At 43.6% G+C, this 72,089-nt stretch overlaps 2 protein-coding genes and 2 long non-coding RNA genes across 4 annotated transcripts; 1 reads left to right on the forward strand and 3 right to left on the reverse strand.

The window, feature by feature from the left end:
• Positions 1-407: 407 nt before the first annotated feature.
• Positions 408-1,506, reverse strand: LOC146708694 (uncharacterized). The gene is made up of 2 exons (XM_085458008.1): positions 1,350-1,506; positions 408-1,029 (listed from the first exon to the last, which is right to left on the reverse strand). Exons 1-2 carry the CDS (start codon positions 1,501-1,503, stop codon positions 782-784), a joined length of 402 nt encoding a protein of 133 aa, XP_085314134.1. The 5' UTR covers positions 1,504-1,506; the 3' UTR covers positions 408-781.
• Positions 1,507-9,162: 7,656 nt separating this feature from the next.
• Positions 9,163-26,318, reverse strand: LOC146708695 (protein NLRC3-like). Its single transcript, XM_085457918.1, has 8 exons — positions 26,273-26,318; positions 17,490-19,290; positions 16,394-16,567; positions 15,078-15,251; positions 14,629-14,802; positions 14,179-14,352; positions 11,614-11,660; positions 9,163-11,465 (listed from the first exon to the last, which is right to left on the reverse strand). The coding sequence occupies exons 1-8, from the start codon at positions 26,316-26,318 to the stop codon at positions 10,999-11,001; spliced, it is 3,057 nt and encodes a 1,018-aa protein (XP_085314044.1). The 3' UTR covers positions 9,163-10,998.
• A 3,252-nt stretch (positions 26,319-29,570) lies between these two features.
• Positions 29,571-30,045, forward strand: LOC146708696 (uncharacterized). Its single transcript, XR_014920334.1, has 2 exons — positions 29,571-29,762; positions 29,879-30,045. It is a non-coding gene; the product is annotated as an uncharacterized LOC146708696 (long non-coding RNA).
• Positions 30,046-32,445: 2,400 nt separating this feature from the next.
• LOC146708697 (uncharacterized) lies at positions 32,446-54,943 on the reverse strand. Its single transcript, XR_014920622.1, has 3 exons — positions 53,653-54,943; positions 32,879-33,008; positions 32,446-32,623 (listed from the first exon to the last, which is right to left on the reverse strand). It is a non-coding gene; the product is annotated as an uncharacterized LOC146708697 (long non-coding RNA).
• Between the last annotated feature and the right edge of the window lie 17,146 nt (positions 54,944-72,089).

Below are 72,089 nucleotides of genomic sequence, written 5' to 3' on the forward strand. Positions count from 1 at the left end.
TCTCTCGTGGAAATGTGCACATTATCTTTTCCTTTCTATTGGTAGGTGGCACAGTGCACTGTGGCAAGTAAGCAAGCTAGAAGACTGCAAAGTTATGGAAGAAACACATTAACAAGAGAATTCTGAGTAAAACCAAAGTTACTTTCCCTAGTAACTAGTTACTTTGAAAGTAACGAGTAACTTGAAGTAACTGAGTTACTTTTGAGAGAAGTAACTAGTAATGTAACTAAGTTACTATTTTAAAGTAACTTACCCAACACTGAACTCATCTTTTATTTTCACGTTGATCAGAGTTACAGAAAGAAACACACAAAACAGTCCGATCCTCTGCTCTCTGACACGTTTTACTTCAACAACATGAAAGCAACCAAAATTTCCATTAATCTGTTGGTTTCTGTTGGACTTTTTCACAGAGCTCACTGTTCAGGTTTGACTCAAGACCTAATTTCTGGAGCACTTCAGTCCTGAAACCTGCTGAAACTCTGCCATGTTCTGCTGTTTGGAACATCTTTGTTTGTATAAAGCAATAAAATAAAATCGAAAATCGTCTCTGTGAAAACCTTTGATGTGAAAACGCAAAACCAAATAGATGAGCCAGCGCTCATGTTTCCACTCTGTAAGTGGATTGGACAATTGAATATTGAAAGGTGTAAGCTTCTTCTGGGTGAGTCATAATTTGCTTTCCTGTGAGTGCTGACCTGTGAGTCTGATGGAGAACATCTGGCAGTGCATCACATAAGCTGCAGCTCCTGTGAAAGATCCAACTCGCAGAGAGCGGCGATCAGAGCCTAGCCTGGGATCCTTTTCTCCGCACTACGTCGATCACCCGTCGGGCGTTATTCACCCTTCCATCCGCTCCGCCTAAATCCATTTCATCATCAATGATGACGCGGCGCTCCAGGAGTTCATCCAGCAGCCTCCTCAGGACAGGTTCGGACACTATGTTGATAAACTGAGAGCGAAAGGCCATCAGCATCTCCTCTGCCGTGCAGTCAGCAGCGGGCTTTAACGGATCAGGACCCGGAAGACCTGAGAGAGAGAGGGGAGGACAGATTAATGCTGAGCTCAGATGTGAGCTCCAACCACAAGAGCCTCAGGCAGTGTGTGGATGTGTTTACTGTAAGCAGGACTGAGGTCACTCAGTCAGTAAATGTCTGTGTTATTGCATAGATACTTGTGTATTACACACAATGGAGAGATGCTAACTGTGTTTCATTGTTCTTGTGACAGTGACAATAAAGATAAAGAGATATTCTATTCTATTCTATTCCATGTCACACTGGACCTGAGTTTGAAGCTCTGTGTTTCACGTATAACAGTCATAGATCACGCATCCCCCTGAGTCTCACCTGAGTGTCTCCAGCTGAACTGCTGATTCAGCACATCCACCTGCACTCCCTTGCTCTGACAGCCCACCTCCTTCCTGTCCTCCTCAGGACTCTCCCACTGACAGCCCACCTCCTTCATCCTCTTCTCCTCCCTCCTGTGACCATTAACGATCATCTGGAAAACCTGCAGGGAGAACCACAGAGGACAAACTTAATGATCACATCATACAGGGCAGCTCACAGCTGCAAGACGACTGCACCACCCAGTGTTTGTGGGTGAAGAGTAGGGATGGGTACCGGTAATGGCACCGGTTCTGACATAAACGGTAGTAACCAGACCGAAAAGCAGCACACTGCTTTATTTTCGGTGCTTTTTTTCCCTGTGATGTGATACACTTCAGATTCAAATGTCAGATGTTAGAAGTTTTCAGAAAACACAGCAGCCTTGGAGAGCATGCAGAGAAGGCCAGCCCACATCAGCAGCAGTTCAGATATGCTCTGGTGAATGGCTTTCACCCGCCATTGCTGATTTCATTAGGAAACAAAATGTTTAGACTATTCTTTAGATTGACCTGATCAACAACAGCCTGTGCTCCAGACCATAGATTTCACTGAGGTGGATAATTGTTAAAAGTAATCTGCATTAAGTTTAGGGTTGCTCAAATTCAGTGCAATGACATATGAGATGAAGAATACAATGAAAATATTTAAAATAATGAAGTGCATAGGGGTACTTGACCTGTTTGAAAACCTGTCATCCTATTATGAGCCATTGTTGACATATAGAGCACACCTATAAAAACAACTAATATGCTGAACCCTGTATGAAACAGTTGAAAATTACATGATGGAGAAGCTGAATTGAATATGAAAATCTTGACCATTGTGCAAGTCTTTTCCACTGTGTGCGGCAAAGCACGGAACCACTGTGTGAGGTTGCGTTGCGGTTTCTTCTGAACTGATGAGCAAGCTACACATTATCAGAGCAGGAGCTGGCTGAGAATGCATCAGAGGGAGGGAAACAGAGCTATGATAACTCGAGCATACAGCTATCTGAGAGTTCAGTTTCTTCCTCACACCTCAGATGCGCAGCAGTTTTCCTGCATCTTGACTCATGTGTGTAGAGTGTTCATAGTATCAGCATCATGTTTTTGCTTGTTTGTTGTGTTGGGTTGAAAAATAACTAAATAAACTTGTGATCATACTTATGGATCACCATGGCACATACCATTGGCGCTGTGTAAAAGTAATTGTCTCCAACTGTGAAAGTGGTGATTCTGCAGCTCACAAGCTATCGCAGTGGACAAATAAAGAAGAGAGAGAGAGAGAGACACAAAATTTAAATTGTAGATGAAAAATAATAATAAGGAAACGGTTTTGTGTTTCTCACCCAAGAACAACTACAGTCTCACTTTCTGTTTTTAAGAAAGGAGAGTTCACAAAACAGAGAGAGAGATGTGTGTTGTTTTAAGCAGTTGTGGGATTATAATATTATTTTATGCCATGTTATGCCCCTAATTAAAGATTGTGAATTATTATGTAGTTTTAGTTTGCATTATTCTCCTGAATTAGAAGAAGCTGATAACTATTGCATTAGTTAAACTGGTTTGCATTACATTAGACTGCTGATTTATGGTGAATGAATGATATTGTTTTATGATGCATTATACTGCTGAGTTATAAGAAATACTGTTCGTAGAAAGTCATCGCCTTATTTGTCTGATTAGAAGAGAACAGAATATGCTGGAGTTTTCTGCCCCATCTCAGCAGGAGCAGATAAACAGGGAGCCAAGGTCGTAGCTTAGGCGCTGTGTGAGAGAAAGCATGTGAATGTTTAGGCTTTTATGATAAGGTGGAGGCACCAGAGGCTATAAGAGTTTGATCAATGCTCCACCATTTTGAGATCTGTGTTAGGTGCCGGCTGTGTGCGGACAGGGATAGGACCCAAGATGCAGACTCCAAAGACAAACTTAAACCAAAACAGCTTTAATGCTGAACGCAAACATGACATAACTGGAAAAAACTCAAAATAAACTAACACCGGTGGATGGGCAAAACACACAGCAAAATAAACGGTAGATCGCGACACGGACACAGAGAAATACAGGGCTTAAATACACAGAGGGAGCAATCAAGGAATGAGTAACAGGAGGGAAACACAGCTGGGACAAATCAGAACTGACGAGACCAAAGAAGTGTAAACTGAACACACTGAGAAAAGACAGACACCTTCAAAGTAAAACAGGAAACACATAACACAGACTGAACAAAGACACAGACTCACATTCAGGCACTACAAAGGGAACAGAGACGTGGGACCAGGGCAGACACAGACACTGACTGGACGTGGAAATACAGCAGACAAGGAAGACAGCAACAAAGGAACACAGACAGAAAACCAAAACACTAACACTCTAACCAAACCCCACCCAGAGGACCTTAACTAAGAAAAACCCGTAAAGCAAAGCTAGAATATAATGAAATAACAAAATCAAATAACCAAAAACACAAGACACTGGGTCACCGACCCAGGAACCCTAACAATCTGATGCCGTCTGCGTACGGTGTCCATCTCCCACGCGTGTGATCATTAAAATCATCGTTTGACTCAACCCGGCCGGACCAGTGTTGTTATTGTGGTTTTTCCTCTTGTCTCCATCCCCAATATTTGAATCCGTAACAATTGTGACAGAGGTCTCACTCTGGAGGAAACTCTCAGCACTTTCCAGCAGCTCCTCCATTATGGAGGACGTTCCCTCACTGTAACAGGTGGAGGAGAGAGGAGAGGAAGCACAGGTGGATCCTCTGAGGAAGAGGAGCGTTCCTACAAACCACGTGATCACATGAGCAGAGGGGCGTGGCCTTCAGTGGTAGTAATAAAGGAACAGTCCACATGTTCCACTTTGAAGGCTCCAACAAAGCAGACCTGTGATCACTTTGACTCAGTATGATGGATTCTTTGGATTTGTCTTTGTTTCTCTGGCTTTTCTTGTGTGTCTGTAGCTGTGTCCCAAAACGTCGGCCGCATCCTTCGGAGGACCCGGCCTTCCTAGCCTACGTGGGCCGGGTCCTGCAAAGACCGAGAAGGCCAGAAGTGCGAGGCTGTGAAATGGGACGGTCCAGCCTTCAGATCTGTGTCACCGCTGTGTGGGTGGAGTTTAATAAACTCGCCGTCTGCTCCTTGCTATCTAAAATATTACAGGACACTGGAGTAAACTCTCGACCGTCTCACACTTCTGTTTAATCAGTTTTCTGTTTGATGTTTATTCAGCTGTGTGAAAATCCCGCAGGAACCCACCGATGGATTAATAAAGTTGCATTTAATCTAATAATCTAATAACTTTGATCTCAGCCAAACCGATTTACTCCGGAACAAATAAAACACAGAAAAAAGGCAAACAATTACATTTTTAAGTTATCCGAGTGACTTATGGTAAATGGCCTGTACAGCGCTTCACTTGGTCCTAAGGACCCCAAAGTGCTTCACACATCCAGTCATCCACCCATCCACACACACATCCACACACTGGTGATGGCAGCTACAGTGTAGCCACAGCCGCCCTGGGGCGCACTGACAGAGGCTGCCGGACACTGGCGCCACCCTCTGACTTATATATCATGTTTAACCAGAGTAGCCAAAGAGCGGGGTCTGAAAACGATGAAGCCGGGAGTCCGCTGCTCTCGCCGGCTGGAGTGACCATTGAACCCCCCGGCTTGCTATCGAGCGGGTGGGTAACAGACGTCTCCGAGAACGTCGGCGCACTTTTGCAAATATGCGATGTCTTGATAAACCCAGCAGATATTTGAAGTTTACACAGCTACTTTCTCCCCTTAATATATGTTAAAAGTTTATTTTGTGGCCCAGAAAGATTAAAAAGACTAATTTTGAAACTTAGTAGTGCCGCCATTGTTGGCAGCTGAAATTTGGCTGGGCCGTGCTATGAATTCTGGGATATGGTGGGCCACGAAGGACACACCCGACCCATCCTTCAAACTCAGGGAAATGAAGGACGCATTTGAAGGAGTCGAGGAATCGGGACAGCCTTCGTCGCCTGGCTGTGACGTCATCGGCCTTCAAATGCGGCCTCCGGAGGATGCAGCCGACGTTTTGGGACACAGCTTGTGTGTCTTTGTTGGTCATGTGACCTCCCAGGGACTACACATGGAAACGAGCAGTTTAGCTCAAATCTGGCAGGTTTCCATCGTCTGTTTTTGTCCTGATGTCCATGAACATGAACACTGTCCCTGTCAAACACGTCCAGATAATCTGATCCAGTGTTGTTCTTCTTCTGTGGTGTTTGTGATGGAGCAGCAGCTGCTGATCCTGATGTCCTCCACCAAGGGGGCAGCAAATTCAGCTGACTGTCATCATTTATTAAAAAGATGTAACAATGTGACATAATGCAATATAATAGTGTCAGTTACACATTGTGGGTTGCACTGTGGCCAGAATGAACATTACCTCCTGCCTAATGGAAGCTGTCAGCCATCCTGCAACCATGAATTAGATAAGCAGAAGTGAAGGGATTGTTAACAACAATTTAATAATAAAATGTAATGTGATAGTTGCACTTTATTAGCTCCCCACAATCGTATGAATAATAACCATGAATGCACTGCATGCTCATAGCAAGTTCTTTAGGTTTAAAGTGAGATCCTGCTTTAAAGGGCGCTTCATCTGCTGGGAATGACATGTTTCTTCTAGTATGTAAGGCTCAGCCCATCTTACTGGGACTTACTTTTGTAGATCCACATGCTCTAAACCTGGTGCTCCATGATTGGTGCAGAAGCTTTAAGCTACTATTAACAAATAATGACCATGGACTTAGTTGTTACTACAATAACTTATCATTGAGCAACTTGTATATTTAATTTTACTTGTAAAACTATGCAAGTAGAATTGAATGGGGCACAGTGAGCTGAGCACAGGCCCACTCTGTGACACTCAGAGGTTTGTGGATATCATACTGAGAGTATTGGACACAGTGCAGCCAGCTTGCAGCCACTTTCCCACCACTTTAGCACAATGTTTACATGAGACTCAGCCACACTAATGTTCCTGGGCAGACATGTGGTGCAGCATGGCTGATGGCACTGTACCTGCAGCTGTCATGGACAAGAACCACTCAATACCTCACCCAAGCCAAGCCTGTGCTGATGTTGTGATCTGAGACCGAGACACTAACCCAGGATCATGATATGATGTTGTGAGAGTTTCACTAAGAATTAGCTCTGATTACAAGATTTCAATCTATCGTAACTCTAATTTGTATTTACTTCAGTTTGTTCATCTTGGAGCTGTGTGCAGCTGAGGACAGTCTTATTATTACCAGGTGAGGATATGTAACAGCCACAGTCTGTAGAGATGATGTCACCATGGAGTGGTGATGTCACTGGAGCTGCCAATATGTGCTCCAGCCAAAGCTACACCAGAGGGTTGTGCTGTGTAACAGGTTGGTGCAGGTGGTGTTATCTACATTTGAACATTAGGCAACAGTCTCATGAAGACACTTTATATTGTTCACTAAAGACCAACAATAACAGAGACAAAGGGAGAGCAGCAGAACTAGTGCTAACAATTAGCACTGCTAGCCTGCCCACCAACACCAGCTAATGTTCTAAAAACGATGATCAATGATTTTGCTGTAACGGCTCCAGCTGTCTGAGTCAGGGACACGTTGGAGATGAAGTGAGTGATCCAGTGACAAAGGTTTGGAAACCTGCAGTCAGCTGAGACTAAAGGAGTCACCTGACCGAGAGACCAAATGTTTCACTGAGAACGTCCAGATGAACAGAATCAACCTTTGGGATAATCTGTTCCACACATCCATGTTTCACTTACTGCATTATATTTCCTCATTGCTGTGCACACAGGCCTGTGGCTTATAACCAACTCCAAGTTCAGACTCAGAGGCTGCTGAAGCTGTTTTCTGGAACAGAGACGTGTTGGATATAAAAGCAACTCTTCTTTATGTGTCAGCACTGAGGAAAGGAGCAGCTTCGTTTCTAAGTGTATGAAGGACTGTAGCAGTGTGTGTGTGAGCTTTATTTCACAGACAGAACCATGTCAAAAACACAACTTCAGGTAAAAACAATACAAAATCAAAGAGTCTGATCAGAAGGATTAAACAGAGGAGTGTGGGACTGTTTTTAACAGACAGCAGGTTAAGCCAGGCTGGAGGAGTAAACTGAGCCTCGGTGTGAGCAGCAGTGTGTTTGACAGGAAGCTGAGATAAACAGTCTGGAGCCCATTTAGTGCTTCATATGAAAGTGTGAGGATTTGAAAGCAAATCTAAAATCAAGCAGGAGTCAGTGTGAGAATGATTTGTGCTTTTCCTCAGTCAGATGCTGGGAGTTTCAGTTCATCCATGTTCAGCGTGCTGTGGTTTGTGTAACAGGAGAATATGACAGTATAAATCAAGTCTTCATGTCACTGAAAGCCTCCACAGTCTGCTATGGAGGTGCATCAGTTTGGATTTACAAGAAGAACATTTCTTAAACCTGCCACAAGATGGCGCTCCAACAGAAGGGATGTCCACAGTGTAACACAGACACACACATACTGTGTGAATGTGTGAGTGAATGGGCTTTCAACACAAGGCTTCTGCTGCTACCTTTAATGACATAATTAGCTAACAAGAACAAACTGTTAATTACCACCAAAGAACGGCTCCAGATTTTAGCTGCTGACCATTTTGTGAAACGTTGATTACATCAGCTTATTGTTGATTTTTCAACCTTAATATCAGCTGCTTTAAAGGAGCCTGGTTCTCTGGCAGTAACACTTTTCTTCACTAGATGCAGTGCAGGCACAGTCTGTGTTTCTAAACTACACACTAATGTTCATTGTTGTGCAGCTAAATCCTCCCTCTGGATGGGAAGAATCCCTGTCAGGCTTCAAACACCTGGCTTGGTGTTCTGGAGCTAATGTGTCACCTGTGAGGACTCTGAGATGAACACACAGCAGACACTTCAGTTCTCCGTCTGTGTGTCCTCAGTTTCCCAGCATGCCTTGGCTGTGGTGGTGGAGGTGAATGAGGGGGAACATGCTGCTCTGTCAGCACTCAGGTTTCATACCTGGTGATCTCAGAGGACAAAGCGGCGTTACAGCAGCGCACGTTGATGAGACCTGATGCTCTGAACAGTTCAGACTTCAGCCTCACTCTGAGAAAACAAACGACTGACTGTCAGCAGCAACTACACCTGCTCCATCAGTGACGGAGAGAAGAACTGAGACTGAGAGACATACAGCTGCAGGTCAAAGGTCAGAAACGCCCGCTCTTTGTACGGGTCAGGAGTTAGTACTGCAGAGGTCAGAGGTCGGCTTGCTGACAAACCATTTGAAACAGTTTGGAGCTAAAAGCACAACAGCAGAGGAAAGAAGAGACACTGCAGAGATGATGCAAAATATTGTGTTTTGTTCTCAGCTGTCAAAAAGTGTAACACACGTGTTCCAGCACAGCCTTTGTGTACTTTCACTTCTCCATACTGTCCATTGGAAATCCTGTTTGTTACTTTTTGATTTCAGTCCATGTGTCCAAAGCAAACTTCTGTCCCACACTTTCTCTGCTGACTCTTCACCGATGCTCAGATGATCTCAGATGATTTCACCAGAACTCATCAAAATTCGGGCTCCACAGAAACCCAGACGTCACTAAACAAGCGTAACAAGCAAAGTGAAAACTGGTCGTTCAGCTTTATTGACCAAAGATAAGCTCACATGTCACCTCATGACACAGACACTTATTTCCACAGCATGCACGAGGACTGACAATAAGTGTCTATAAAGCCACTTCTATCTGCCACACCTGTGCTTCTGTCATGGTTGCTCTCCTCTCACTCTGTCATTTATCCACAGTCTGCCTCCCTCTGCTCCGTCAGCTGACGTCCTCTCTACACCACCTGCTGTGTTTTATCCTGCAAAAACACATTTAAGAAGCGTTGCACCGAGTAACGGGAGTAACTGGTATAAAATACATTTAAAGGAGGTGGTGCCGAGTGCTGTGACTGGGGTCCCACCACTGACATCACGGGTGGAGGACATGTTGGAAAACTGCTACAAAGTGCTGTGCAGCCAGCAGAGCTTACAGTCTGTCCTGTGTGTCATACAGGCTCTCACACTTAGTCCATAGAGATGCTTCCTTTTGTTTGTTTTAAGGTTTAAATGGATTTGTTGAATGTGTTTCTTTTCATCAGTACTGCCATTTAGTTGTGTAAATGTGCATGTTAGAAGTGTGAAGAGGTTTTGTGTTTAGAAATGTATAGAAACCAATCATTTACTGACAGCATGTCTGATGGAAATAAGTGCAGATTATGTATGAAGTCTAACTGCACACAGTAACTGTGTTACAATAAGGACTTAACAGCGCCCTCTGCTGGAGTGTTTCAGTACTGCGCTAACTAGAATAAACCACCTCCTCCTCCTCCTCACACCACCTGCTACAGCTCTACTCTTCTATGACTACAGTCATCCACAGCACTGATGTGAGGTCACATGGTTCATATGTAAGGAGCACAGCTGACCTCAGGTCAGTTTAATGACTGTGAAATGCTGTGGAAATGAGATCAGGAGGAAATCATGATTATTATTATTTAATAAACGCTCACATTAATGTGGGCTTATTTGTTTCATATTAGAAACATTAGTTGAGTGTTTTTAGTATAAAATGGTGAAAGTCCCTCTTTTTGCTCCTCCCCTCACCTGTGGATGGACGGTGCTGTTACCGTGGTGACAGCATGTCCACCCCCACTGAAGATCTCAGTCACTGTGAAACATAGAAAGCTGCTTGTGTGGCCTCTGCCTCACATGTAGATACAGCTACAGGTTTCTCTGTCAGTCAGACTGAAACAGTGTCCTGATGCTGCATCATTCAGCTCTGTGCCCCAGTCAGCATCACTGGGAGCTACCAGTGTTTCTGCCCTTTTCCTGTAACACTACACTCAGCACAGGCTCAGCTGGTATCCAGTGTTGGACTTTGGCTTCAGCTGCTGTGATAGATCCTCTAACATAGTTTTCTTTGACTTCTTCAAATGCAGCTGAACTCCAGCTGGTATTTTCTTGGACTTTGCAGCTGTTTCTGGTCATCAGTTCATTCCTGCAAACCTCTGAAGCTGAACAACAATGATGCTGCATTGCTGGCTAATCCCAAAAGGTTGATTCTGTTCATCTGGACGTTTTCAGAAACGTTTGCTCGCTGATCAGGTGACTTCTTCAGTCTCAGCTGACTGCAGCTTTACAACCTTACAAACAGCACATTTGCACAATGACTGAAAGCAGCAGCACCTGATATATATGATACTAATATAATACATATACATATATAATCCATACTAATGATGAAGGAACTGAGCTCACAGTCCATTGTTCATTCAGTGAACTACTCAGTTTATTTTGGGCCTCAGAAATGCTCACTCTGTTTGTACATCACTGTCAGCAATAGACTCATTCTGCTGTGTGGACAGGAACACATGTGACATCACTTCCTGTTTGTTTGGGACTGAAGAGGAAGAAGTTTACAAGGAATCATTTAGAAGAGTTTCAAACATCAACTGATTGAATCCATGAATCTGAAAACGTGTTTGTGAGTGAAAGAGACAGACATGTACAGACTGAACTATCTGTTCAACAGTCAGAGTGTTTCTGTAACAGGAGACACTCTTTACACTCCACTCAGCACAGGGACACTGAAGAACCACGAGACCAGGGACTGAACCCAGGATAAAGAGTTTGAGTGAATGTGGTGTTGAAGGTGTGGAGGTGGATCAGAGTGTCAGAGGAGACTCTGTAGAAGGACAGAGTGCCAGCAGGACAGTCCACATACACTGCTGCTCTGTTAGAGACTGTTAGAGACAGACTCCAGGACTGATCATTGAATCCAAACACACAGTCATAACTGTCTCCTTTCCTTCTGATGCTTCTGTAACTCACTGATATATAAACGTCTCCTCTCCACTCGACCTCCCAGTAACAGCGACCAGTCAGACCATTTCTACACAGCAGCTGAGGATGATCATCAAATCTGTCTGGATGATCAGGATATGACTGAACCTCCCACACATGTGTCACCTTCCTGTTGTTGTCAGACAGTTGGAGCTTTGTGTTCACTGTGTTTGTGTCGATTGTGAGTTGACAGGAATCTGATGGAGAGAACAAACACAATCCAGCTGCAGTTATTGATCCATCATCTGTTCATTGATTGACACTTTGATGATGACTCCTGACATGATGAAGATGGTTGAATGTGTGCTGCTTTGTTTTCATGAATCCCATTAAAAACACACTTACACTTCCTCAGACCTGGTCTCAACCATCGGACTCCAGCAGGCTCCACCCTAAAAGGAGGAGGGGGGTCAGAGCAGCACAGTCAGCATGCACACATGGACATTACATGGCTCTCACACACACACTGTTACACACTGATAAAGGAACCGTCCAACATTTTCACAAATACACTTTAATCCATACGTGGCTCAAACTGCTGATGATTGGACTGATCCTAGATCACTACATCACTGTACTGAATGAAATACAAACTGTGGCCTTCATCATCTTTATATCTCCTGTTTAGGTGGAAAGGACACCTGCCTGCCTTTGCTGCCAGCTGGTTTTCTCCTCTTGGAAACACATTTACCATGGCTGACACTTTATTAGGTACACGGTGCCCACTGTCTCAGGTACAGTTCACCTGTGACCTAATAAAGTGGCGGTCACTTGTTATGAGCCATCTCCCTTCAGCTTTTTTAGCCGACCTGTTTACCTCCAACTTTGCATCAGCAGCAGCGAGCCACAGACCGAGTCCGGCAGGAGCAACAATCCCACCACAACTTCTTCAGAAACGACCTCGTCTGGTTTCATTATTTTATTTCCACACAGAACAGACTGGATGTTATCAGCACACAGAAATCACATGAACTTGTGCATTAAAACATGTTAGTGGATTATCCACCAATAAATGAGGAGATGTTGGACGTGTTAACATATGACAGATTAGGCCTGGGTCTGTGGTACTGTTAGCAAACAGAATATTAACCAGGAACAGCTCGTTCATTTCCATCATTTAAGTTGGCTGATACAAACCACACCTCATCTCTTAATGCACTGAGCTTTCCTCATCTCTGACTCTAACTGACTGCTGGGTCCATGGTGTTCCTCCCCCTGCTGAGAAGCTGCAAACAGCTGCCTTCTTTGCGTCACATACATCAGTCTGTCCACTGTCAATCTTTCCATGACTTTCCCTGGATGAGGTGTTAGAGCTGTAGGCCTGTAACCTGTGGTCTTAGTGGGGTCTTTCCCTGCTTTCACAGTTCTTTCCAGCTTCCTGATATATTCTATTATAGAAGAGCAGCAGAGCCTCCTCTAACTGCTTCATCATGATGTAACACACCTGATCCTCCCCAGGTGAAGTCATTTCACGCATTTAAGAGCTGCTTTGAATTCAAACATTACATTAGAACTATCCTCCTCTCCAGGATTTTCCTGATTTAACATTTCAATATGATTCATTTTTGTTCTCTCACATCTGCCGTCATCACTTCAATTATTCCCACTGTGGATTTGATCAGGTTGTTTGCCCAGCAACTCTACATTTTCCCATCCATACTACCTGTAGCTCATTAACACTATTAATACTGGAAACTGCTGTTGAAGGCTGATGGTGACACTTTCTGGTGAAGAAGTGAATTGCAGTAACAGGACTGGCTGGCTTATGATACACTGGACATTTCCATCAGTGCGTTTATGAAGCCACTGTAAGTAATAACAGGTTTATTACCTGTCAGGACCTTTGTGGATATTAGTTTATTGCATGGCCTGTTAATGTGTGTCGAGAGGAGTTGTTGTTGAAGCTAACAGCATCATTATTGTTGTAACTGTGTAACAGGTGTTATGTAAACTACATTTATATTTCATTGTGGGAGAATCAAAAGCGCTTTGTTTCCTCTGCTCACAGACAACACAGATACACGCATGTATATACAGCCCACGTCCAGCTCTGCATGCACTCCTTCTGCTCCGTTTCTATAGAGAATAAACAGTTTAACACAATCATTCTCCATTGTTTTCAACTCAACCAGCTGCATTTAATGAAGGAGTTTGAATTTACTGCAGTATTCCTGCCAAGACATCCTTTTAGTTTTCCTAACTGTTTCCTCTGATGCTCGTTGCTATTTTTCCCTCAATGCAAATTCATGCTAAGCTCCTCCATATCCATCCCTGTTTCTAAACCTATAATGATTGCTTTAATGTGTCTTTGGGCTAATTATGAGTCTGTCCACATGTTTGTAGTTCCCCACTTGCTTTGGTTTCTTAGCTCTGATTCTCTGAAATTTATCCTGGAAATCATTTACTGGCATCTCTCCCTCTCACTCCCACTATCCCCAGAATACCAGTGTATTCATCTCCTGGTTTATCATATGGCCTCTTTACATTTTCTCCAATCGTCCCTGTTTCTAGAGTCTCGTCCCATCTGCAGGTAGTCCAAGAGAAACTGCCTCTGCCATTTTTCTTCTTCTTAATCATTGAGTTTTCTCTTCATTTTCTCCATTGGGTCTTCTTAGACTCACTTTCCAGAAAGCAGCAACATTTTTTGTGCCCCATTTTTCAAATTGTGCATCTTACTTCAGCTTAATGTGTTTACTGTTTTGTTTTTACACAGGTCATGTAAAAGAAATCCTACCAGAGACTCGACAAAGCTGAACTGAAAGACAGCATGGGCAATAAATCAGAGCAGCACAGAACTTAAGCACACATATATAAGGTGATTTAACAAATCATGTCTGTTGTAAATGAGTAAGCCATTTATCGACCTGACTCAGGTTTTAAAATCATCATCAGAAAAGACTGAATCCTGACCTGAGAATTCCAAGTGTACACTTTGGACTTTCCACTGCAGAAAACAGAAGCTTCACTCCTGAATCCTGCAGGTTGTTGTTACCCAGGTCCAACTCTGTCAGACTGGAGGACTGGGAGCTCAGGACTGAGGACAGAGCTTCACAGCTTCTGTCTGACAGGTTACAGCCACTCAGTCTGAAAGAATGATGACAAGAAGACATGAAACACTTGTGTTAAAGTATATTCATGGTGCCATGAGGAGCTACTACATTTACAATATTTCAACAATGTTTCAGAACATGCTGGAATCCTTATTGCCTCACGTTACAAAAGTCAAATGTGGGAGTTTACTGTGACTTGCATGGATTCATTAAAAAAAAAAAACATACACACAATGTTAATTTTTTCCAAATGAAATTGATTAAATGATGTTAATTGATGAAAAAAAAAATTGATATTGCTTGATCTGACCTCAGCGTTTCCAATTTGCAGCATTGACTCTTCATTCCAGCAGACAGAAGCTTTAGTCCTGAATCCTGCAAGTTGTTGTTAACCAGGTCCAACTCTGTCAGACGGGAGGACTGGGAGCTCACCACTGAGGACAGCGTTTCACAGCTTCTGTCTGACAGGTTACAACCACTCAGTCTGAAAAAATGATGACAAGAAGATATGAAACACTTGTGTTAAAGTATATTCATGGTGCCATGAGGAGCTACTAAATTTACAATATTTCAACACTGTTTCATGACACGGTGGAATCCTTGTTGCCTCATGTTACAAAAGACAAATGTGGTAGTTTACTGTGACTTGCATGGATTCATTTAAAAAAAAACCATATACACAATGTTCATTTTTTCCAAATGAAATTGATTAAATGATGTTAATTGATGAAAAAAATAATCGATATTGCTTGATCTGACCTCAGCGTTTCCAGTTTGCAGTATTGACTCTGCATCCCAGCAGACAGAAGCTTCACTCCTGAATCCTGCAGGTTGTTGTTACCCAGATCCAGCTCTGTCAGAAGGGAGGACTGGGAGCTCAGGACTGAGGACAGAGCTTCACAGCTTCTGTCTGACAGGTTACAACCCCTCAGTCTGAAAAAATGATGACAAGAAGATATGAAACACTTGTGTTAAAGTATATTCATGGTGCCATGAGGAGCTACTACATTTACAATATTTCAACACTACAACACTACACAATACAAAAAACTTGAATTTTACAGTGTTTATTTATCGAAAAGAAAAAAAAAAAAAGCTAAATGTCACCGTTAATATTGTCTGGCCGGAAACAGCGGGGGTGTCCAAATTCACAGGCTGCATCCACCTGAGGACCCAGCCTTCGCGGTCTAAGTGGGCCGTGTTCTCGGAAAGCCGGGTAGGCTGGAAGTGAGTGACTGTGAAATTGGACGAGCAGAATTACGTCACGAGCTCTCTCGGTGGACTGGCACTCAGCCGTCTGCTCCTTGCTATCTAAAATATAACCGGACGTTGGCGTAAATTCTCGACCATCTCACACTTCTGTCAGTTTTCTATTTGACATTTATTCAGGTGTGTGAAAACCCCAGAGGAATTCTCCTGAGGGATTAATAAAGTTTTATTTAATCTAATCTAATAACTTTAATCTCAGCCAAACCAATTTACTCAAACACATAAAACAGTGAAAAAAGCCAAACAATAACATTTTTAAGTTATCTAAGTGACTTATACATCATGTTTAACCTGAGTAGCAAAAGTCCGCGGGGGTTTGCTGTTCTCACCGGCTCAGATATTTGAAGTTTACCCAGCGACATTCTTGCCTGAAAATATGTTAAAAGTTTATTTTGTGACCCAGAAAGAGTAATAAGAGCAATATTAAAACTAAGTAGCTGCAGCCATTGTTGGAAACTGGAATTGGCTGGGCCGCGCTATGAATTCTGGGATATGGTTTTTCTATTTTGTTTTCCGGGTGGAAAATCAGGAGAAATACGGGAGAATGTTGGCTCCGGGAGATTTTCGGGAGGGGCACTGAAATTCAGGATTCTCCTGGAAATATCGGGAGTGTTGGCATGTATGTTTCCAGGACATGCTGGAATCCTTATTGCCTCATGTTACAAAGACAAATGTGGCAGTTTACTGTGACTTGCATGGATTCATTAAAAAAAAAAAAAAAAACATACACGCAATGTTAATTTTTTCCAAATGAAATTGATTAAATGATGTTGATGAAAAAAAAAATTGATATTGCTTGATCTGACCTCAGCGTTTCCAGTTTGCAGTATTGAGTCTTCATCCCAGCAGACAGAAGCTTCACTCCTGAATCCTGCAGGTTGTTGTTACCCAGATCCAGCTCTGTCAGAAGGGAGGACTGGGAGCTCAGGTCTGAGGACAAAGCTTCACAGCTTCTGTCTGACAAGTTACAACCACTCAGTCTGAAATCAAGCGGGAAGGGAGAGAAGATCAACCAAACAAATCAGAGCTTTATTACTTTTTTTGTTGTTTTTAAGCAGAAATCAGTGAGGTGCTGGTAGATTCTGTTCCTTTGGTTTATTACCCAATAACACACACATACACTAATATTTGTGACGTTTGTAATAGCAGCATTTACAATGCAAATCAACAGCGATCACAGATTGAAGGGGCCTGAATAAAACTACAAGGCAGTGATTTTTAAGATGACCTGTTCTTCCAATTTCCAACAATTTCCATTTCTCCAACCTTACAGTTAAAAATAATTCTTTATCTCATACTGAATCTTGGTGCACCTCCCCCCAGTTTATTAAAATGAAGTGGTACTGAAGTTGCTGTAAGTGATGTGTGATGCCACTGATTTCCTCTCTGATCCAATACAAAGTAAAATTCAGGCTGGTATCTGCGATACTGATGAAAACTATTCCTTCAGAATCAATACAAGACATCATAAGAAAATATGATGTCTTGTATAACATAAAAAGCCTGAATTTTAAAATATTCAGTTAATAATCAAAAACATGTGACTGAAAATAATAAAACTGAGAAACATTTTATGGCCATTGCTACGGGCCATTCGATCCTTTTACAACCATTGCAAGAGCTTGGTTGGCATAGCCGGCAATAAGTTGGATAGTAATAAGTCCGGTGGGTGATGGGCTCCACCAGGGCTGCCCTTTGTCACCGATTCTGTTCATAATTTTTATGTTTAAAGGCTGTATCAAAAGTTCATTCAAGTTACAATATTGTGGTCAAAAGTTCTCCTTTTTTCTTTTATACTATACAACTACGCTGGCTCATGGTTTTAGGACATGGATCTGTCATGGAAGAAATCTATGACCACGTTTAAATTTTAAAAATAAACATGAGTACAAATGTACTCACAGAGCTTTGGTGGAGGCTTTGACCACTGGCAGCAGCCTCAGAAGAGCCTCCTCTGAAGCAGAGTATTTCGTCAGGTCAAACACATCCAGATCTTCTTCTGATGACAGTAAGATGAAGGTCAGAGCTGACCACTGAGCAGGAGACAGTTTACCTGTAGAAAGACGTCCTGATCTCAGGGACTGTTGGATCTCCTCCACTAGAGAACGATCATTCAGTTCATTCAGACAGTGGAGCAGATTGATGCTTTTCTCTGCAGACAGATTCTCACTGAGCTTCTTCTTGATGTGCTGAACTGTTTTCTTATTGGTCTGTGAGCTACTTCCTGTCTGTGTCAGCAGACCTCGTAGGAGAGTCTGATTGGTCTGCAGTGAAAGACCCAGGAGGAAGCGGAGGAACAAGTCCAGGTGTCCATTTGGACTCTGCAAGGCCTTGTTCACAGCACTCTGGTGGAGAGATTGAAGTTTTGGTTTGTTAAATAATTTAGATTTCTTGGAGGTTGTTTGTTGTTGTTCCAGCAGATTGAGTCCAGAGTTGATGAAGGTCCGATGGACATGAAGAGCAGCCAGAATCTCCTGAACACTCAGATGGATGAAGCAGAACACCTTGTCCTGGTACAGTCCTCTCTCCTCTTTAAAGATCTGTGTGAACACTCCTGAGTACACTGAGGCTGCTCTGATATCGATGCCACACTCTGTCAGGTCTGATTCATAGAAGATCAGGTTTCCTTTCTGCAGCTGATCAAAAGCCAGTTTTCCCAGAGACTCCATCATCTTCCTGCTCTCTGGACTCCAGTGTGGATCTGTCTCAGCTCCTCCATCATACTTGACCTTCTTCACTTTGGCCTGAACCACCAGGAAGTGGATGTACATCTCAGTCAGGGTCTTGGGCAGCTGTCCTCCCTCTCTGGTTTCCAGCACATCCTCCAGAACTGTAGCAGTGATCCAGCAGAAGACTGGGATGTGGCACATGATGTGGAGGCTTCGTGATGTCTTGATGTGGGAGATGATCCTGCTAGCCTGCTCCTCATCTCTGAATCTCTTCCTGAAGTACTCTTCCTTCTGTGGGTCAGTGAACCCTCTGACCTCTGTCACCATGCCAACACAGTCAGGAGGGATCTGATTGGCTGCTGCTGGTCGTGTGGTTATCCAGAGGTGAGCAGAGGGAAGCAGTTTCCCCCTGATGAGGTTTATCAGCAGCACATCCACTGAGGTGGACTTTCTAGGGTCAGTTAGGATTGTAGTTTTGTGGAAGTCCAGAGGAAGTCGACACTCATCCAGACCATCAAAGATGAACACAACCTGGAAGTCTTCAAAGCTGCAGATTCCTGCTTCTTTGGTTTCAGTAAAGAAGTGATGAACAAGTCCCACCAAGCTGAACTTTTCCTCTTTCAGCACATTCAGCTCTCTGAAAGTGAATGGAAATATGAACTGGATGTCCTGGTTGGCTTTGTCTTCAGCCCAGTCCAGGCTGTATTTCTGTGTTAAGACTGTTTTCCCAATGCCAGCCACTCCCTTTGTCAGCACTGTTCTGATTGGTTTATCTCTTCCAGGTGAGGCTTTAAAGATGTCTTCTTGTCTGATGGTTGTTTCTGGTCTGTCTGGTTTCCTGGATGCTGTTTCAATCTGTCTGACCTCATGTTCATCATTGACCTCTGCAGTCCCTCCCTCTGTGATGTAGAGCTCTGTGTAGATCTGATTCAGGAGGGTTGGGTTTCCTGCTTTAGCGATGCCCTCAAACACACACTGGAACTTCTTCTTCAGGGTGGATTTAAGGTTACGATGACAAACTGCAGCTTGAAGTTCTGAATGAGAAGAAAAATAAACACTGTAGAATATTTAGCTGATTTAGAGTTTAGAAATGTGTTAAAATATAATGTAGAACTGTTGTAGAGACACTGACACTGCCCTCACTATAATAAAGGCTGATTGTAGGAGTAGATTGTAGGAGACCTGTCCCCCACTGAGTGGAAATTCCCCAGAGGATGTTTTAGGGTGGGGGTCTCAACATTTGTAACTGTGGTCTGGAAGTGAGAGGGGTTTTATGACCTCTAGGGAGTTACCTACACCCACAGTGTTTTAACTGTCACGCGCACACAGTCACACACGAGCACTTACATAGACACATGGGAACGTGCACATGTAGGCATTCATGTGCTCGTGCACATAGACACAGACAGAGTTTGCAGCACACCGTAGGGGGTTTTATGATGGGGTCACTTCTATAAAGCTGGCTGTAACTAACAAAGGGGTGAAGACTTTTGCAGAGGGACACCGGCCTTGTCTTCCCTTCTAGAAGTGCATGCTTAAATGAAGATGAGTAAAAGATGAGTAAATGAAGATGAGTAAAAGATGAGTAAATGATGATGAGTAAAGATGAATAAAGATTTTGTAAAAATGACTACTGAGTCCGGTGCCATCTCTGGATGCTTGAGGAATAAAAAGAACCGGGGTAAAACTGATTTCTCAACAGTTTTGGTGCCGAAACCCTTGGATTCGCTCGAGGTGCAGAGATGAATTGGCAGAGCTGAGATCGTGAAACGAGGCGAACAGAGAGCTAGCTCACATGATTAAAAGGTAAGCACCACCTGTTTATTTTCGAACCGTGCATATTGTTTAAAGCCTAAATTATCTGTTCGCTAAGTTGAACGTATCCCAGTGTAAATTCACTCAGTAGAAAAAAAAGGCTGCTAGCGTCCGTCTCAGTGCGTTAAAGCAAGATACTTTTGCTAAGAACTCAGGTTGATGTTTAGCGTACTGTGAGCGACTAAAGCAAGAGACTTTTGATAAGAACTCAGGTTGATGTTTAGCGCCCCGTAAGGACATCTCGGTGCGTTAAAGCAGCAGACGTTTGTTACGGATTAATAGAATCGGTGTTTCATCCGTGGCGGTGTGTGATCCGTCTTAGTTATTAGGAAAAGTGGCGGTGTGTGATCCGTCTTAGTTATTAGGAAAAGTGGCGGTGTGTGATCCGTCTTAGTTATTAGAAAAAGTGGCGGTGTGTGATCCGTCCCCGTGCGTTAAAGCAAGAAATGTGTGTTACTATTAGTTAGAAAGCGGGGTTTAAGGTTTTGTGGCGGCTGAGGGCCGTGTTTATGTTCTGAGTTTGGCAACTCAACCCATCTTCGGACGCGTCGTTGGGTCCTGTGGGACAGGAGCTAGGTTGGTAACCTGGGATATTGGGAATGCCTTAAATAACTAAAGCTAGGTGTTGGATCGTAGTCGCGGTTGATAACATGCATGAGAGTGGGGGCAAGTTGCTTCTTAGTGAGAGTACGACTGCTTGGCTCAGCCCACTGACTGCAGTGTGTGTAGATTGCGTGTGTGTGTGAAAGCGCCGTTAGAGTCGGCGTCTCGTCTGAAGTACGGGAGTCGATTGAAGTAACAAAAAGAATTCGTGTCTAAAAGTGTGTTTGTAGAAATCGCGGCAGGAGGCCGTGTCACGAATTTTTGCAAACTGTGAAGTCAATTGGTGGGTTTAATTTGGTTTTACATTTTTTTAGGGGAAGATAAACCGCGGTATCGAGTCCGTGGCGCAGTTTGAATAATTTGTGAGGCGCACGAGCGGACGGCACCCGCTCTGTGTGCCGATTAGGGCGTTGTCCGGAATAAGCAGAGGAAGAAGTGTCGCGCAGAAAGTTTGAATGGGACTGCGAGAAGCATGAAGTGTGTGTGAGCCAGCCTCGAGGGGCGGGTTCACAGGTGGAACGAACGAAGAGTAAAATGTGCGTGTGTGTGAGAGAGGAAGAAAGGTGGGGGCGAGTGACCAGCCTGTGAGTGTGTGTGAATTCCTTGATGACAAAGAGGGAGACAAAGTAGATTAGTTGATTTTCTGTGAAATAATAAATAGTTAAGAAATCGTAGTGATCAAAGAGGAGAAAGTGAACTAAAGTAAATAAAGCAAATTAAAAAGTGGATTAGTGTTAGAGTAATGATAAATAAATTGATAAAATTAACAGTGACATTTAAAGGTGACCAAGTACTCAAGGATGAATGGAGAATTTGATTGCTGACTGTATGAGAGCTGTTGGGGTGAAAGGAAAATGAGGTTGGAGGAGTGAGTTAACAGGTTAATGTGTGGGTGTAAAACAATGGGGTAATAAAAAAAAAGAGAAAGAAAATGATGAAAACAAAGAAAATAAAAAGTGTGGAAGTGTGAGTGGGAAATTGTCTCCAACTGGGGGAAGCAGTGACGCTACAGGCAACCTTCTTCCCCTGCTGGACACAAAATAAAACATAATTTGGAGTGTGGTGGATGAAAATAATTAACAACAACATCAAGAAGATTTTTGTGTTTGCGGTTAAGACCAAATAAAATTTTATTTTTGGGGTTTAAAGTCAGTAGAGTTCAAAACAAAATAAGTAGAGATGTGTTGCTTTAGGAGTGATGAAAACATATGCAGTCACAGTGACTAATGAAAGTCTCTCAGTCTGTTGATTACAGGTGGGGAACGGACCTGGATCAATTCTCCACGGGCAGCAGTCGGAAGAAAATTATAGGTTAAAATCATTAGAAAAAATAGAAACACCCAGCCAGAATTTTTTGGCTGAATTGTTTTGCAGCTTCTCATCCTCGTCCTGAACAAGCGAGCTCCAAGGAAGCTGATCTCTCCCTGAAGACACCGAGTGCAGTTTCAGAAGCACGAGCATGAACATCAACAGTGGACAGGAGTCCAAGAGACAATACCAGAGTTCTGAGCAGAGAGGTCCAGCAGCGCTGTGGGCAAACGGCATCAGAAAGAGAAGATCCACCATCTAGATTGGATGGATGGAGATGCGTTTCCAGCAAGCTGCAACCTCACTGTGTGTGAAGGACTTTTGAGAAGACTGTCTGAGTTTGACACTTGCCATGTTTGGAGCGAGATGGCAATGAAAGAGACAGTGGGACAAAGAGAGACACGGGACAAAGCTGAGAAAACTGACTGCCATTGGACTGTAAAGTGGGAGAGAAAGGAGCAGAAGAGGGCTGAGGCTGCTGTTTTAGTGTGGGGAATCAAATTGGGTTAAGGAATCCAGGGAGACAAGCGACTGCCTGGAAGTGGAGGATTGACACAGTGTCCAGACCACCACAAAAGGGGGAGGAAGACAAGCACTGAGGTATGCAAGTGTACTGTTAGAAAAATGGAAAGGTGACACCACACATGCAGATAATATGCACCAGAGATAACACAAAATCATACACAAAGTGTTACACATTAAAAGAGGGTATTTGTAGAAGGGGTTGACAACACACAGTGTGGTTGCCGATGGTAACCTGCAAGCATTTGGGGTTTAGCTGTGCCTGACTATGACAGAGTTTTTCATTTAGATGTTTCTGAAACAAAATTTGGAGTGAACTGAGTTTTGTTTCAGAAAAAAGGGGGAAGGTACATAAAAGGATACATAAAAACAGAAAATGTATTAACCCTACTAACACACACACACATGTAATGAAGATCAAACACAATTTTAAGTAGGTAATACTGTTACCATCATCCTGTCTGGTTTATTGAGTGGGTTGAGAACTGATACATAGACGACTGAATTAGTATTATTTTGGGGAACATGATAGCAGGGGTGAACAGAATCCTGCAGCCAGAGTTTAAATGAGTGAAACTAACAGATTTTTGTTTTGTTTTTTGTTTTTTTTGTTACTGAACTATGGGTGTTTTCTCACCTATAAGAGAAAGAATATTCTGTGACAAGTCTTAAGACCGGGCTTCTGTATTTTTTCTTTTTTTTTTCAGTTTTATTTGTCATTTTTTATTTTTATTTTATTTTTTAAACAGTGCACTGATTTTTGTTTGTGAATTTCTTCTCTTTAAGGTGATCTGCACGTCGGGAATTAAAAGTGCTACACGTCGTCAAGAAAATTGTTACAAGTGAGTTTCTCCACATTAAAATGGGCACAGGAGAAACTTATTTGGGACAATTAGAAAATGAGAGTCCCTGCCTAAAAAGGATTCAGCGATGTAATCCGATCTAAAGTTTTTCTTTTTCTCTTGAAATGACGTCATTTTGCTGAGAGTGGAAACTAAATGCAACGATAGGTTCCACTATCAGCAAAGAAAGAAAGAATGGATGAATGAATGGAAATAAAAATAAACTGACTGACTGGTAAAAGCTGACAAGACTTGACCACGACTCAAGGTTAACCTCCACCTAGACAGGACAAAAGGGTGGATGAATTTATGTGTTTCCTTTTACAGGAGCAGAAAGATGACAGCAACATCCGAGGTTGCGTGATGGTTTAACCTTTTAAATGCCACTTTCTGTGTTTGGGAATCTACCAGGGGTGTGTTATTCATGGGCTTGTGTTCCTCACAGAAGTTAATGTGAGAAAGTGTGTACACACCTGCGCAGCGCTAACATTTGCATTCTCTTTTCTACAGCATTACAGTTCTTCATGTGATTTGATGATGTGATTTCTAACAGAACAATTGGTGGATGTTTGTTTCTCTACTACAGGTTATGAGTTGGTGATGCTGTTACACTGTGTTTTTGGGAAAATGTGAAGGTTACTTTGATGATGTGAATAACATTCTTTCCACAGCTATGGATGGCTAACTTTATGGTCTTTTTACGGCACCTCTAGAATGTGGATGGCCGACGCCTGCCAACCACACGATCCATGTGTGCTGCTAATGTTTGTTTTTTTCTAAGAGTGCATTGTGGAGGATTCAGCAGAAGTGGACAAGTGACATGAGAAAAACAAATAAGGGATGCAGTGTTTATGGAATAGTTGAAGATGGGCTATTGAGCTCATAGTGATAAAATGGGTGGAGTGACATTGTTTAAGGAAAGTCACAGATTAAATTGTGGAATAAATTGGGATGATTCATGATTTGGGACAAATTATGGTAATAATAGTGATTTAATGATTGGAGAAAACCTGCACATGATACTTGTCTGTTATGCTGAGTACTTTATCACTCTCATGATCTATAGTTGGTTGCAAATGTGAAGTTTGATTTAACAGATTTGTCTTCCAGGTTACAGGCTCCAGGTGGAGCTGGGAGTTAAACAAGCTTAACATGTGACTGCTGATTAATGTTTTTACACAGGGTTACAGGTTGGAGTATGGCTGCTCCAAGTGGGAAACCCTGGAGATTGTTTTAGAGAGAATGTGCAACATTCTTGTGCATGTCTCATTGGGGAGTTGACACGTGGCGAAAGCCGTGTGGCGAGAGGTGTGTTATTTTTGAAATTGTAGATGTCGTGAGGTGCCATGAGGAGAGGGAGTGGCTGAGAGGATCGTCCACAAGATGGGAGCTGAGGCCAGGAGAGAGGCTTCAGGAGGATCAGAGATCATCTTCAGCACAGCAGACATCATACAGAGAGCTGTGCTACTGAGCTTCCAGGAGATCAAGAGGAGACTTCCCACAGCAAAATCTTAAATAAAATGAGAGAGTCAATGTTGACGCTGAGGAAGACAACTAAGGTGTACGACGTGCTCTGCCTTAAACCTTCAGCAGCGTTGGAACATGAGAACCTGAGGGATGGAGAGAGCGTGCCAAGCTCTAAAAGTGACAGCGCAGAGGAAGTCCAGCGATGGAATTGTGTTTCTGTGTGAGGCACAAATACTAAGAGACTGGGAAATAGTTGACACCACTTTTCCCAAGGATGAAGATCACCTAAAGTGTGTCACTTTGCCATGCAGATTTGATGCTCTGCAGAGAAGCCTTATGTGAGGGAGAGATGTAAATAGACAAGCCTTTTATCTACATTTAAATCATGTCAACTTCTCTAGGCTGGTTGAGGGGGAATTGGAGAGAAACGGTAGTGTTAGGTGTGACTGTGGTTATTGTAACTGTGATTTTTCTTACAAGTGAATTGCCCAGAGACAGACCTGAATCCATTCCAGCGACTCCACCATCACAGGCCACGGTGAAGCGAACCAAACGTAGTGAAACAGGTAAATCAGATGAGTGTTTTGATTATTATGGCGGTGTAGAGTTGGACTACGTTAAAGGGTCCACAATCTCGTATACATTTGATTTTTGTGCTGGCATTAAATGCAAGGGCTTGCTGAGCAGTTGGGTCCAACATCTTTAATGGCAGTACAAAATCGGATGGTGTTAGATATGTTGTTGGGAGAAAAAAGGGGGCGTTTGCGCGATGTTTGGGGCTATGTATTGTACTTTCATTCCAAATAATACAGCTCCCGATGGCTCTGGGACCCGAGCGCTGGAAGGTCTGAGAACGTTGTCCATTACAATGCATGAGCATTCGGGAGTGGATAACCCGTTGGAAGCATGGATGACCTCTGTCTTTGGGCAATGGAAAGGTTTCATTATGTCAATTATGGTTTTTTTGTTTGTTTTCATTGCAGTATCAGTGACATGTGGGTGTTGTTGTGTGCCTTGTATCAGAGCCTTGTTCGTAAGACTCATCAATCGTGCTGTGGGAGAATCTGATACAAAGGCAGACACCATGATGCCACTTTTGGGAAATGGGGAGTCACCGTATGAAAACATTATGGTGAGGGATTTAGTTTAGTTTTATCTGCCATAGGGCAGATAAAAAGGGGGATTTGTAGAATATTTAGCTGATTTAGAGTTTAGAAATGTGTTAAAATATAATGTAGAACTGTTGTAGAGACACTGACACTGCCCTCACTATAATAAAGGCTGATTGTAGGAGTAGATTGTAGACCTCCCCCGCCTGAGTGGAAATTCCCCAGAGGATGTTTTGGGTGGGGGTCTCAACATTTGTAACTGTGGTCTGGAAGTGAGAGGGGTTTTATGACCTCTAGGGAGTTACCTACACCCACAGTGTTTTAACTGTCACGCGCACACAGTCACTCACGAGCACTCACATAGACACATGGGAACGTGCACATGTAGGCATTCATGTGCTCGTGCACATAGACACAGACAGAGTTTGCAGCACACCGTAGGGGGTTTTATGATGGGGTCACTTCTATAAAGCTGGCTGTAACTAACAAAGGGGTGAAGACTTTTGCAGAGGGACACCGGCCTTGTCTTCCCTTCTAGAAGTGCATGCTTAAATGAAGATGAGTAAAAGATGAGTAAATGAAGATGAGTAAAAGATGAGTAAATGAAGATGAGTAAAGATGAATAAAGATTTTGTAAAAATGACTACTGAGTCAAAAAAAAAATGCCAAAAAAAATTGGCATTTAAAGGAAGATACAACCAATCAATTGAGTCCTCCTCCTTGAATCGCTACCTTATTGTGGTGGAGGGGTTTGTGTGTCCCAGGGATCCCAGGGGCTATGTTGTCTGGGGGCTTTTGCCCCCTGGTAGGGTCTCCCATGGCAAATTGGTCCTGGGTGAGGGACCAGACAAAGAGCGATTCAGAAGACCCTTATGAAAAGGACATCGAAGGAACAGTTTACCCTGCCCGGGATAGGGTTACCGGGGCCCCGCCCTGGAGCCAGGCCTGGGGAGGGTGCCCGAGGGTGAGCGTCTGGTGGCCGGGCCTTAGTCTGTGGGGCCCGGCCGGGCACAGCCCGAAGAGGAGACATGGGCCCATCCTCCCGCAGGCCCACCACCCGCAGGAGGCGCCATAGGGGTCGGGTGCATTGTGTGCCGGGTGGCAGCCAGGAGCGGAGGCCCTGGCGGACTGACCCCCGGCTGCCAAGACTGGCAATAGGGACATGGAATGTCACCTCTATGGTGGGGAAGGAGCCTGAGTTAGTGCGTGAGGTTGAGAGGTACCGGCTAGATATAGTCGGGCTCGCCTCTACGCATGGCTTGGGCTCTGGAACCAGTCTCCTGGAGAGGGGCTGGACTCTGTCTCAGTCTGGAGTTGCCCCTGGTGAGAGGCGGCGGGCTGGGGTGGGTATTCTAATATCCCCTCGGCTTGCTGCCGGTACGTTGGGGTTTTTCCCGGTGGACGAGAGGGTTTGTTCCCTGCGCCTTAGGGTCGGGAAACGGGTCCTGACTGTCATCTGCGCTTATGCGCCGAGTGGCAGTTCAGAGTACCCAGCCTTCTTAGAGTCCCTGGGGTGGGGGTGGGGGGGTGCTGGAAGATGCTCCACCTGGAGACTCTGTTGTCCTGCTGGGAGACTTCAATGCTCACGTGGGTAACGACAGCGGGACCTGGAGGGGCGTGATTGGGAGGAACGGCCTCCCTGATCTGAACCCGAGCGGTGCTTTGTTATTGGACTTCTGTGCTAATCACAGTTTGGCCATAACGAACACCCTGTTCGAACATAAGAGTGTCCATAAGTGCACGATGATCGATTTCGTAATCGTATCACCAGACCTGCGACCATATGTTCTGGACACTCGGGTAAAGAGAGGGGCTGAGCTGTCAACTGATCACCACCTGGTGGTGAGTTGGATCAGGTGGCGGGGGAGGACGCTGGACAGACCTGGTGCACCTAAACGCGTAGTGAGGGTGTGCTGGGAACGTCTAGCAGAGGCCCCAGTCCGCGAGATCTTCAACGCACACCTCCGGCAGAGCTTCAACAGCATTCCGAGGGAGACTGGGGACATTGAGTCCGAATGGACCATGTTCACAGTCTCCATTGCCGAAGCTGCTGCATTGAGCTGCGGCCGCAAGGTGGTTGGTGCCTGCCGCGGTGGTAATCCCCGAACCAAATGGTGGACACCAGAGGTGAAGGGAGCCACCAGGCTGAAGAAGGAGTCCTATCGGGCTTGGTTAACCTGTGGGACTCCGGAGGCAGCCGACAGGTATCGACAGGCCAAGCGGAGTGCGGCTCGGGCAGTGGCTGAAGCAAAAACTCGGGTGTGGGAGGAGTTCGGAGAGGCCATGGAAAAAGACTTTCGGACTGCCTCGAAGAGATTCTGGCAAACCGTCAGGTGTCTCAGGAGGGGAAAGCGGTGCTCTACCTGCACTGTGTATAGTGCTGGCGGAGTGCTGCTGACGTCGACTGAGAAAATTGTCAGGCGGTGGAAGGAATACTTCGAGGACCTCCTTAATCCCACTGACACGTCTTCCGAGGAGGAAGCAGAGTCTGGGGATGAGGGGAATGACCCGTCAATTTCTGGGGGCGAGGTCACTGAGGCAGTTAAACAACTCCTTGGTGGCAGAGCCCCTGGTGTTGATGAGGTCCGCTCCGAGTTCCTGAAGGCTCTGGACGTTGTAGGGCTGTCCTGGTTGACACGCCTCTGCAATGTTGCGTGGAGATCAGGGGCAGTACCTGTGGACTGGCAGACCGGGGTGGTGGTCCCCATCTTTAAGAAGGGGACCGGAGGGTGTGTTCCAACTACAGGGGGATCACACTCCTCAGCCTCCCTGGGAAAGTCTATGCCAGGGTGCTAGAAAGGAGAGTTCGTCCGCTAGTCGAACCTCGGATACAGGAGGAACAATGCGGTTTTTGTCCTGGTCGCGGAACACTGGACTAGCTCTTTACCCTCTCGAGGATACTTGAGGGTGCATGGGAGTTTGCCCAACCAGTCTACATGTGTTTTGTGGACTTGGAGAAGGCATTCGACCGTGTCCCTCGGGGTGTCCTTTGGGAGGTGTTGTGGGAGTATGGGGTGTCTGGCCCATTGCTACGGGCCATTCGATCCCTATACAACCGTTGCAAGAGCTTGGTTCGCATTGCCAGCAATAAGTCGGACTCGTTCCCGGTGGGTGACGGGCTCCGCCAGGGCTGCCCTTTGTCTCCGGTTCTGTTCATAATTTTTATGGACAGGATTTCTAGGCGCAGCCAAGTGGCGGAGGGCTTTCGCTTTGGTGGCCTCAGAATCTCATCTCTGATTTTTGCGGATGATGTGGTTCTGTTGGCTTCATCGGGTGAGGGCCTCCAGCTCGCACTGGAATGGTTCGCAGCCGAGTGTGAAGCAGCGGGAATGAGGATCAGCACCTCCAAATCTGAGGCCATGGTTCTCAGCCGGAAAAGGGTGGAGTGCCCACTCCGGGTCGGGGATGAGTTCCTGCCCCAAGTGGAGGAGTTCAAGTATCTCGGGGTCTTGCTCGCGAGTGATGGGAGAAGGGAGCCGGAGATCGACAGACGGATTGGGGCTGCAGCTGCAGTAATGCAGACGCTGCACCGGTCCGTCGTGGTGAAGAGGGAGCTGAGTGTAAAAGCGAAGCTCTCAATTTACCGGTCAATCTACCGGGAGGAGGCCCCGGGGCAGACCCAGGACACGCTGGAGAGATTATATCTCTCGGCTGGCCTGGGAACGCCTTGGTATTCCCCCGGATAAGCTGGAGGAGGTGGCTGGGGAGAGGGAGGTCTGGGCCTCTTTGCTTAGGCTGCTGCCCCCGCGACCCGGCCTCGGTTAAAGCGGATGAAGATGGATGGATGGACTACTGAGTCCGGTGCCATCTCTGGATGCTTGAGGAATAAAAAGAACCAGGGTAAAACTGATTTCTCAACAACACTCAATTCCAAAAAGAACTAATCTTTAAAACATGTTGCTCCATCTTCCATCTCTGGAAAATTTTCATTTATCCAAAACTTTAAATCTTTACAGAAATCCTCTTACTGCTCTGCAGACGGTCAGCCAGCTCCTCCTGCTTCATTCTCCTCAGGAAGTCCACTGTGATCTTCACAAATGCCTCTCTGCTGCTGCTCCTCTGACTCTCTAAGCATTCTGGGTAATCTGGACTCAGAACCTTCTGGATCTTCTTCAGCTCGTTCTTCACAAAAGTGATGATGTTGTCCTCCAGCAGCTGGAACAGAATATTTATGAATGAGCCAATCAGGCTGAAATCATGGAGCCAAACATCAGATCCATGTTGGACACACAATTAGTTAAACTGCAGGAATGTCTTAAAGACATAAAGACCTGGATGGCCGCTAACTTTCTGCTTCTTAATTCAGATAAAACTGAGGTTATTGTACTCGGCCCTGAAAATCTTAGAAATATGGTATCTAATCAGATTCTTACTCTGGATGGCATTACCTTGGCCTCCAGTAACGCGGTGAGGAACCTTGGAGTCATTTTTGACCAGGACATGTCCTTCAACGCACATATTAAACAAATATGTAAGACTGCTTTCTTCCATTTGCGCAACATCTCTAAAATTAGAAATATCCTGTCTCAGAGTGACGCTGAAAAACTAGTTCATGCATTTATTACTTCCAGGCTGGACTACTGTAATTCATTATTATCAGGATGTCCAAAAAACTCACTGAAAAGCCTTCAGCTAATCCAAAATGCTGCAGCAAGAGTCCTGACAGGGACTAGAAAGAGAGAGCATATTTCTCCTGTTTTGGCTTCCCTTCATTGGCTTCCTGTTAAATCCAGAATTGAATTCAAAATCCTGCTCCTCACATACAAGGTCTTAAATAATCAGGCCCCATCTTATCTTAATGACCTTGTAGTACCATATCACCCTATTAGAGCGCTCCGCTCTCGCTCTGCAGGCCTACTTGTTGTTCCTAGAGTATTTAAAAGTAGAATGGGAGGGAGAGCCTTCAGTTTTCAGGCCCCTCTTCTGTGGAACCAGCTTCCAGTTTGGATTCGGGAGACAGACACTATCTCTACTTTTAAGATTAGGCTTAAAACTTTCCTTTTTTCTAAAGCATATAGTTAGGGCTGGACCAGGTGACCCTGAATCCTCCCTTTGTTATGCTGCAATAGATGTAGGCTGCCGGGGGATTCCCATGATGCATTGAGTTTTTCCTTTCCAGTCACCTTTCTCACTCACTATGTATTAATAGACCTCTCTGCATTGAATCATATCTGTTATTAACCTCTGTCTCTCTTCCACAGCATGTCTTTATCCTGTCTTCCTTCTCTCACCCCAACCGGTCGCAGCAGATGGCCGCCCCTCCCTGAGCCTGGTTCTGCCGGAGGTTTCTTCCTGTTAAAAGGGAGTTTTTCCTTCCCACTGTCGCCAAAGTGCTTGCTCATAGGGGGTCATATGATTGTTGGGTTTTTCTCTGTATCTATGAAGCGCCTTGAGGCGACTTTTGTTGTGATTTGGCGCTATATAAATAAAATTGAATTGAATTGAATTGAATTGACACACTGACGATCCACTGGTCTACAAAGAGCAGCATGGAGACGACTGTGAACAGAACAGATGTAACAGTAGTTATTGTTGTACATGTACAGACCATAAATATGGAGTCCAGCTGTGTTTGATGCTGCTGGGCAGACTGACCACTGGGAACCTCTGAGCTCTGCTGGTCCACTCTGTGGAGGAACCATGAAGGATTAGATCAACACAGGATAAAGATCCACGAGTTTCTGCTCAAATAACTTTATCTGAAAAAAGTTTGTCAAGCTTTAAACTCTCAGATTGTGAACATATCAGTAATTTTCAGTCTCTCAGTGGTGATGTCAGGGATGATTTTGAAGAAGCTCATCAAACTGAACCATCAGCAGATCACTGCTCCAAAACCAGAACATGATCCGAGTCTCCCTCCACCACCAGAACACCAGCTTTACTAACGTGGTAGATCAGTGTAGTACAGATCAATAACTGATGAGTCATTTGATCAAAATCACTGAGTGCTTCACGTCTGACCCTCTGATGCTTCTGTAGACATTTTGCATATTTAATGAATGTCTGACAGTTTTACATTCATTCTATGAATACAGTGGAAATGTTGTGTTATAGTCTCCATGTTGTTTCCATCATCATAAATTCTTAAGTTCAGAAAATTAGATTCTTTCTTCACAGCTGAAAAACAACATTTATTCTGTATTGAAATCTGCATCGTCCACTCCAAAGGTCACAATCTGAAGGTAACATCTGGTTTTGTTCCCTGTGGTTAACTCTGAGCATCAGTATGGTGGGATTTATCCACTACATCCACACCACTGTGGTTCAGTGTTGTCCTGATGGAGTAACAGCAGCCAGTATGATCCAGGCTTTAGCTGCTGGGTCTCTGTGTGACCTCTCAGACTGTTTAACAGATCAGACACAAAGAGAATCAGAGCAGCTCTGTTCTTTAAAGACAAACATGAACCCACTCAGGTCACACTTTCCCCACAGATATGAGCATCACTGTCCTCAAACAGCAAATGACCAAGTCGAACATTTGGATCTTTTCTCTTTCATTGTTTTCTTTTTAATGAATCTTTGTAACAATCTGAGGATGTTTCAGGTCATATTTATCCAGGAAACACAAACATGTAAAGGAGTCATCACAGCTCTCTGACCTCGTTGCTCCAGGTTCACCACTGAAGGCTGGAGGTCGAACTTTGGACCGGTCACTCCTCACAGACGGACAGCTGGACCCTGCAGACTGTGACCTCTGACCTCTGCAGACACAAACATGATTGAAGCAGCTGTGATCACACAGACTGCAGATAATGCAGTTGTTTCCTGTCAGTAACATCCTCTTAGATTAGAGTTCAGCTTTTTACAGGAAAACTGGACAAAACTGATTTTTGTTACAAACTCATTTTCATTTCCTCTCAGCTCACAAACACAGTCAGACAATCAACCAGAGTCAACACTGATTATAATGTCAGTGCAGAATTATTTCTGTTACTCAGTGAGTTCAGCTCTCTGACCTCGTTGCTCCAGGTTCAGCACTGAAGGCTGGATTTTGATCTTTGGACCGGTCACTCCTCACAGACGGACAGCTGGACCCTGCAGACTCTGCTCTGTCCTCCTCTTCCTCCATCATCATCTTCAGTCAGTCTGAGAGGTAAACCACAAACACTCAGTGAGTTCACATTAACACTCAGTGAGTTACAGTCGCTGACCTCTGACCTGTCATGTGACCTAGAAACCAGGTCACATGATTCACATCAGCTCACACACACTTTCTACCTTCACCTGCAGAGGAAACACAAATCATTTATGTGCACATCAACTGAAATCCTCCTTTCCATCATGTGTGCTGTCCAAATATCAGCTGCTTCTTTCCTGCTTCATCTCAGTGTCAGCTGAATATAGTCAGACAGCAGTGTGAGGCAGAGGAAGCTGCCATCAGCTGCTCTGCTATCAGTCCACTAGATCGAGCCTGAAGCACACACGATGCATTCACTGACACACACCGATTCACTATTAATAAGAAAAATTAGAAGTGACAGTTTGTTTCTGTACTTGTGTTGATGTGGACATTGTGGAATGTTTCCTCTGTCAGTGCGCCCCAGGGTGGCTGTGGCTACAACGTAGCTGCCATCACACCAGTGTGTGAATGGGTGGATGACTGGATGTGACAAGCGCTTTGGGGTCCTTAGGGATGAGTAAAGCACTATACAAATACAGGCCATTTACCATTATGTAATTAAGTCAGTCTAAATATCAAACCCAACAACCTTTGTATTGTTGTCATAATTACTTCCTGTTGAAGCAAATCCAATATTTGTAATGAAGGATTTTTAAACAGATAACGTCAGCATGTTTAATTCAGTTCTACACTACATTCAATTCAATTCAATTTTATTTATATAGCGCCAAATCACAACAAAAGTCGCCTCAAGGCACTTCATAGATATGCATGCATATGGATGCATATCCACCTGCACTGTAATTATAAAGACCCCTGACCTCCAACAGCTGTTGACACAGTAACTGGTTATGGTCAAACAGATGTGTCCACCTCGCAGCAGTTACTGTGGAACAGCAGCTGAGCTCATTCTGCAGTCAGTGTGTCAGTGAGAGCAGCAGCTCCTCTCCACCTCCTCCACAGACTGATGGAGGCAGGAAAATCACTCTGGATTCTAATGATGAACAGATCAGTCCTGAGTTTGATGACATGGAGCTGACACGTGTCACATTTACTGAATCCTGAAATCACATGAATGAAGAATTCCACTAACAACTGCCAACACCCTAAAACGGAGCTGCAGCACAGTGGCCAAGACCATACAGCAGTTTAACCCTTTAAGACCTACCATAGAACCAAGTCCGCCAGAGCTTATCTTTATATTTTTACATGCTGTGGAGCCATTTTTGGGAACATTTTGAGTTGTTATACATCAATACAACCATTATAGTCCAAATTTTATTAATATGTATGCATTAAGTGCATAGTAATTACATAAATTGCAAAAAAGTGCAATATAGTACAAAAAAATTGAAATTCGTTTTTGTTGTTTTTACATACATTTCTAGTTAGAGAAATTTGAGAGGCTTATCCCTCTAAACTCTAAATACAAAAACGTTGCACAAGATAGTTTCCCACCATAGGAAATTTATTTTGAGTGTCTTCATAGTTTTATTTTTGAAATACACCAATTTTTATATACTGCAGGAAAACGTAAATAATAATGGATTGGACTGCATTTATATAGCGCTTTTCTAGGTACCCAAAGCGCTTTACAATTCCGCTATTCATTCCTCTCACATTCACACACTGGTGGAAGCAGCTACAGTTGTAGCCACAGCTGCCCTGAGGCAGACTGACAGAAGCGAGGCTGCCATATCGCGCCATCGGCCCCTCTGGCCAACACCAGTAGGCGGTAGGTAGGGTAAAGTGTCTTACCCAAGGACACAACGACCAGCACAGAGAGAGCTGGGGATCGAACCGGCGATCTTCCGGTTACAGATGAGCTTCCCAAACCCCTGAACCACGGTCGCCCAATAAATATAATGCAAATTTGCCAAAAAAAAACAGCATGTGCATTAAAATAAACTCTTTCCAGCAGTGCAATTTGAGTTCTAAACATCCCAGGAACTATACAGAAAGGCATAAAGTCAAACACGACTTTTAAAAAGGACTTGCTACCATATGCCTCACTGTCAGAGATTTACAGTTAACAAACAGTCAGGTGAATAATCAACACTGAGACACTCGAGATAATTACCGTGCTGCACGGGTACTCAGAGCGAATCACCACGAACTGCAGTATTCGTTTCGTATTCGAACAAAAGATTTTCTCCTTCATTTCTGTCAAACAAAGCTGTATGACACGTTTCCAGCTGTTAGTATCATGGTTGCTAGGGCAGCGCAACGGAGGCTAGACCGTCCCATTTCACAAGCCTCGCACTTCCGGCCTTAGTGGTCTATAAGTACGCGGCCCTTGAGGATTGTTGAGGCTGCGTAATTTAAGGCTGCAGATCCTGAATTGGGATACAGCCTGTGTCAGTCTTTTTCTTTTGAAACAAACTTTATTAAGACCTATGAACAGTCCAACACCTATGAATGAAATTTAGAGGATTCAAAGAAATATTGATAAAAGTTCTTGGAGCTGCTGTGCAAATATTTTTAACTCACTATGGGAACTCTGATCAAAGTTAAAGTCCTGGTTTCAAACTTTAAGCTTTTTTGCTCAAGCAGTTGTACAGAAATAATATTAAACTATAACAGTACTGATACACAGTGATCCCCTCAAAAATAAACACAGAGATATAAAACTTCTGTCCATTCTGCCATTAAAACAGTAAAATAGATCCACTGATCGGATTTTTACTGTTTATGAAGAATAAGCAAATATATTATAAGATGATGAGAGGTGAGAAAAAAAATCCTCAGAATCACTCGTTTGTATTCAAATGTCAAAGTTAGTGTTCATCTGTTCCTCTCCTACACGTCACTATGAAGTTTAATCTTCTAAAAGTCAAAGTTTGAGTTCATATTCACTACAGTTTAGTACAATATCTACATGTTAACGTTTGTTTGTGCTAAACTGTTCATTTGTTCTGTTTCATAATAAAATATAGATATAAACATCTGTAACATCCGCACTTTGATATCTGGTATTTTGTACAGACAGAAGACAAAAGGTTTACTTTAGTATTAAAATACGAGTCCCGTACAAATCAAATATGTATATATAAAACTTAAAACTGATTTTTTTCAAACTTTTTTCCTCACCAGGAAAAAAGCAAAACTTTTTTCACGTCAAAGCTCAATAGTGATGTGATGTTCTGTATCGAGGCTTCGAAGCTTGTGTCGAGTAATTGAGGGGGCATTTCCGCGATGCTTCGAGGCTTGCTTCATTTATGGGAGGAGCTGAAAATGATGACGTCCGAAGCCTCGCTGCCCGGCTGTACCACGTGACTGGTTCATGAAGTTGTTCGAACTTTGCCGCGAGCTATGACAGCGATATAAACCCCTCAGACTTCAATCAAAATGTGGGTGTTTGATGGAGAGTTGCGGTTAGTGAGAGTTTGGAGACAGTTTGGAGGTTTATGAGAGTGAGGAGAGAAAGTCAGGAGAGAATGGAGCCAGCTAAGAAGAGGAGGATGTCCTCCCCTGTGTGGGAACATTTTGATCTTATTCCTCCCAACAAGGTATGTAAATTTCTACAGAAGATGTATTTTCATAATACTGATGGTGCAATACAATTTATGTTAAGCTGTCTGTACTTTTGTACAAGGTGAAGTGTTTGCTCTGTGCCAGGGAGCTGGGATATAACAACAACACCTCATCCATGCTTAGGCACTACAGAGCTTTGCATGAGAATAAGGGGAACACCGATTGTGGAGCAAGACCAGGTGAGCCATCAAATGCAATGATAATATAGCATGCAGTAATGTTACTAAATGATATAACAATATTATACAACTGTAATAAGTTACGCGTGTGATATTTATATCTGTGCTTTGTCTTTATTGTCTTTCCTCAGGAGAACAATCTCAAATAGATGAAGACCTGGTTAGCATGGTGATTGAGGACTCCCAGCCATTTAGCATTGTGGAGGACAAAGGATTTAAAAGATTTGTTAAATCATTAAATCCTAGCTATGTTCTCCCCACTAAAAAGGTCATAAAAGCAGTGAAAATGTAGTTTTTACAGAATAAAATGTGAACAGGCAGGACTGAGGCTCAAAGCCTCAGTGTGTAGCTGTCCATACCTCAACGTTACAAAAGCACAACTACTGTCCACACCCCAACCACACCTCACCTCACAGTAAAGGATCATTTCCATTTCAAGCATTTCCAAATGATCATTTTCCATACTGCCAGTATAAATATACACAGTATACTGCATCACTACAATATACATGTTTTACACACTCCTTTTGTTGTTGACATTTACAGGCTGTGTGCAAAAGGCCACACTCTTCAAATTCATGCCAACTAATATTTTTATGTCCAGTAGGTGTCCTACTAGAGCAAATGAGGCTTCAAGAAGCTTTGCACTGGGATGAACCAATTGGATGAAAAGCTTCAGTGCTTCATGAAGCTTCATCTGCCCATCACTAAAGCTCAACATCTGACTTACTAATAATATAAAAACCGTGACTGAAGCATCTTTAAATGTTCCGATTTATTAACAGTGTTTTCAATTTAATACAGTAACATTTGTTCAGTCTGAGAAATGTAAAGCATGTTTTATCCTCCATCTTTGTTTCAGTGTGAACAGTCTGAGCGGACAGTTCGTGATATTGTTAACAGAGGCCGACCTGCTGAATCAAATTTGTTTTAAAAAACAAAGTCCTCTGCTGTCCCTCCACCTGCTGCCTCTGAATACAAAGGGTGAGAACTTTAAATTAACACTGTGACAGATATGTAGAGCTGGGCGATAGAACGATAACGATATGTATCGCGATATAACTTTTACTCGATAGAGAAATTAAGCTATCGCGATAGACCTCGCCGCTCTTGTCCTCTTAAAAAAAAAAAAAGAAAGAAAAAAAAAAAAGGTGAGCCAATCCAAATTAAGTAGCGCAGAGCCGAACCAATCACAGCCGCAGCGTCACGTCGCGTGACTTGTTACGTACAGCACAAGTGCCAAGCCACACGTGTGTTTGTTTGGGAAGCAGCCAGCGGGTAATGGAGGCAGCGCATCCATCCATCCATCCATCCATTTGCTTCCGCTTATCCTTTTCAGGGTCGCGGGGGGCGCTGGAGCCTATCCCAGCTGTCGTAGGGCGAGAGGCAGGGTACACCCTGGACAGGTCGTCAGTCTGTCGCAGGGCCAACACACAGGGACAGACAACCATTCGCACTCTCATTCACTACTAGTGGCAATTTGGATTATCCAATTAACCTATCCCCACAAGCTGCATGTCTTTGGACGGTGGGAGGAAGCCGGAGTACCCAGAGGGAACCCACGCAAACACGGGGAGAACATGCAAACTCCACACAGAAAGACCCCGGCCTGATGATGGAATTGAACTCAGGACCTTCTTGCTGTGCGGCAACAGTGCTAACCACCGCGCCACCGTGCTGCCCTGGAACAAGCGCATAATGGAGGAAATGAGTGTGCCGACTAGAAAAATCAACCGAGCGTGACCGAAGAGAAAACAGATGATGGTTCCAATGCCGGAGAGATTGTCAAACGGAAGAGCCATAGAAGTTCCGTAGTGTGAAGGTATTTCGGCTATTTCAAGTCTGACAAAAAACAGAGTAGCGTGCACTGTAAATTGTGCCGAAAGCAAGTCTGGAAATACAATAAACTGGTGCATGCGTCACACTGCGCCGCGTTATTGTTTCGGTGAAATGAATTTCTACAATACTGTTACTGTTAATTGTACTCTCTGCAGTGTTTAAATGCTTACATATACACACAGTTACTGTCCCTCCACACATACGACTCAAGTTCAACTTTATTGTCACTTCAACCATATACAGTTTAAAAATACACAGTGAGGCGAAACAACGTTCCTCCAGGAACCAAGGTGCTACAAGACAAGTTAGTGCAAAAAAAAAAAAATATATAATATATCTAGTAATAATATTGTGCAAAAGAGCATTTACAGGTTGGTGTGTGCGATGGTTTGGTGGTGTAGGTCCGTGTGTTTGCGCTTTGTGTTGGTTAGTCAGTCCAGTCTCAATGTTTTGAGGTATTTGAGTTAAGCTGAGTGATAATGTTAGTGTATGTGTGTGTGTGCGTGTTTATCAGTCAGTCCCTTTTTGCTGAGGAGACGGATGGCTTGTGGAAAAAAGCTGTTGCACAGTCTGGATGTGTGTGCCCGAATGCTTCGGTACCTTCGGTACTCGGTTCTGCTTCTATGCCCCAGCTTTGTTTACTTTTTCCCACCGAGGCTTCTAGACTTCTGATTGGCCAACATTTCTGCACGGTTAGGAATCTAGCGCCACCTGCATGTTCATAGCAGCGTTTTCCTTCATTTCTGCCTTTATGTGTGGACGGGATTATTTTTTAAAACGAAAACGGAAAATCTCCGTTTTCAAAAATACCCGTGTACGTGTAGACGTAGCCTCAGTCTCTGACTGGAAGCGCTGATTCGTCATTCGGCTTTTGTCAGACTAAAGTAACTGTTAAAACTGTTTGAAAAGCTCAGCTATACAACAAGGAGAGATTGAGAATTTCCTTTTAGTTCTCAGTTTATTTGATATTGACAAAAGTTAGTCAGTTTTGTCTGTTCTTCTGTAAAACAAACTAAGATTTATTTTTAGAATTAATATTTTGTTTCTAAGTGGGATTGACAATTTAGTCTGTTTTGTTTGTTCTATTTTGAAACTTAAACGCTTTAGCGGCTGCCTTTAGTGTAGTTTGCAATATTTGCCTTTATTTATCTGAAAAAGTCTCATGTTCCTTAAGTACATCTACCCTGTTGAACTTATTATGGGAAATAAATATTTAAATAAAAACAAGCTGCTGATTATTTCACATTTTACTTGTGAGCAACGGCACATTTAAATCTTACAAATATAGTTATTTGGCTTATATCGTGATAGATATCGTTATCGCCTGAAATGAAAAAAACATATCGTGATATGAAAAAATCTCATATCGCTCAGCTCTACAGATATGTAACCATCTTTAAATGATCTCACTGACTTACAGACAAATGAAGGAAGACATCTGTGGTGGCTGAAACCTCCACCCAAAACATATCCACAGACAGCAAGATTGTTGTAGTTTTGTAATTTTTAATTAGTTTTTATTTGCATTTCTTTTTCACTTTGTTTTAATTCTGTTTAGTTTCAGTTCATTTCCACGGTGAGTTTGCTTGTTTCAGTTTATATCTGATTTTTTATTTATTATATATTTACGGTGTCAGAGGCTGGACTGACGTAGATTAATGCAGATTTTATGATAAAAACGGAACTTTTTGAAAGCAGTGACTCAGTCTTTTTTTTTTTAGCCAAACTAACAACACTAACAGGCCATTTCCTGTAAAATGTTAATCAGTTTTCCAAAATCATTTCATTGATCATTCTCAATAATTTAGTTTTAGTTTGTGTGTGCAGTTTTTATTTCTACTTTAACTTTTTTCAGATCTAGCTGTAGTTCTAAGTTGAGTTTCAGTTTCGTGTGTTTTGTAACACTTCTTCCTGTTGGAGAGGAGCCAACAGTTTGTGACGTAGTATTTTTAAGACCGATATGTTGAACCTGTATCTAACACACATCTATACGAAGTATTCATTTACAAAGTCCGCTCTCTGTCTCCTGCTGTCCGTGTAAATAAAAACATCTGGAGCTCAGCGGCTCTCCGGTTGAGCTCAGGCCACATTCAGTATGTTTAGTCTGATTCCCGGACTCTGATCACACAAGCCAGGAAAATGGCGGAGACACTCGGCCTTGTTGGAAAACATTACACACATCGCTTGGGGGGCGTGAGGTCGCGGACCGGGAGACCACGGCCTATTGTGGCCAAATTCGGTCAATTCAAACAGAAGGAACAGGTGAAGAGTCGCGGCAGAGAGCTGAAAGGAACGGACTTCAGCGTGAACGACCAGTTCCTCAAAGAGATCCTGGAACGACGCAAGGTCCTGTTCCCAGTTCGACGTAGCTTCATCCAGAAAGGCTCCCGTGCTGTCATCGCCGTGGACTGGCTCTACGTGGACGGACAGCTCTACCGCGACCCCGGCACCACACCGTGGTTATATTGACTGCACTCCAGATAAGAACCCGCTACACTCTTTTCTTATTCATTCACACTTTCTCCTTTAACATGGGTTTAACCTAGTAATATCAGTATGATGTCATAGCAGATATAACACCGTCACCCTCCGTCATTGCTTTAATTGGAATGTTTCCGTTTCGTTTCTTTTTTGTTGTTGTTGCTCACAGTTCATGTGGTTTCTTTCTTTCTCTTGTCTTTCACTGCTGTGGTCACCTACTTCCCCACTCACCTACAAACAACACCCTCTATTTCTCCATATTTTCACACCACGATCACGCAAACACATCAGCTCAACGGCAGCATATTCACAACAGCCTCACAGCACGCACAGACTTGCAGGACACATAACACAAGCCACGCTTGTTCATATTAGTGAATATTCACACACATAGTCAGACTTATGGAGTCTCTCACCACACTTCTTTTTCTCTTTCTATTTACAAACAAGGGATGTTTCCACATTTTCTCCACCTGTCTAAACGAAACACCCAGCATACATCATTAGACATACACACACAATTATGGGCATGCTGAGGTTTGTCACATGGAATGTAAATGGAGCTGGCACCAGAGGAAAGAGGTTAAAGATATTTAACCAGCTTAAAAAACTACAGGCAGATGTTGTTTTATTACAAGAAACTCACAGACCTGTCACAGGTTTAAACGAACTTAAAACACCTGAGTTTCCTAACGTGTTTGCAGCCTGTTATAGTTCTAGACAAAGGGGAGTAGCAATTTTAATACATAAAAATGTTAATTTTACAGTACTCGATACAGTTATAGATCCAGAGGGTAGATTTCTAATTATTAAACTATCAATATTGAACAAAAAACTATGTATTGTAAGTATATATGGTCCAAATGTTGATGAACCCTCATTCTTCCACGGATTTTTTAGTGCACTCTCTGAACGTCTACATGAATGACCATCTAACCAAATCCAATGCTGACATAGCGAAGAAAGCACGATACCTAAAGAAACTGGGTAAAATTCAGAACACCTGGACTGCAAACTGTAAAATATTTATAAAGCTCAACGGTACACCGGAGGAAGCCAAGGTGCTGGTCATCAAATGCATCCAGGATCTGGAAAAATATTAACAGGTCACTTGACTACAAAGGCAAGGAGCGGGACAAACAATCTACAGTCATGAAAGCAGGTAATAGAAGACAACAACGGAAGCTAAAGCGTAACGTATTCAAGGATGAAACAATCAATTAATTCATTATCTGGGAATTATACATTGCTACCACAAAGGATTGCTAATCAGGAGATAAATTCACCAGTAAACACGGAATACAAAACACACTTCACAGAGCAGGACATTGATCCAGAACTGAACTTTTTTAACATCAAAAATACCTGCTACTATCATACTGAAGAACAATTCAACAAAACTGTCAAGGTCGACGGCAAAATATCTATAATCCACTTTAATAGTAGAAGTTTATATGCAAATTTTCACAAAATAAGGGAATATTTAAGCAAATTTACACATCCATTCAGTGTGATTGCAGTATCTGAAACATGGATTAATAAACAGAAAGGAGAGGACTTTGTAATAGATGGATATGAATTAAATCTTACAAATAGAAAGAATAAGAATGGCGGTGGTGTGGCCTTGTTTGTGGATAAAAATTTAAAATACAAGATGGTAGAAAAAATGACGATGGCGGTAGATAATATATTAGAGTATGTAACAATAGAAATTAGTATGGGAAAAGAGAAAAATGTCATTGTAAGCTGTATATATAGAACACCAGGTTCTAATATTGAAATTTTTAAGGAGTGGGTAGATAAAACATTCATTAGGACAAATCAAAAAGTCATGTTCATTTGTGGGGATTTTAACATAGATCTACTAAATCCAAACAAGCAGAGAGCGACAGAGGAATTTATTAATACAATGTATAGCTTGGGACTTTTTCCAGTGATCACTAAGCCCAGCAGGATTACAGCACAGTCGGCAACCCTAATAGACAATATATTTACTAATGAAATAGAAAATAGAACCATAAGTGGTCTCCTAATTAATGACATCAGTGATCATCTACCTGTTTTTATAGTGTATAACAGCAATTACAGGAATGTTAAACAGCAAAACACAATAAAATACAAACGAGTGAGAACAGAAGAGTCAATAAACGCATTCAAAAGTGATTTACTCAAGCAAGAATGGGAGATGCTGTATAAGGAAAAAAATATTGATAAAGCTTATGAGATTTTTTTAGGAAAATTTAAACTGTTATATAATAGTCATTGCCCAGTAAAGAAATATAGTAAAAAACAAAAATATGCAGAGTGCCCATGGATTACAAAAGGATTGCAAAATGCATGTAAGAAGAAAAATACCTTATACAGAGAATTTATAATGAACAGAAGTACAGAAGCTGAAAATAAATACAAGAAATATAAAAATAAATTAACGAGTATTTTAAGGTCATGTAAAAAGGAATACTATGAAAAATTACTGATTATGAATAAAAATAATATTAAAGGGATCTGGAAAACATTAAATACCATCATCAAAAAGGGCTCGGGGCAGGCAGACTATCCTTCGTATTTCGCAAATAATGATAGAAATATTACTAATATGAGAGATGTGGTAAATGAGTTCAATAAATTCTTTGTAAGTGTTGGGCCAGACTTGGCTGAAACAATTCCTGATATAACAGATTCTGTAGAGAAAGAAACTAGACTCATTGACCGCAATCCTCATTCAATGTTCTTAACGGTGGTGGAAGAAATGGAAATCATTGATATTGTTGGGAAATCACAAACAAAAAACTCTACAGACTCTGACGACATTGATATGGAAATCGTTAAGAGAGTGATAGAGGGCATTTCCAAACCCTTAACACACATTTGCAACTTGTCCTTACAAACTGGTACATTCCCAAAACAAATGAAAACAGCTAAAGTAACACCACTGTTTAAAAATGGTGACAGACACCAATTCACAAATTATAGGCCTGTCTCTCTACTTTCTCAATTTTCAAAAATACTGGAAAAAGTCTTTAGTAATAGACTTGACAAATTTATAGATAAACACAAAATAATAATGGATAGTCAGTATGGTTTCAGATCAAATAGATCAAAATCATTGGCATTAATGGAACTGATCGAAAATATCACCAACAATATAGATAAAAGACAATGTATAGTTAGTGTATTCATTGACCTAAAAAAAGCTTTTGACACAATTAATCATGACATATTACTTGATAAACTGGAGTACTACGGCATTAGAGGAGTGGTGTTAGAATGGGTAAAGAGTTATTTGAGAGACAGGCAGCAATTTGTGAAAATTGGGGAATATCAATCAGAGTGTATGGACATTGTTTGTGGAGTTCCACAGGGGTCAGTATTGGGACCAAAGCTGTTTATCCTCTATATCAATGATATATGCAGAACATCAGATATACTACAGTTTATTCTATTTGCAGATGATACAAATATTTTTTGTGCTGGAGAGAACTTACAGCAGCTTTTGGAAATTGTCACACAAGAAATGATTAAACTGAAAACATGGTTTGATAGAAATAAGCTATCATTAAATTTGGAAAAAACTACATTTATGTTATTCGGAAATTGTAAAAAAGATGCAGGAGCAAAATTATTAGTAAACAATGTTGAAATAGAGCAAGTTTCGGATACAAAATTTCTGGGTGTGATAATAGATAACAAAATCTGCTGGAAACCTCACATAAAGCATATACAAGCCAAACTGTCAAGAAGCATCTCCGTACTAAGTAAAGTTAAATATTTTTTGCCTTCCAAATCACTCCGGGTACTTTATTGTTCACTTATATTGCCATATTTGGAATACTGTGTGGAAATTTGGGGAAACACATATAAAACTGCACTTCAACCAATATGTAAAATAAAAAAAAAAGCAATCAGGATGATTAATAAAGCAGGATTTAGAGACCATACTAACATCATGTTTTTGAAATTAAAAATACTGAAGTTTATGGATCTTATAAAATATAAAACTGCAAAAATTATGTACAAGGCCAGATACAATATGTTACCAGGAAATATACAGAGGATGTTCTATGACAGAGAAGGAGACTATGAATTGAGGGGGAAATTGAATCTAAGGATTCTTAAAGCACGGTCAAAGGTTAAAACCTTTTGTGTCACTATTTATGGGGTAAAACTGTGGAATAGTTTTACTATAGATCTACAGCAATGCTCAGGAATTAGTAAGTTCATGAAAATACTTCGAAAACTGATTTTGGAAGAATATGATACCGATAAAGATGATCACCCATTGTATGTATAAAAATATCAAATTATATCCAAATTATATCAATCACGGTAGCCAAGTTTATATAGGTTCTCCTCGTGTATCGTGTGGAGTATGTGATGATGGGAATTAGGTGAATTATGTGGGATCAATAAGATGTTGAGCAGGGGTAGGAATTAATAAGTATGTTCATACTTCTTCCTACTCCTTTTCAGACCAAACATTGTTACATTATGTCAGACGATTTTGTTTTATTTCATTATATATTTTTTGTTTATCTGAACACATACGTGTGTGTGTGTATATCTACATATATATTCGTATCTGTAAATGAAAATATATGTAGTGTGTATATATTGTTTTTTGTTTTATATGTCTGAAACAAATAAAGATACAATACAATACAATACAATACAATACAAAAAACCACCTCGATTGCACACTCATTCTTGGCGGTGACCTCAACCTTGGACTAAATGAAGAAATGGATAGGCTCAACACAACAGGAACTCAGCGCAATTGGAAGTCCACAAATATAATCAAACAGTATATGAGCGACTTTGGTCTTTGCGATGCATGGCGCTCCCTTCACCCCACCAGTAAGGAATATACTTTTTTCTCACATATTCATCACTCCTACTCTCGTCTGGATTATTTTCTGGTCAGCAGCTCACTGCTGAACGACATTTCAGACACTGAGATTCATCCTATAGCTGTCAGCGATCATGCTCCTGTATCTTTAACACTAATGCACAAGAATAATACTACGCCAAGTAAAAACTGGAGATTTAATACATCATTGCTTAAAGATGAAGACTTTATTAAATATTTTAAAAAGGAATGGACTTCATATTTAGACTATAATGACACTCCCGGAACATCAGCTTCTGTTCTATGGGAAGCAGGGAAAGCTGTGATGAGAGGTAAAATAATTTCTTTCTCATCACACAAAAAGAAAGAAGAAAACAAAAATATTCAGGAATTAGAAAAAACCATCAAATCACTAGAAGAAGCCTACGCGTGCGACCAAGATCAGGAAACATTGAACAAAATACGCAAGACAAAACTAGAATTAAATGAAACTATTAATAAAAAAACACAATTCCTTATACAAAGACTTCGCTTGCAGAATTTTGAACACAGTAACAAATCAGGTCGATTTCTAGCAAACCAGTTAAAAATAAATAAAGAAAAAACAATTATATGTGCTGATAAAGATTTATCGGGGAACACAATATATGACCCTGGAAGAATAAACAACATTCCCCACTCGCTGTCTGAGGAGGGTGCACAGTATCCTGCGGGACCAACATCACCCTGCGCGCCACCTTTTCCACCTGCTGCCCTCAGGGAGAAGGTACAGGTCTATACAGGCCAGAACATCCAGACTGGCCAACAGCCTGTATCCACAGGCTGTGAGGCTCCTGAATTCTGCCCCCCTCCCCTCTCTGCCCCCCTCTCACGGACAATAACCATATCCAACTTCTTAATAGCACTGAACTGGTTTGCATTGGTGCATTATATCTTTATTCTCCCCCCCCCCCCCCCCCCTTTCTTAAATAGACAACCATCATATCTCACAGTACAATAATATTGAACGGGTTGCATTGTTGCATTTTGTCATGTTTCTCAGGTCTTTGTCTGAATGTCCTATGAACATTACCTGTCTTGTTCTCATGTTGTTGCTAAGGATTGTCTCATTGCACTGAAGTCACACTGGGTTAAATATTTACACTTGGGTTTTAAGGGGTATTTGTTTTGTTTTTTTACGGGTTGTACGGAAGCCCCAAACGCAATTTCATTGTTCTTGACAATGACAATAAATAAATACTTGACTTGACTTGAACATTTTTAGGGATTTCTATGAAACTTTATACTCACCACAAATAAACCCATCTAAAAGTGAAATTGATCTGTTCCTTGACAACGTAACTCTTCCAAAATTACTAGACAGTCAAGCAATGGAACTGGATTCGCCACTGACGCCAAGTGAACTCCAGGAAGCCCTGATAAGTATGCCCAATAATAAGGCTCCAGGTCCAGACGGCTTCCCTGCAGAATTCTACAAAGAATTCTGGACAATTTTATTATACAATTCCCCAACAGCTCGTATCGGAACAAATGACCAGACATCCTCCAGCTTCTGTCTCCTGAGGGGCACCAGACAGGGATGCCCACTCTCCCCTTCACTGTTTGCAATTTTTATCGAACCTCTAGCAGCAGCATTTAGACAGGCTACAACAATTAAGGGCATAAAATGTAAGAACGTAGAACATAAAATCAGTCTCTATGCGGATGATGTGTTGCTTTTTCTGCAAAACACACAAACCAACCTCTCTGAGGTAATTACTCTAATAAACTGGTTTTCAAGAGTTTCAGATTATTCAATTAACTGGCCAAAATCTACAGTTCTCCCCATTAACTGCTCCTTCCATAATTCTTCCTCTGCCCCACTGCAATCCAGAAATATTAAATATTTAGGTATTAATGTTTCTCCTAAGCTTTCAGACTTAACTAAATTAAACCACATCCCACTTCTAAAGAAAGTAGAAGGCGATCTGACTAGATGGAAATCTTTACCCATATCACTCATGGGAAGGGTCACCACTATAAAAATGATGATCTTGCCAAAAATAAATTACTTATTTTTGATGATCCCTAACAAACCATCACAAGATTGGTTCAGATCTCTGGATTCATATATTTCCAAATTCCTTTGGAAAGATAAACCCCCCCGTATCAGCTTAAAAACGCTACAAAGAACCAAGGATAGAGGAGGATTAGATCTGCCTAATTTTCACCAATACTTCTTAGCCAACAGGCTTCAGTTCATCTCAGAATGGTCAAAACATACCTTCTTAGATGAGCCCTGGCTAGATGTTGAACAGGCACTATGCAAGGATCTAGAGATTTCAGACCTACCATTTATTAGCTCAAACATCAAAAGACATGAATGCTTTAAAAGTATCAACATCAGCTTCTCTCTGACAGCATGGTGGGAGTTTCTAAAAATAACGGAGTCTTCATTAATCCCATGCAAACGTACACCTATCTGGAATAACCCTGACATATTACAAAACAATAATATGATTAATTTCCCAGAATGGAGTTGTAAAGGAATTAAATACTTGGAACATATATTAGAGGGAACAGAATTTATTCCATTTGACAGACTAGTTGAACAATATGGAATCAACAAGAAAAGATTTTTAGAATATCAACAAATTAAATCCATAGTAAAAAAGAAATTTAACCTCAGTCAAGTTGAATTACAAACACCACCAAGTGCGGCACATTTCCTTACTCTTAAATTCCCCAAATTATTATCTAAAATATACAGAACATTTTCTAAATTAGATGAATCAATATCCCTTCCTATTGCAAAGTGGGAAGCAGATTTATCAGTCAGCTTAGACCAAAACTTCTGCTCTCAGGTATGCTTAAGAACCTTTAAATTGATTAAAAATCCCAGTCTGCAATTAATACAATACAAAATACTACATAGAGTGCACTATACAGGTCATCGGATGTTCAAGATGGGCTTTACATCTTCCAACAACTGCTCACACTGTCAAGGCAATACACCGGACAATTACATCCACGCTCTTTGGTTCTGTCCACCAGTGCAGAAGTTTTGGCGCGAGATATGTGAAGACTTATCAAAGTGTCTGAAATGTAACATTCCAACTTCCCCCTTAGTGTGTTTACTGGGCAGCTTAGATAATGTCACTTCAGAAAAGAATATAGCCCATATGGTTTTCACTGCCCTATGCATAGCCAAGAAAACTGTCCTCATGAACTGGAAAAATAAAAACAATCTTAATTCTAACCAATATAGAAATTATCTATTAGATTACATTTGTCTTGATACAGCCTCTGCCACCACATCAGATCAATTGCTCTGGGCTCCTTTGATCAGCTCCATTACCTAGTGGGGGTGGGGGGGCTCATAGTTTGGTCCCGCCTTCACTGTTGTGATTGGTGTGGGGGTAGGGACAGGCTTAGGGCGTCGGGGGGTTCCCCGGAGGCATCTTCCTTGGGGGGCTCAACCCGGGGTAGCGGTCATGTCCGGGTGGGGGCTCTTTTGGCTCTCGGGTGACTGTTTCCTCGTGGCTGCGTGCAGCGGGGCTAGGGGAGGGTCTGTGCTGACGGACGTGGGTTACTGACCTGGTAGCCTGTCTGCCCCTGGGTGGGTCCGGGATGGGCGTGAGGTTCTGGGGGCGCTCTGTCTCTGGGCTGGGGCCCTGGCCGGGCCTCGGGGCCTTGGGTCCTGGTTTGTGTGTTGTTGGGGATGTGGGCGGGTGGGTGTATGGGGGCCCATCCCTGGCGCAGGGTGCCGCCGGTGCGTCGAGCCGCCTGGGGGGCTCTTCAACTGGTGGGGGAGATTGTCACACCTTGCAGGAGCTTTCCTCTCCTCAGGAACTCTCTGCAAGAGGGGGAGAGACAGGAGAGGTGGAGGAAGATCTCAGCCTGGGCGTCTATTGTCTCATGTAGTCTGGAAGATGAATGGATGGTGGGGTGGGTGCAGTTTTCTCTGTAGTGGGGTTGGGTGGACTGTCCCGGGCTCTGTGGGGCCGGGGGGAGCTGCTGCGCTGGGCCCCGGTCTGGATGGGCCTGGGCCCCCTTTCCCTGGCGGGTCGCGGAGTATGGGAGTGCCTACTGGGGTCAGCGGGGGACCTGGCCCCAGGGAGGGGTCACTTGCCCCTCCCTTCCTTCCCTCCCCATCTCCAGCTGCCTCCCTCTTCCCGCTCCACCACAACCACCCACACATGCAGGGCCTTGGAGTAGGGGTATGTCACCAGGGTGCAGAGGAGGCTACCCCCCCCTCTGTCCCCTTCTGGCTGCCTCTGCCTCAATTTTATCCCACAACTTAGACATTCACATTATTCACACTCTCATTACACATACATATAGGATCTTGGGGGTGGGCACAATCACGGAGTCCAAATTACCATCAGGGTGTACACCTCACCCCTGGCGTCGTTGCCCACCTCTCAATTTTAAATACACGTAGACATTGAGGGCTATCAGGAGGGACTATGCGCTTACCTGCTGCTCCTTGGCAGGTAGCTCCATGCCCTCCTGGGTTTTAATTGCACCTTAGAACACACATGCATCAACATTACAATGAGCGGGTGGAGGGAGGTTTGGAGTCTTCTCCCACTCCCATTCTCTGCGGCCTGCTGGAGCGGGGGGGCTAGGAGGAGTTGGCCGTCCGACTGCGGTCTGGAGTGTGGGGCCTCCCTGCTGCTACGGAGTCGGGGTGGTCTGCCTCTCCCCACCGCAGGGAAAAGGGTAACACCACCTGGGTCTGGGTGCAATTCCCCCCTCCAGGGGCAAGGGTACCTAGACCCGGTTTGTAGAGTACGTTTGGGGAGTGTGATCGTGTGTACAGCGTCTCTTTATGTCTGTCTCCACGTTGGTTGAGTGTGGAGTGAGTGCATATGAGAGCATGAGGGGGGGAATGGAAGTTTGTGTCTGTGTGTGCCTGTATGTCTGTGTCTATATGTCAGGTTGGGTATCAGACACCACCTCTCTGGGGACACCTCAGGCCCTCCAAGGTTTGGAGGCCTATCTCCCCCCACCACCACTTCCCCTGCCGGTGGCGGACTCCCTCAGGTGTCGGTGCGTTGGTGGTTCTTTGTGTCTGGGGGTGGGCGTCCAGGTACACACCGGCTCACTCCTTGGCGGCCGCTTATCGGGGCCTGGAGCCTGGGGCTCGCTCGGGCCCCTTCGGAGGTGGGGTGCCCTCGGCCTCTCGGCCTGGGGCTCGGTCACTCAGGCACAGCTGGCTGCCGGCGGAGCTCACGGGCGCGTCACTGCAACTCCCCCTGGCTTCTGCTCCGCGGCTGCTGGGTGAGCCCTCATCTGGGACTCTCCTCAGCTCTTACTGGAACAGTGGCGCGGCTGCCCCTCTGTTGGTCTTCCATGGTCTCTTGTGTTCTGGGGGCCTCTGGAGGTCTGGAGTTTTGATCTCCTCCATACCTGCTTCACACCCTGGAGGACGGGGCTGTGGCCCCCCCACACTCCCTAGCAGATCGTTACATGGAGAAACCTTTGGAATACAAGCGCGCTGATCCACACAGGTATGCACACGGGTGTTCACTGCTCGTAGACCCAAATTACACCTTTCTTGGCTGCTACTTCGAAGCACATCTGTCCTGCGTGCTGCACAACAACATTGAATATTTAGTATTTACTGCTGTTTACACTTAGCTAGATTAATGCGATGGTGTTGTGTTTAGTATGTTGCTTTGTTTTGTTTTGTTTTTGTCTTTTTTGCTTGTTTTCTATTCCTCTCTCAACAGGTGATCCAGGAGATTTTTACTTTTTTTCTCCCCCCCTTTCTCACTGTCCCTCTCCCCTTCTGTTTTTCCTTTCCTTCCTCTTTCTTTCTCCCTTTCCTATCTCTCACTCATGTCTGTCCCGTCTGTAACATCTGAAAATATAATATAATAAATAATAAAAACAAAGATCGACCAAATGGACCAATACGGCAATGCCACGATGATCCATTTGGCAAAGTAAATCCATTGGGTATCCTTGTTGGTCTTCAGACAACAATTCTGATGGCTAAAGAACCAAATGGGACAGGCAGGAGGAAAAAAAAAAAAAAAAGACATGAAATTAGAGCCTTGGTCAGTTTGAACAGCTTTTGGTAAACCAAAAATAGAGAAGAAGTTCACCAATGCCTTAACAACTGGTTTCACCTTAAGGGTGCGCAATGGAATTGCCTCGGGAAAACGGGTAGCAACACACATTAGAGTCAAGAGTTACTGGTGACCCGATTTTGTTTTAGGGAGTGGACCAACGCAGTCGATGAGGATGTGTTCAAAAGGTTCCCCCAAAACTGGAATAGGGTGTAAGGGAGCGGGTGGAATGACTTGGTTAGGCTTACCACTAATCTGACAGGTGTGACAAGAACGACAATACTTAGCAACGTCATTCTTCAATCCTGGCCAAAAGAAATGATGCAGAATGCGGTGATAGGTTTTCCTAATACCTAAATGTCCAGAAAAACTGTCATGGGCAAGACTAAGAACTTTGGGTCGGTACTGTTGAGGCACCAGAACCTGTTTAAACACATTCCAACCCAAATCACCAGCTGTAGTCGGATACCAAGTACGCATCAACACATCATCCTCGACACTATAAACACGAGGGTACTGGTCGCTAGAGTTGGCAGCGGAAAAACAACTCACAAGAGTCGGGTCACTCTGCTGTGCCAAAACCAAATCCTTTTTGTTGATTTCCAAAGACAGTTGAGGTGTCACTGATGGGCTAACAGACAGCATCGCCTCAGAGTCGCCCGTCAGTGGAACACGGGATTCAGATTCAGACTCCGGCCCACCACCAGCACAGAGAAAAGAATCAGATAAATCCATGTCACCGTACTTGCGCCTATGCGCACGAGTTACCGCGCAAGCAGGAAAAAAAGAGGAGGAACGCTCCTCAGCGATAGGGTTAGATAATGAAATATCAGGCACCGGTATCTCAACCACTCTCGGAGTAGAAAACACTTTTCCGTTAGCCAAATCATTCCCCAGAATCATCGCAACTCCGGGCACTGGCAACTGGTCGCGCACGCCAACCGGTACCGAACCCGAAACGAGCGGTGATTGAAGAAACACATCTGCTCCCTGCGCTGTAGTGATGGGCAAGCAGCAACAAGGTGCCCGATTTCATGACAGTAAAAACATTTGCGATCTGACATAGGAATAGCAGCAGAACGTGTCTGGCGCTTAGGGGAAACCCTATAACTTCTGACAGGACGAGGTGAGGAAGTGTACTCACGGCGCTCTGTCGAAAGTGCAGCACGATGAGTTAACACAAACTCGTCGGCAAGGACCGCGGCTTTAGACAGTAACCCCACCTTCTGCTCATTCAGGTACACCACAATGTTTTCAGGGAGACATGTCTTGAACTCTTCCAACAGGATCAACTCCTTTAGCTGTCAAATAAGACAGTTTTCTCACGTGCAAATTCCACAAACGTTTGACTGTCAAACTTGCGACAGGCACGGAACTTCTGTCGATACGCCTCCGGGACTAGTTCATAAGCCCGCAAAATAGTGGATTTGACAACCTCATAATCCAAGCTGTCAACAATAGAAAGACTCGCACAGACCTCCTGCGCTCTTCCTATTAATTTGCATTGCAGCAACAGGCTCCAGACATCCTTTGGCCATTTTAAAGTGGTTGCGATGCGCTCAAAAGCAGTGAAATATGAGTCAACCTCTCCCTCCCTAAAAGGAGGCACCAAAACAATCTGCTTGCTAGCGTTAAACTGGTCTATGGTGGGAGGGTCGGGGAATGTACTTACAGGAACGGGAGCAGCGTCTCTCGCTCGGGAATGATCAAGCTCCATAGCTCGAATACGGAGATGCATGAGCTCGACTTCCTTAGCCTTAGCCGCCAGCTCCACCTCCTTCAAGCGAAGGGCAAGCCTGAGATCCTCCGTCACCAGACCCGCCCCAACCTGGCCAGCCGGGTCAAATTCAGGAGACTGAACGGAGAAGGAGCTTCCGCCCCCGACGGCATCCGCCCCTTGGAAGGCTTCGGGACGGCCCCAGCAGCTTCCGCCCCCACTGCCGTCTGCAAACTCCCAGACCCACTCGGCGAGGTTTTCTCTCTCTCCCCCTCTCGGAGCTGTCAGAGCGGCCTTTTGAAGGTAGTCAACCGCTCCATGGTCCAATCAGTCGCTCACGACTCCTCATTAGGGGAGGGACCTGGAAAAGTCTTAAGCACAGTACAGAAAACACAGACAGAAAACAGGCCACACATGGCCACAGCCGTAACAATTACACACTGACTTTAATGGAGAGACCGGAAATACAAACACACACAGTTTGTTGTGTGAAGAAATCAAACACGAGCTGAACAAACAGTAAAGTTCCTAAAGACAAACTGTTAAAGGAGGAAACAAAGCAAACTTACAGTTTCTTCACACACCAACAACAAGCTCCACTCCACACCTGGGCCCTATTTCAGGAAGCCGGTTTAGAAAACTCAGAGTGAAAAACGATACTCAGGGTTGAGTAACCCCGAACTGTCCAACTCGGAATATTCGGTTTCAGAAAGGCTGATAACAATTAGTTCAGTCAACGCGGAGTTGCTTTAACCCCAAGTTAAGCACGCGCACGAGGATACATAAAGCCCTGATTAGTGGAGCACAGATTAAGCGAGTCACCATGGAGATGGAGGGAAAGAAGGCGCGGTCAATGTATTTTACAGCGCTTGAGGCCGAAATTCTGATGGCAGCATATGCCGATAACATGCAAATTCCGCGGAAAAAAAGTAACACAGCCTCAGCTGCAAAAGAAAGGGTGCATGCATGGCAAAACATAGCCGACAGAGTCAATGCGTGAGTGTTAATTTAAACATTGATCTAGGGATTTCCACCCATTCAACACGTTATTTTATTATATTTTATTTTATTTTTTATTTTATACATTTTATTTTGTGACGTGATGTGAGCGCAGGTGCAACCCAACAGGCCCCAAACGTTCCTGGCAGCAAGTAAAAATGAAATATAAAAATATAGTCCAAACAGGTAAGGTGTAATTGTATTATGAGCCATAGTGCTTGGTCAGTTTGTCCGATGTAAATCAATTGCAGTTAGAGGCTACATTAATTTCCCCTCTGTAAGCACTTATTGAAATTATCTGAGCACATTACAAGTACATATTTGCTTACTCTGTATGCTCAAATGTGACCCGTTATAGCCAACAGAAAAAAAGCGGAGGCCCGAAAAACAGGTGGGGGTCCTCCACCACCACCACTCACAGAGCCTGGTCACTTGGCTTCCACATTTGTGATAATGTTGGCAGCATCACATATGATCTTCACAGTGCAGAGAACACAAATTAGCATCCATTATTATAGTGAAATAATTTGTTAGTTTGAAATGCTACAGGGAACTATGTACCTGCACATTAATGCTGTGGAAAGACTTCCTGTTCACATAGTCTCCTTCATTTACTGAAGGAGCAATGATTGGAATGTGAGTGCCATCTATACAGCCAATCACGCCTGGGAACCGTGAGAATAAATGTAAAATTTAAGTAGTAGTCCAAGTATCACCACATCATGAATTAAGTTTCGTTCATCCTGATACCTGCAATTTTGTGGCATCCCTCTTTGATAAATCTTGTGGGTCTATGACCGGGGAACACCACAAACGAGTACAGGAGACGTTTCAGTGCAACTGTAACATTCCTGACTGCCCGACAGACGGTAGCCTTGGAAACGTGCTCAGCGTCACCAATATTATACAGAAAGCTCCCGTTTGCAAAAAACCGAAGTGCAATACAAATAATATGTAATGAACTGAGAGGATGTCCGCGATGTGTCACATGAGCAATATTAGGCCTGAGGATGTTATTCAAATAAATTATAGATTGTGCTGAAAAACGATGACGTTCACACAGAAAATGATCAGGAAATGCTAAAATGTCCAAACGCGCTCTAATCACTCTCTCCCGGCGGAGAGCTCTGCGGAGAATTTGGGCTTCAACATCTACTGGCTCTTCAAGCAAGGGACACGCCATGTCTGACACTTCCTACAGTCAGGTTTCTGACAAAGAGGCGGAGAAGGTCAGGGTTAGTTGAAGTAAACCTGCTAGGGGGCAGGTTAGCTTCACGGAGTGTGTCGTCATAGTAACTCACTCAGGCTTCATCTGAACTCGCTTTGTGAAACCGAAAACCCAGAGTTTTCGTTAACTCAGGGTATACTTACTCAGAGTTTGCGCTAAACCGGCTTCCTGAAATAGGGCCCTGGACACTAAACACGGACACACAGGTGAGCTGCTTCCTGGAAGGAGGCGGGACTCCACCTGAAACTCAGCACAGGTGGGAGGGGCTCAGCTCTGTGTGTGCTGATGTGTTAACTTTAAAAATATGCCGTCTGACTGCTCAGACTGAGTCAGAGTAAAGTTCACATGCTGACGTGTGGAGACATGAAACCTTGTTGTAGCTGCAGGTGTGAACACACTGATCCCAGACCAGCTCTGCTGTATTTGTAACATGAACATTTCTGCTGCAAAGCTTCAAATGTTCAGCATGTTTCTCTGTTTCCAGTCTATAGATCCAGTCACACTTTCTACCTTCACCTGTGCAGTAAAGACTGAGAGCAGAGCTGAAACCAAGCGTCCAATCAGTGAGCAGCATCAACACCTGAGCTTCATTCAGACTCTGTTATTGAAGATGTTGTTGGTACAAAGTTCATCTGCTGCTCACATGAATCCATGAAAGATTTATTTCACTGAATGTTTCTTCAAAGCTCATTTCAACCTGTTGAAGTCATGAATGAAAGTGCAGACTGAGAGTGGATCACATGATGTTTAAGGTGTGTCATGTGACATGTTCAGTATTGTCACACATGTCTAGATTGTCCCTGATATCATAACTGCTCAAACACTGATGATTATATTTGAAGAATTATTACTGATGGCAGCAAAGTTTGAATGGAGCTCTCTGTCTGTGCTGATTTGTCGCCCTCTGGAGGTCAAAGCACAAACTGCATGATGTCACTGTAACCACCACAGTGACAGGAAGTGTTTTTATGACTGAAACACTGAAGTGATGCTAACGGCTGTCGTTAGGCTCACTGACAGCAGTGCTGATGTGTTCATGTCAAACACTGGCTCAGGTCAGACTCCTTCATCCTTCTCCAGCGTGAGGCCGCCCTCAGACCCACAGGAGCTCTGACCTTTGACCTCCTGACCCTAACCATTTTAGTCTTGTTGCATCTTTAAATGCAAATCCATCCAAACTGTAGCCGAGCAAAAGAAGCTGGAAGTTGTTCTATGAATGATGTTGTCGAAGGAGCTTGGAAAGAAAAGCGTCTGGACTTCTTTAAGTTGCTTGAAGAGGGACTTGGACGTCTTAACGCCCACTCACATCCTGGGACATTTGATCACAGGAAATCACATGATCACATGATAATAACTTGTGATTTTCTTTTAAATGAATCTTTAATCCTGTTGTAGGGCCTCTGACTCTCATGAAGATTTTCACATCAATGTGCTTTTCACAAAGATATTAACAATGAAAATGACGTGCAGCCCTGAACTACTCATGTGTTAACTCAGCGGTTCCCAACCCCCGGGTCACGGACCGGTCCGTGAGTCGTTTGGTACCGGGCCGTGAGAGTCGAGGCTCGGTGTGAAATTTATGGTTGATAGGTTTGTAGCATAAACCTATTCGCTGGATCGTTCAATACAATCAGCTACACAGCAAAGCAAGACACGAGTAGTTCTTTATGTTTCTCGTGCACGGGAGAGAACTGGACCAATGCCGTTCCTTCGCTTGACCACAGTTGCTCTCGTCCGTTCCCCCGTAACACTGTTCTTTTATTGAGGTTACATGAATATACAGAGGGGCAAAAAAGTATTTAGTCAGCCACCGATTGTGCAAGTTCCCCCACCTAAAATGATGACAGAGGTCAGTAATTTGCACCAGAGGTACACTTCAACTGTGAGAGACAGAATGTGAAAAAAAAAATCCATGAATCCACATGGTAGGATTTGTAAAGAATTTATTCGTAAATCAGGGTGGAAAATAAGTATTTGGTCAATAACAAAAATACAACTCAATACTTTGTAACATAACCTTTGTTGGCAATAACAGAGGTCAAATGTTTACTATAGGTCTTTACCAGGTTTGCACACACAGTAGCTGGTATTTTGGCCCATTCCTCCATGCAGATCTTCTCGAGAGCAGTGATGTTTTGGGGCTGTCGCCGAGCAACACGGACTTTCAACTCCCGCCACAGATTTTCTATGGGGTTGAGGTCTGGAGACTGGCTAGGCCACTCCAGGACTTTCAAATGCTTCTTACAGAGCTACTCCTTTGTTGTCCGGGCGGTGTGTTTTGGATCATTGTCATGTTGGAAGACCCAGCCTCGTTTCATCTTCAAAGTTCTCACTGATGGAAGGAGGTTTTGGCTCAAAATCTCACGATACATGGCCCCATTCATTCTGTCCTTAACACGGATCAGTCGTCCTGTCCCCTTGGCAGAAAAACAGCCCCATAGCATGATGTTTCCACCCCCATGCTTCACAGTAGGTATGGTGTTCTTGGAATGCAACTCAGTATTCTTCTTCCTCCAAACACGACGAGTTGAGTTTATACCAAAAAGTTCTACTTTGGTTTCATCTGACCACATGACATTCTCCCAATCCTCTGCTGTATCATCCATGTGCTCTCTGGCAAACTTCAGACGGGCCTGGACATGCACTGGCTTCAGCAGCGGAACACGTCTGGCACTGCGGGATTTGATTCCCTGCCGTTGTAGTGTGTTACTGATGGTGACCTTTGTTACTTTGGTCCCAGCTCTCTGCAGGTCATTCACCAGGTCCCCCCGTGTGGTTCTGGGATCTTTGCTCACCGTTCTCATGATCATTTTGACCCCACGGGATGAGATCTTGCGTGGAGCCCCAGATCGAGGGAGATTATCAGTGGTCTTGTACGTCTTCCATTTTCTGATGATTGCTCCCACAGTTGATTTTTTCACACTAAGCTGCTTGCCTATTGTAGATTCACTCTTCCCAGTCTGGTGCAGGTCTACAATACTTTTCCTGGTGTCCTTCCAAAGCTCTTTGGTCTTGGCCATGGCGGAGTTTGGAGTCTGACTGTTTGAGGCTGTGGACAGGTGTCTTTTATACAGATGATGAGTTCAAACAGGTGCCATTCATACAGGTAACGAGTGGGGGACAGAAAAGCTTCTTACAGAAGACGTTACAGGTCTGTGAGAGCCAGAGATTTTCCTTGTTTGAGTTGACCAAATACTTATTTTCCACCCTGATTTACGAATAAATTCTTTACAAATCCTACCATGTGGATTCATGGATTTTTTTTTCACATTCTGTCTCTCACAGTTGAAGTGTACCTCTGGTGCAAATTACTGACCTCTGTCATCATTTTGAGTGGGGGAACTTGCACAATCGGTGGCTGACTAAATACTTTTTCGCCCCACTGTACATAGGTTCATTAACATACACGTGAACAAAGGTACTAGTCTGTATGTAGTGGCAAATTTCTGTCCCAAGCTTCGAAAAAATAATTCTTCCACTTCTTACTGTGAGCTGTTCAGATTTATTTCTGACTCGTACATACAAACAAAAGATGTCACGGTCAAAGCACTATTTGCTGCTACAACGCACATTTCCATTGCTGTCCTGGCTCACTCTAACCTGCTACCACACATGCGCTGTAATGTTTTCTTGCCTGACACAAATTAAACGCGCAGCATTTGTTCTCTAACAATATATTATACAAAATCAAACATGTACCATAACACTGTATGTTATGTAGGTGTGTGTGTAGGTGTGTGTGTGTGTGGAGTCAGAGTGTGACCCCATAAACGACTTCCCTAAAGCTGCTGGTCTGGAAGTCCAGCAGTTCATCTAAACAAAAGGCACTTAGACTAAAACAGACATCCTACCACAAAACAATAAGAGAAGGTAGCACCTCTCCCATGATCCCAGGACGTGGGTGTGAATGCCAGAACACTCTGGAGTCACACAAAGTCTTTAAAGACTACTATCATTACACAATTGCTTATACACCTCTAAGCATATATGGTTAGATATTCCCCAATAAAAATGACAATGATAAAATATAAATCCAACAATGGTTTTCAGGGTTTTTATCGATAACTTCGTTTCCCTGGGTCTTTTCCTGTGTTGTAGTCGTGTGTCTTATTTTGAAAGAAATGTTTACGCGTTACCATAGCGACCATTAAGGGTGCCGACAGGTGCATCCAACCAACATTTTATTTTCCCTTATTTGATTTATGGACCTAACTGTATGAACTGGACTTTGGCTTTAATGCTGCTCCTCTTCATCATTTCTGTGTTGCATTTCCATCATTCTGCTGCTGGATTCACTGCAGGCTTTAACAAACACTCCTTTGGGTCCAGGCCCAGCCATGTGTTTGTAAGCTGCTGTGCTCCTCACAAATAAAGCCTGAAGCAGCTCAGACTGTTAGAACCAGCACTGAGCCCTGTTACAGTTATAGTGTTAGAGCAACGACTGCAACCTACAGCATTTAAACTAGCTGACAGTAAACACATCAGTCCAGATGTTACCACATTACTTTGTGATGCTGAGAGTTAAAGGAGACTGGCTGATTAAAATCCCATTCCTTACATCACCGTCCTCTGCTCTGACTGCTTTCATTTAATCACAATCAGAATACTTTTTTGATCCCCAGGGGAAATTATTTAGGTTACAGTGCTGCAGCACAAACAGGAACAAAGACACAATACACTAAGTAAGAAATAGCACAATATACACAATACAGTGGGGCAAAAAAGTATTTAGTCAGCCACCGATTGTGCAAGTTCCCCCACTTAAAATGATGACAGAGGTCAGTAATTTGCACCAGAGGTACACTTCAACTGTGAGAGACAGAATGTGGAAAAAAAATCCATGAATCCACATGGTAGGATTTGTAAAGAATTTATTCGTAAATCAGGGTGGAAAATAAGTATTCGGTCAATAACAAAAATACAACTCAATACTTTGTAACATAACCTTTGTTGGCAATAACAGAGGTCAAACGTTTACTATAGGTCTTTACCAGGTTTGCACACACAGTAGCTGGTATTTTGGCCCATTCCTCCATGCAGATCTTCTCGAGAGCAGTGATGTTTTGGGGCTGTCGCCGAGCAACACGGACTTTCAACTCCCGCCACAGATTTTCTATGGGGTTGAGGTCTGGAGACTGGCTAGGCCACTCCAGGACTTTCAAATGCTTCTTACGGAGCCACTCCTTTGTTGCCCGGGCGGTGTGTTTTGGATCATTGTCATGTTGGAAGACCCAGCCTCGTTTCATCTTCAAAGTTCTCACTGATGGAAGGAGGTTTTGGCTCAAAATCTCACGATACATGGCCCCATTCATTCTGTCCTTAACACGGATCAGTCGTCCTGTCCCCTTGGCAGAAAAACAGCCCCATAGCATGATGTTTCCACCCCCATGCTTCACAGTAGGTATGGTGTTCTTGGGATGCAACTCAGTATTCTTCTTCCTCCAAACACGACGAGTTGAGTTTATACCAAAAAGTTCTACTTTGGTTTCATCTGACCACATGACATTCTCCCAATCCTCTGCTGTATCATCCATGTGCTCTCTGGCAAACTTCAGACGGGCCTGGACATGCACTGGCTTCAGCAGCGGAACACGTCTGGCACTGCGGGATTTGATTCCCTGCCGTTGTAGTGTGTTACTGATGGTGACCTTTGTTACTTTGGTCCCAGCTCTCTGCAGGTCATTCACCAGGTCCCCCCGTGTGGTTCTGGGATCTTTGCTCACCGTTCTCATGATCATTTTGACCCCACGGGATGAGATCTTGCGTGGAGCCCCAGATGGAGGGAGACTATCAGTGGTCTTGTATGTCTTCCATTTTCTGATGATTGCTCCCACAGTTGATTTTTTCACACCAAGCTGCTTGCCTATTGTAGATTCACTTTTATTCTATTCTGTACAGCTGTGTACTGTATTTATTCTTATTGTATTCTAATTTTTGCATCATAACTTTTGCACTGTCCACTTCCTGCTGTGACAAAACAAATTTCCCACGTGTGGGACTAATAAAGGTTATCTTATCTTATCTTCCCAGTCTGGTGCAGGTCTACAATACTTTTCTAATGTATTCTAATGTTAGAGCTCTTGCAGCTGGCGTTTGAGCTGTGCAGAGGTCTCTCTCTTCTGGAAGATGATTGAATAAAAAGAAATATCAATATTTTAACACACTATGAGTCGGGTTTCTCTGTTTGGGGACAAAAGAATCAGGGTTGAACATACTGTAGCTGTTACTGCTGCTGTTACTGCCACCATCCAGGTAGTTGTAGGTACCCACCCTGTTACATACATGCTGACTCAGAGTCTCAATGAAGGAGGAAAGGATGGATGAAGGCAGCCTAGTGTGGGTCATTTGTGTCCAGCAGTCATCCAGGGCCTGGATCCATCTGTAACAGGAAGACAAAGTCCAGCCTGTAATCATCCTATCAGGCACAGCGTTTCCATCCAGCATCCTGACTACGCTAACAATCCGTCAAACGTCTCCTCTGGTCCACAGAAGTCACACTTCCTGTGTCATGTTTATCTTTTTAAGTGTGCTATTCAAGCCTGTGTGACCAACTCTGACTCTCCAGATTCCATCCTGGTCTCTGCTGCAGCTTCTTCTACACGACTGTTTTCTGTATAATAATATCTGCCTTTCCCGTCTCTGTCCCAGTGTGCCTGCCACTCGTCCTTCATCTTTACCTTCATTATACTCTTCACCTCACTTTCACTGTATTTTATAGTCAAACCTGCACGACTTCTTCTTGCTGCACCTTTTTAAACGTATCGTCCTGTTCATTGCATCAACACCAATATTCACAGGAAGCCATAAGAAATCCACTTCTATCCCTCTGTGTTTGATTCTATACAGTAAATGAAGTATATCAAAAACAATATGTTGCCTAGAGTCTGAAGACACATCACCTGTACTCACTAGCACGCTGCTAGAGTCCCAGCAAACCACATACCTCCATATTAGTGCGTCCTCCACCCAGTTCAAGCCAGTAACATCACTACCAGCTCCCAGTATAAACTGCCACATCATCTGTAATTCTTTTACTCATCACCAAACTTATTTCTGGGAGAACAAATGCAGCAGCCGTTCTTTTATCTGACAGTGTTGACGCATCAGTAAATATCCTCACATGACCTGAGGACTTTCCCACTATATGAACCTGCTTTTAGTCGCCCCTCCTCCCTCGCCACAAGCTTCCTTTACAACATAACTTATAAAAAACAACTTTATTGACAATCAGCAATAACAATTACAGACAGTCTAGAAGAAGAATCACATGATCAAGGAGCAGAAGTTTATGGTTTTAATAGCTTTTACATTTTGGGAAAGTTTTAAAAACATTGTTTGGTTTTCTTTCTAAAGCGTTGAAAGGACGGCTTTGCATCAGAAAAGTAAGATCAGCAAATGAATCCATTAAAGTTCTTTTGCCTTGTTTGCAAAAGAAGCCAAACAACATTTGTGTTACAAAGAGAGACTTCAGAACAGATCAAAGATCACAAACATCAGGCACTGATGGAAACAGCCAAACACAGAAACAGAGGCACCAGCAGGTGAAGGAGGCCTGTTGTAGAAATGACTCTGCGTGCTCAGGTAGAAACGCATGAAGAACCAGTGTGTCTAATATTTGGAGACTAATCTGTGTTTGAGTGTCCTGGATGAAACACAAATCATGTTGCAGAGCGAGGACGTCGTCTTTCTTCCCGAGTGTGTAACTACAGGACGTGTGCAGAAGGTTTAATCGTCCTCCTGACAGTTACTGATGAACGAGTCCTTCAGGGAGGCTCCAGGATCACTGTGGCTTTTACCAGCTGCTGCTAAACTGAGAGGTGTTGCTGCTTCATGTGTGAAGATGTTTGCATGGCTTTAACAGTGCAGACTTTCCTCATGTGCACCCATTTCGTATGTTTTATTGTGATGTTTAGTAACATCTGCTTTCCTCCTTCAGGCAGACGATAAAGTGAGCTCAGCCTTAAACATGTGGAGAGAACGTTTGACCGACAGTCCTGGGACGACTGCAGAACAATGGTTTGTTTTTAATGATAAAGTTTCATAATGGAAATAAATGCTGAGCCTGTTTCATGATGTTGGCCCTGCAGCATCAGGCAGGATTAATACTGTAACAAACGTGTGTCACAGTTATAATGACTTTAAATGAAGACTTGGGTTGGATGGAGATGTCAGCTGGATTTGTGCTGACTGTCACTTTAAATGTTTTCTGTTCAGCTTCTAAATCTACTTTTGTATAATGTTTGCTGAGTTTTGCACTTCATGACGCTTTTAAGAAGAGCCAATAAATCCTGACTTTACACAAAAATAAAGGTTTAATGTGTTTAGTGTGACAGTGGAGGAGAGCGCACATAATAAGAGTCATTAACAGAATGGTGACAATTATAATCTGTCTCATTTTAGGAGCAGCTCACAGGCACAACAGACTACAGAGCAATCAAAGCACCAGTTAAACGTCCATGTGACCGGCTTACAGCCAATGAACAATCAGTCCCCAATGTCCCCACCAACATCACTGTACTGGAAAGACTGTGCTGCCATGGTCAGAGATGAACTGGTACTAAAATGTAAGGCAGCTGATGTGTGTGGCCTTAGCAGCACAAATGCATCACGGCTGCAACGCTGCAGTGTGTTTGAACATTTGAACATTTCTGTGGCTTCAAACCAGCAGCTGCTCTGTACTCAGTCGTGTTTGTGTGTCTGTCAAAGTGATTGTTGTCTTTAAAAAGCCTTTTGTGTTTGGGTTTTGTGAGCAGTGCCGAGCTTCTCTGTAGTCTAAGCTGAGTCGATATATTTGATTCCATGTTTGGTGTGATTTTCAAAGTCAGCAGCAGCAAACGCTGAACAAGCAAAGTTTGGGCCCATCAGAGACAGCAGTGGACCTGCTGACCTGTAGGTGTTGGAGGTGTTTGTGTGCAGCTGTGGGTCAGTCAGCTTTATTTCACTTATCCATGACAGAGCGCTGTTAGCTGTGAGTTAGCATCCACTGAGCTGTTTCATCTACTCTGTCACTGCCAGCAAGCAGAGCCCAGGGTTGGCTTCATAAGCTGGACGTGGCCTTGCTCAAGGGCACTTTAGCAGCATGTTCCCAGCAGTAACACAGGGATTCAAACTGGTGACCCTGGAGTAGGAATCACCCAGAAAAGTCACCTTATGCCAGAAGTTTTAGTGAGACGGGAACAACATTACAGCTCTGATGTCATTGACCTGTGCAGTGAGGACATATTGAACTGTGAGGACACAGCTTATAGGTTCAACACTGACCCTGGGTCAGCATGTGCAGGCTGCCATGGTGTTGGTGTCACCACTACAGACAGCTCAGGTTCAACTAGCTCTTCTTTGATTTGCTTCTATAGCACAAAGGTTGACACCAGTCTGGTCCAGTTAGCATCTGAATCCATAAACGTGTGAGCTCGTCCCACCAGAGGATGTCAGCATCATGGGGATAATGTCTACAGCAGGAAAACACAGGGACAGTTGGGTTTGCTGCACATCTGGAACACACAGTTAGCTCAGATATGTTCATGTCACTAACACCAATACAATGACTGAGTGCTCTATAGCAGCTAATGCTAACAACAGTAACACTGCTGTTTGTCATGGTTTTCAGACCAAATGATAACAAACGTTGGGAAAAGTGAAATATTGGAACATGAAATCATAAATTATTACATTTAAACAACAATAATACAGCTAAATTTCCCCTGTTGGCTCATAAGCTGCTCACCTGGATGCTACATCAGTGCAGTCCTCTCTGAACATTAGATAATCAACACACACACACTTATTGTTGAGAGGCTGACTTCACTAAACTCACAGAAACTCTTAATAAGATCCTCAAATGATGACTTTGGAGTTTTGTGTTACTGTCAGTGTATAAAAGCTAGAAAAGGAAGAAAAGCAGGAGAAATGATCAAAGTGCTGCTGTGTGCAGGAAGAACTACAACATGTTAGTGAGAAACACAAACAGGGTGTGAAACACACTCCAGAGGAAACGCTGTGTGCAGGCTGTCTGTGACTTCCTGTGTCTCTGCCACAGACTGGGACAGACACCAGTGAAACCAGTCACTGTGGTCATGTGCTTGTAGCCAGCAGCCTGTGATGTGAGGCTGCTTGAGTCAGTCGTCTGCTTCCACCATGTAAACCTTGGTGTCTCCTACATATACAGATGTTTCCTGCAGACTGTGCTGCTCCAGCTGTCACACAGATGTTGAATCAGCAACATCTGCTGTCACGTCCTCCCTGGTCCCACAGATAACAGGCTGCATACAAGAGACTCACCTCTGCTACCTGCTGCTCCACTCCCCATCGCTGTTTTGGCCACGCCTCCCGTTGGTCAGCAGGTAAAGGTGAAGCCTGGGACATGGAAGCCTTTACAGCAGAGCTTCATGGGCCTGTCCAGCAGCAGACTGAGGAGAGAAAGGTGACAGAGTTCGCTGTTACAAACAGTTTCTCAGCTTTGATCTAAAAGAGCTTCTTTCCTGTTAAAGCAGCTGAGAGTGAGCACATGTTCTCCCCCTGAGGTTCTCATGACAGAGGAAGAACTCACAGCTGAGGAGGACCAGGATCTCCATCCACTCACAGTCCCTGCAAACAAAACCACCATTTGAACTTTAACATTTGTTGTCAGTTCTTGTGTCACTCAGCACATCTCAGCTGTTCCTCTGAGTTTCTGTTGCTTCTGAAAGTCTTCCTGTGATTGGCTGTTCACAGACACATGACTACATGAATCAGCTCCACATGTTCTCAGCAGCAACATCTGGGCAGCTGTGACAGGTTAAAGACAACATGTTTCTAAGTGCAATTAGAACAAGAAGCCAGTAAAGACACGTCTGTGATGCAAAGCAACAGAAGAGCAACGTGAGCCACAGTAAGTGATGGAGGATGAACTGGTCCTGTCTCTGTTGGTGGGCTCGTATACTGGCAGGAAGGAAGCTTCTCTGGGATTTCTCCCTCAGCACCAGTGAAGCCTCTGTTTCTGTCACTATTGTCTCTTTGAACTGTGATTATTTTGTGCTTTCACAGCATTTTCCTGTTTCATGGTGTTTTAGAAGCAGCAGTGTGTGTGAGCTCTCAGGGCCACCGTCCATCCTGTATACTTGTTGTTTGTAGTGTCACCAGTGCAGTGATGACCACAGGGTGGCGCTGTGCTGCATCACAGCAGCGTATCTGTAACCGGAAGGTCGCCGGTTCGATCCCCGGGCTCTCTGTCCTGGTCGTTGTGTCCTTGGGCAAGACACTTTACCCTACTGGTGTTGGCCAGAGGGGCCGATGGCGCGATATGGCAGCCTCGCTTCTGTCAGTCTGCCCCAGGGCAGCTGTGGCTACAACCGTAGCTGCCTTCACCAGTGTGTGAATGCGAGAGTGAATGAATAGTGGCATTGTAAAGCGCTTTGGGTGCCTTGAGAAGTGCTGTATAAATCCAGTCCATTATTATTATTATTAAGTGTCTGCTGTGTGTTCATCTCAGAGTCCTCACAGGTGACACATTAGCTCCAGAACACCAAGCCAGGTGTTTGAAGCCTGACAGGGATTCTTCCCATCCAGAGGGAGGATTTAGCTGCACAACAGTGAATATTAGTGTGTAGTTTAGAAACACAGACTGTGCCTGCACTGCATCTAGTGAAGAAAACTATCACTGCGAGAGAACGAGGCTCCTTTAAAGCAGCTGATATTAAGGTTGAAAAATCAACAATAAGCTGATGTAATCAACGTTTCACAAAATGGTCAGCAGCTAAAATCTGGAGCCGTTCTTTGGTGGTAATTAACAGTTTGTTCTTGTTAGCTAATTATGTAATTAAAGGTAGCAGCAGAAGCCTTGTGTTGAAAGCCCATTCACTCACACATTCACACAGTATGTGTTAGGGATGGGTATTGATAAGATTTTAACGATTCCGATTCCATTTTCGATTCTGTTTAACGATTCGATTCTTTATCAATTCTCTTATCGATTCTTTTTTTTTAAAAAGGAGAACACTAAAGTCGATTAGCTTAGAACTGTGTTTTATATCTCTTGTTCAAAGAGAAGAGTAACATGGCCTTACAAACCCAACAGTGAGATCTTAAGAGATCCACAGCCTACGGCTCTTCAATGGGGTGTCACAGGGTCCCCAGGAAAAAAAATGTATATGTAAAATAATAAAATAAATATTCTCCTGTAGCAATAACAAAGTTTAACATAAATTATTCTGTAGCAATTACACAAGAATATCCAGTAATGTCCTGCCTACAATTAAACACATTCACTTACCAAAGTGAAATCGGGGGCATCTGCTGTGGCAAATGGGTGCAAGGCTTTGACCACAAACTTAGACACTGCTGGGTGACATTCGTCTATCCTGGCCTGAAAGGAGACGCTACCGGTAGACTGCAGCGAGAACTGCCAGCATCTGAGCCAGCCAGACTCTGTCTCTCTCATCATGGTTATCTAAATGCAACGCACAGTAATAGCAGGTTTTGTAATAAGGTAAATCGCGCTAACATAATATGCAATGCTAATTGATTAGTTACCTGCAGTATTAACGGGAGAGGACGTGGAAACGCTACCGCTGCTGCTGGGTTGAGCTTCGCTAGTCCGGAGCGGATCAAAAACACGACATTCGTTGAAAGCAATCGCGTGTTTTGTGAGCAAATGCTTTTGCATATTCGTAGTGTTTCCTCCCTTTGATGAAATCTCTACTTTGCAAGTATTGCACGTTGCCCTGTTGTCATCCTTTCTCATAAAGTGTAACCAAACTTTTGAGCGTCTGTGCCGCTCAGGCGCCGTGTTTCCTACTGGGTAAAAGACGCTACTCAACGTGATGATGTCATTCGGGGCGACTGGAATCGATAAGGGAATCGTTTTTAAAAGTGGCAAACGATTCCAAGGAATTGAAACAGTGGGAACCGGTTCTCAACAAGAACCGGTTTTCGATACCCATCCCTAGTATGTGTGTGTCTGTGTTACACTGTGGACATCCCTTCTGTTGGAGCGCCATCTTGTGGCAGGTTTAAGAAATGTTATTCTTGTAAATCCAAACTGATGCACCTCCATAGCAGACTGTGGAGGCTTTCAGTGACATGAAGACTTGATTTATACTGTCATATTCTCCTGTTACACAAACCACAGCACGCTGAACATGGATGAACTGAAACTCCCAGCATCTGACTGAGGAAAAGCACAAATCATTCTCACACTGACTCCTGCTTGATTTTAGATTTGCTTTCAAATCCTCACACTTTCATATGAAGCACTAAATGGGCTCCAGACTGTTTATCTCAGCTTCCTGTCAAACACACTGCTGCTCACACCAAGGCTCAGTTTACTCCTCCAGCCTGGCTTAACCTGCTGTCTGTTAAAAACAGTCCCACACTCCTCTGTTTAATCCTTCTGATCAGACTCTTTGATTTTGTATTGTTTTTACCTGAAGTTGTGTTTTTGACATGGTTCTGTCTGTGAAATAAAGCTCACACACACACTGCTACAGTCCTTCATACACTTAGAAACGAAGCTGCTCCTTTCCTCAGTGCTGACACATAAAGAAGAGTTGGTTTTATATCCAACACGTCTCTGTTCCAGAAAACAGCTTCAGCAGCCTCTGAGTCTGAACTTGGAGTTGGTTATAAGCCACAGGCCTGTGTGCACAGCAATGAGGATCCACCCACTCGATAGCAAGCCGGGGGGTTCAATGGTCACACAGCCGGTGAGAGCAGCGGACTCCCGGCTTCATCGTTTTCAGACCCCGCTCTTTGGCTACTCAGGTTAAACATGATATATAAGTCAGAGGGTGGCGCCAGTGTCCGGCAGCCTCTGTCAGTGCGCCCCAGGGCGGCTGTGGCTACACTGTAGCTGCCATCACCAGTGTGTGGATGTGTGTGTGGATGGGGTGGATGACTGGATGTGTGAAGCGCTTTGGGGTCCTTAGGACCAAGTAAAGCGCTGTACAGGCCATTTACCATAAGTCACTCGGATAACTTAAAAATGTAATTGTTTGCCTTTTTTCTGTGTTTTATTTGTTCTGGAGTAAATCGGTTTGGCTGAGATCAAAGTTATTAGATTATTAGATTAAATGCAACTTTATTAATCCATCGGGTGGGTTCCTCCGGGGTTTTCACACAGCTGAATAAACGTCAAACAGAAAATTGATTAAACAGAAGTGTGAGACGGTCGAGAGTTTACTCCAGTGTCCTGTAATATTTTAGATAGCAAGGAGCAGACGGCGAGTTTATTAAACTCCACCCACACAGCGGTGACACAGATCTGAAGGCTGGACCATCCCATTTCACAGCCTCGCACTTCTGGCCTTCTCGGTCTTTGCAGGACCCGGCCCACGTAGGCCAGGAAGGCCGGGTCCTCCGAAGGATGCGGCCGACGTTTTGGGACACAGCTACAGACACACAAGAAAAGCCAGAGAAACAAAGACAAATCCAAAGAATCCATCATACTGAGTCAAAGTGATCACAGGTCTGCTTTGTTGGAGCCTTCAAAGTGGAACATGTGGACTGTTCCTTTATTACTACCACTGAAGGCCACGCCCCTCTGCTCATGTGATCACGTGGTTTGTAGGAACGCTCCTCTTCCTCAGAGGATCCACCTGTGCTTCCTCTCCGCTCTCCTCCACCTGTTACAGTGAGGGAACGTCCTCCATGATGGAGGAGCTGCTGGAAAGTGCTGAGAGCTTCCTCCAGAGTGAGACCTCTGTCACAGTTCAGAGGATCTATGAACTGATCGATCAGCCATCAGAGGAGTCGGATCAATGGAGCTGCTTCTGTTCCTGATGTCCCTGTTTGATCCTGGACCTGAACTCTCCCTGCAGAGGAGACACACACGACACCTGCACTGTACTTGGTGACTTTAAATATGTTTTGCACATGGACTTAGCTACGATTGAGCATGCTATATTTGATGTGTTTTCTAAATATATTTTTAGATTTAAGCCTTACTCTCAGACAATTAACACCACTGAAGCTGAAACTGAGGCAATAAATGGCTCCTTTCCATGCAGAGGAGTAGCTGCTCTACTCTGACCACCTGCTCCTCCCCTTATATCTAAGGCAGAGGCCAGCCAACCTCTGGAGAATGCTGATTGACCCCTTTTACGGTGCTTTGGGTATCTGACTATGATGCCTCCTGGGTGTCCAGAGGGTTTAGGGGCATGAGGAGGCCCCAGGGAGGAAGCAGGATTTGCTGGAGTGATTATATGTCTCGGCTGGCCCGGGAACGCCTTGGTGTTAACCTGGAAATGCTGGAGGAGGTGGTCAGGGAGAGGGAAGTCCGGACTTCTCTGCTTAGGCTGCTCGCCCCACAACCCTGTGGGGTGCTGTGGGTGCAGGGGGCAGTGCCAGGGGAGGATGGCTAAGATGGCTGAACATTACTCTGTCACAGTCCTGGGTTGGTGTTTGTTTTAGATGTTATCATGGCTTTTTGACTACTAGTGTTTTAGTCTGTGTTTAGTATTTTTTCTTCTTGGTTTGTGATTTCTTGTTCTTAGGTTTTGGTTCCTGAGCCTCTCAAGTCAAGTGTAGCTTTAGTTCTGTCTTCATGTTTTTTCTTGTTCCAGTCATTTCTCTAGTAACTCTTGTCACTGTGTCCTGTATCTAGTCCGTGCTTCTGTGCTCCTGCTTTTGTTTTTCCTTCGTTTCTTGAGTTTAGCTAAGTTTCTAGTTTTTCTGTTAATTTCCTATGAAAGTATTTCTAGCGAATGAAGCTACGCTTTAAGTTTCCATCTGTGAGCCCTTCATTTGGGTCCTTCCTGCATGTCACACAGCACATCATGACAAACTCAAAGAAACACTCAGTTTTCATCAGTCAGGTTCTGCTGTGTCCTAATCTTAGAGTTTTGATAATGGTCTATCTGTGAACTCACACCACTGACATGTTTGCTGTTTTGTCTCCCTGCTTCCATTTAGGCTACAATTTACTAACATAGCAGCTCTTTTCTGGTGCGTCACAAGTTGCCAACACTACCCATTTATAATTCCCTAATTGAAGCCAGAGCAGGTTAAATTCATGCTATATGTTACCATGGTAATTTACTGTTAAGTAAACCAACACACACATCTACACACACCGACTCAGAATGAAGAGAAACACACATATGAACACATCTGCACTCGTTGATTGAGTGAGAAATGACACACACACACGCACAAGTCGAAATGCTGATTCAATTCACTGAGAAGTGATCCA

This window comes from Copadichromis virginalis, linkage group LG5, assembly GCF_057382275.1.
Source record: "Copadichromis virginalis isolate Kocher_CV1m ecotype Utaka linkage group LG5, C_Virginalis_male_GT1.1, whole genome shotgun sequence".
Taxonomy (NCBI): domain Eukaryota; kingdom Metazoa; phylum Chordata; class Actinopteri; order Cichliformes; family Cichlidae; genus Copadichromis; species Copadichromis virginalis.

What these genes read in the sequence shown, in the direction of transcription:
- LOC146708694 (XM_085458008.1), bottom strand. Translation starts at nt 1,503, where the DNA reads ATGATCGTTAATGGTCACAGGAGGGAGGAGAAGAGGATGAAGGAGGTG. An exon ending in GTTCAGCTGGAGACACTCAG is followed by an intron (nt 1,030 to 1,349) that starts GTGAGACTCAGG and finishes TCTCTCTCTCAG; the next exon opens with GTCTTCCGGGTCCTGATCCG.
- LOC146708695 (XM_085457918.1), bottom strand. Translation starts at nt 26,318, where the DNA reads ATGAATGCCTACATGTGCACGTTCCCATGTGTCTATGTGAGTGCTC. An exon ending in AAAGCCTCCACCAAAGCTCT is followed by an intron (nt 16,568 to 17,489) that starts GTGAGTACATTT and finishes GCTTGATTTCAG; the next exon opens with ACTGAGTGGTTGTAACTTGT. An exon ending in TGTACACTTGGAATTCTCAG is followed by an intron (nt 11,661 to 14,178) that starts GTCAGGATTCAG and finishes TCCTCCTTTTAG; the next exon opens with GGTGGAGCCTGCTGGAGTCC.